Source organism: Bombina bombina, chromosome 7 (assembly GCF_027579735.1).
Source record: "Bombina bombina isolate aBomBom1 chromosome 7, aBomBom1.pri, whole genome shotgun sequence".
NCBI lineage: Eukaryota > Metazoa > Chordata > Amphibia > Anura > Bombinatoridae > Bombina > Bombina bombina.
Window position 1 is genome coordinate 464,428,076 of NC_069505.1, and position 72,089 is coordinate 464,500,164.

At 40.4% G+C, this 72,089-nt stretch overlaps 1 protein-coding gene across 1 annotated transcript; it reads left to right on the plus strand.

Moving 5' to 3' along the window:
* The first annotated feature begins 23,633 nt into the window (after nt 1-23,633).
* LOC128666741 (zinc finger protein OZF) lies at nt 23,634-51,287 on the plus strand. The gene is made up of 8 exons (XM_053721497.1): nt 23,634-23,718; nt 24,737-24,853; nt 25,571-25,630; nt 26,279-26,426; nt 36,232-36,312; nt 38,803-38,907; nt 40,039-40,146; nt 49,600-51,287. Exons 2-8 carry the CDS (start codon nt 24,773-24,775, stop codon nt 50,562-50,564), a joined length of 1,548 nt encoding a protein of 515 aa, XP_053577472.1. The 5' UTR covers nt 23,634-23,718; nt 24,737-24,772; the 3' UTR covers nt 50,565-51,287.
* Nucleotides 51,288-72,089: the final 20,802 nt, after the last annotated feature.

Here is a 72,089-nt window from a genome sequence, read left to right on the forward strand (position 1 = left end):
TGCAGCTACCCCAGATGAGAATATAGCTTGTGACCAATGACAAGCAGATACCCCAGATGAGAATATAGCTTGTGACCAATAACACACAGATACCCCGATGAGAATATAGCTTGTGACCAATGACAAGCAGACACCCCAGATGAGAATATAGCTTGTGACCAATGACACACAGACACCCCAGATGAGAATATAGCTTGTGACCAATGACAAGCAGATACCCCAGATGAGAATATAGCTTGTGACCAATGACACACAGACACCCCAGATGAGAATATAGCTTGTGACCAATGACAAGCAGATACCCCAGATGAGAATATAGCTTGTGACCAATGACAAGCAGACACCCCAGATGAGAATATAGCTTGTGACCAATGACACGCAGACACCCCAGATGAGAATATAGCTTGTGACCAATGACACACAGATACCCCAGATGAGAATATAGCTTGTGACCAATGACACGCAGATACCCCAGATGAGAATATAGCTTGTGACCAATGACAAGCAGATACCCCAGATGAGAATATAGCTTGTGACCAATGACACACAGACACCCCAGATGAGAATATAGCTTGTGACCAATGACAAGCAGATACCCCAGATGAGAATATAGCTTGTGACCAATGACACGCAGACACCCCAGATGAGAATATAGCTTGTGACCAATGACACGCAGCTACACCAGATGAGAATATAGCTTGTGACCAATGACACACAGACACCCCAGATGAGAATATAGCTTGTGACTAATGACACGCAGATACCCCGATGAGAATATAGCTTGTGACCAATGACACACAGACACCCCAGATGAGAATATAGCTTGTGACTAATGACACGCAGATACCCCAGATGAGAATATAGCTTGTGCCCAATGACAAGCAGATACCCCGATGAGAATATAGCTTGTGACTAATGACACACAGATACCCCAGATGAGAATATAGCTTGTGCCCAATGACAAGCAGATACCCCAGATGAGAATATAGCTTGTGACTAATGACACACAGATACCCCAGATGAGAATATAGCTTGTGACTAATGACACACAGATACCCCAGATGAGAATATAGCTTGTGACCAATGACAAGCAGCTACCCCAGATGAGAATATAGCTTGTGACCAATGACACGCAGCTACCCCAGATGAGAATATAGCTTGTGACTAATGACACACAGATACCCCTGATGAGAATATAGCTTGTGACCAATGACAAGCAGCTACCCCAGATGAGAATATAGCTTGTGACCAATGACAAGCAGCTACCCCAGATGAGAATATAGCTTGTGACCAATGACAAGCAGCTACCCCAGATGAGAATATAGCTTGTGACCAATGACAAGCAGCTACCCCAGATGAGAATATAGCTTGTGACTAATGACAAGCAGATACCCCAGATGAGAATATAGCTTGTGACCAATGACACGCAGCTACCCCAGATGAGAATATAGCTTGTGACTAATGACACACAGATACCCCAGATGAGAATATAGCTTGTGCCCAATGACACGCAGATACCCCAGATGAGAATATAGCTTGTGACCAATGACAAGCAGACACCCCAGATGAGAAAAAAGCTTGTGACCAATGACAAGCAGACACCCCAGATGAGAATATAGCTTGTGACCAATGACACGCAGCTACCCCAGATGAGAATATAGCTTGTGACCAATGACAAGCAGACACCCCAGATGAGAATATAGCTTGTGACTAATGACACACAGATACCCCAGATGAGAATATAGCTTGTGACTAATGACAAGCAGACACCCCAGATGAGAAAATAGCTTGTGACCAATGACACACAGATACCCAGATGAGAATATAGCTTGTGACTAATGACAAGCAGATACCCCAGGATGAGAATATAGCTTGTGACCAATGACAAGCAGATACCCCTGATGAGAATATAGCTTGTGACCAATGACAAGCAGATACCCCAGATGAGAATATAGCTTGTGACTAATGACACACAGACACCCCAGATGAGAATATAGCTTGTGACCAATGACAAGCAGATACCCCAGGATGAGAATATAGCTTGTGACCTAATGACAAGCAGATACCCCAGATGAGAATATAGCTTGTGACTAATGACACACAGACACCCCAGATGAGAATATAGCTTGTGACCAATGACAAGCAGATACCCCAGATGAGAATATAGCTTGTGACTAATGACACGCAGACACCCCAGATGAGAATATAGCTTGTGACCAATGACAAGCAGACACCCCAGATGAGAATATAGCTTGTGACCAATGACAAGCAGATACCCCTGATGAGAATATAGCTTGTGACTAATGACAAGCAGATACCCCAGATGAGAATATAGCTTGTGACTAATGACACACAGACACCCCAGATGAGAATATAGCTTGTGACCAATGACAAGCAGACATCCCAGATGAGAATATAGCTTGTGACCAATAACACACAGATACCCCAGATGAGAATATAGCTTGTGACCAATGACAAGCAGATACCCCAGATGAGAATATAGCTTGTGACTAATGACAAGCAGATACCCCAGATGAGAATATAGCTTGTGACTAATGACACACAGACACCCCAGATGAGAATATAGCTTGTGACCAATGACAAGCAGATACCCCAGATGAGAAAAAAGCTTGTGACCAATGACACGCTGCTACCCCAGATGAGAATATAGCTTGTGACCAATGACACGCTGCTACCCCAGATGAGAATATAGCTTGTGACCAATGACAAGCAGACACCCCAGATGAGAATATAGCTTGTGACCAATGACACGCAGCTACCCCAGATGAGAATATAGCTTGTGACCAATGACATGCAGATACCCCAGATGAGAATATAGCTTGTGACCAATGACAAGCAGATACCCCAGATGAGAATATAGCTTGTGACCAATGACACACAGATACCCCAGATGAGAATATAGCTTGTGACTAATGACAAGCAGACACCCCAGATGAGAATATAGCTTGTGACCAATGACAAGCAGATACCCCAGATGAGAATATAGCTTGTGACTAATGACAAGCAGATACCCCAGATGAGAATATAGCTTGTGACCAATGACACGCAGATACCCCAGATGAGAATATAGCTTGTGACCAATGACAAGCAGATACCCCAGATGAGAATATAGCTTGTGACCAATGACAAGCAGCTACCCCAGATGAGAATATAGCTTGTGACCAATGACAAGCAGCTACCCCAGATGAGAATATAGCTTGTGACCAATGACACGCAGATACCCCAGATGAGAATATATCTTGTGACTAATGACAAGCAGACACCCCAGATGAGAATATAGCTTGTGACCAATGACACGCAGATACCCCAGATGAGAATATAGCTTGTGACTAATGACAAGCAGATACCCCAGATGAGAATATAGCTTGTGACCAATGACAAGCAGATACCCCAGATGAGAATATAGCTTGTGACTAATGACAAGCAGATACCCCAGATGAGAATGTAGCTTGTGACCAATGACAAGCAGACACCCCAGATGAGAATATAGCTTGTGACCAATGACAAGCAGATACCCCAGATGAGAATATAGCTTGTGACTAATGACAAGCAGATACCCCAGATGAGAATATAGCTTGTGACCAATGACACACAGCTACCCCAGATGAGAATATAGCTTGTGACCAATGACACGCAGCTACCCCAGATGAGAATATAGCTTGTGACCAATGACAAGCAGCTACCCCAGATGAGAATATAGCTTGTGACTAATGACACACAGATACCCCTGATGAGAATATAGCTTGTGACCAATGACAAGCAGACACCCCAGATGAGAATATAACTTGTGACCAATGACAAGCAGATACCCCAGATGAGAATATAGCTTGTGACCAATGACAAGCAGATACCCCAGATGAGAATATAGCTTGTGACCAATGACAAGCAGACACCCCAGATGAGAATATAGCTTGTGACCAATGACAAGCAGATACCCCAGATGAGAATATAGCTTGTGACCAATGACAAGCAGACACCCCAGATGAGAATATAGCTTGTGACCAATGACATGCAGCTACCCCAGATGAGAATATAGCTTGTGACCAATGACAAGCAGATACCCCAGATGAGAATATAGCTTGTGACCAATGACAAGCAGATACCCCAGATGAGAATATAGCTTGTGACCAATGACAAGCAGCTACCCCAGATGAGAATATAGCTTGTGACTAATGACACACAGCTACCCCAGATGAGAATATAGCTTGTGACCAATGACAAGCAGACACCCCAGATGAGAATATAGCTTGTGACCAATGACACGCAGCTACCCCAGATGAGAATATAGCTTGTGACTAATGACACACAGATACCCCAGATGAGAATATAGCTTGTGCCCAATGACACGCAGCTACCCCAGATGAGAATATAGCTTGTGACTAATGACACACAGATACCCCAGATGAGAATATAGCTTGTGACTAATGACACACAGATACCCCAGATGAGAATATAGCTTGTGACCAATGACAAGCAGACACCCCAGATAAGAATATAGCTTGTGACCAATGACACACAGATACCCCCGATGAGAATATAGCTTGTGACTAATGACAAGCAGACACCCCAGATGAGAATATAGCTTGTGACCAATGACAAGCAGACACCCCAGATGAGAATATAGCTTGTGACCAATGACAAGCAGATACCCCAGATGAGAATATAGCTTGTGACTAATGACAAGCAGACACCCCAGATGAGAATATAGCTTGTGACCAATGACAAGCAGACACCCCAGATAAGAATATAGCTTGTGACCAATGACACACAGATACCCCAGATGAGAATATAGCTTGTGACCAATGACACGCAGCTACCCCAGATGAGAATATAGCTTGTGACCAATGACAAGCAGACACCCCAGATGAGAATATAGCTTGTGACTAATGACATGCAGACCCCAGATGAGAATATAGCTTGTGACCAATGACACGCAGACACCCCAGATGAGAATATAGCTTGTGACCAATGACACGCAGACACCCCAGATGAGAAAATAGCTTGTGACCAATGACAAGCAGCTACCCCAGATGAGAATATAGCTTGTGACTAATGACAAGCAGACACCCCAGATGAGAATATAACTTGTGACCAATGACAAGCAGATACCCCAGATGAGAATATAGCTTGTGACCAATGACAAGCAGACACCCCAGATGAGAATATAGCTTGTGACCAATGACAAGCAGACATCCCAGATGAGAATATAGCTTGTGACCAATAACACACAGATACCCAGATGAGAATATAGCTTGTGACCAATGACAAGCAGACACCCCAGATGAGAATATAGCTTGTGACCAATGACAAGCAGACACCCCAGATGAGAATATAGCTTGTGACCAATGACACACAGATACCCCCGATGAGAATATAGCTTGTGACTAATGACAAGCAGACACCCCAGATGAGAATATAGCTTGTGACCAATGACAAGCAGACACCCCAGATAAGAATATAGCTTGTGACCAATGACACACAGATACCCCCGATGAGAATATAGCTTGTGACTAATGACACGCAGACACCCCAGATGAGAAAATAGCTTGTGACCAATGACAAGCAGACACCCCAGATGAGAATATAGCTTGTGACTAATGACATGCAGACACCCCCGATGAGAAAATAGCTTGTGACCAATGACACGCAGACACCCCAGATGAGAATATAGCTTGTGACCAATGACACGCAGACACCCCAGATGAGAAAATAGCTTGTGACCAATGACAAGCAGCTACCCCAGATGAGAATATAGCTTGTGACTAATGACAAGCAGACACCCCAGATGAGAATATAACTTGTGACCAATGACAAGCAGATACCCCAGATGAGAATATAGCTTGTGACCAATGACAAGCAGACACCCCAGATGAGAATATAGCTTGTGACCAATGACAAGCAGCTACCCCAGATGAGAATATAGCTTGTGACCAATGACAAGCAGATACCCCAGATGAGAATATAGCTTGTGACCAATGACAAGCAGATACCCCAGATGAGAATATAGCTTGTGACCAATGACAAGCAGCTACCCCAGATGAGAATATAGCTTGTGACTAATGACAAGCAGACACCCCAGATGAGAATATAGCTTGTGCCCAATGACACGCAGCTACCCCAGATGAGAATATAGCTTGTGACAAATGACAAGCAGATACCCCAGATGAGAATATAGCTTGTGACCAATGACAAGCAGCTACCCCAGATGAGAATATAGCTTGTGACTAATGACACACAGATACCCCAGATGAGAATATAGCTTGTGACTAATGACACACAGATACCCCAGATGAGAATATAGCTTGTGCCCAATGACAAGCAGCTACCCCAGATGAGAATATAGCTTGTGACCAATGACAAGCAGCTACCCCAGATGAGAATATAGCTTGTGACAAATGACACACAGATACCCCTGATGAGAATATAGCTTGTGACCAATGACAAGCAGCTACCCCAGATGAGAATATAGCTTGTGACTAATGACACAGCAGATACCCCTGATGAGAATATAGCTTGTGACCAATGACAAGCAGACACCCCAGATGAGAATATAGCTTGTGACCAATGACAAGCAGATACCCCAGATGAGAATATAGCTTGTGACCAATGACAAGCAGACACCCCAGATGAGAATATAGCTTGTGACCAATGACATGCAGCTACCCCAGATGAGAATATAGCTTGTGACCAATGACAAGCAGATACCCCAGATGAGAATATAGCTTGTGACCAATGACAAGCAGCTACCCCAGATGAGAATATAGCTTGTGACTAATGACACACAGCTACCCCAGATGAGAATATAGCTTGTGACCAATGACAAGCAGACACCCCAGATGAGAATATAGCTTGTGACCAATGACAAGCAGCTACCCCAGATGAGAATATAGCTTGTGACTAATGACACACAGATACCCCTGATGAGAATATAGCTTGTGACCAATGACAAGCAGACACCCCAGATGAGAATATAGCTTGTGACCAATGACAAGCAGATACCCCAGATGAGAATATAGCTTGTGACCAATGACAAGCAGACACCCCAGATGAGAATATAGCTTGTGACCAATGACATGCAGCTACCCCAGATGAGAATATAGCTTGTGACCAATGACAAGCAGATACCCCAGATGAGAATATAGCTTGTGACCAATGACAAGCAGATACCCCAGATGAGAATATAGCTTGTGACCAATGACAAGCAGCTACCCCAGATGAGAATATAGCTTGTGACTAATGACAAGCAGACACCCCAGATGAGAATATAGCTTGTGCCCAATGACACGCAGCTACCCCAGATGAGAATATAGCTTGTGACTAATGACACACAGATACCCCAGATGAGAATATAGCTTGTGCCCAATGACACGCAGCTACCCCAGATGAGAATATAGCTTGTGACTAATGACACACAGATACCCCAGATGAGAATATAGCTTGTGACCAATGACAAGCAGCTACCCCAGATGAGAATATAGCTTGTGACCAATGACAAGCAGCTACCCCAGATGAGAATATAGCTTGTGACTAATGACACACAGCTACCCCAGATGAGAATATAGCTTGTGACCAATGACAAGCAGCTACCCCAGATGAGAATATAGCTTGTGACCAATGACAAGCAGCTACCCCAGATGAGAATATAGCTTGTGACCAATGACAAGCAGCTACCCCAGATGAGAATATAGCTTGTGACTAATGACAAGCAGATACCCCAGATGAGAATATAGCTTGTGACCAATGACACGCAGCTACCCCAGATGAGAATATAGCTTGTGACCAATGACACGCAGATACCCCAGATGAGAATATAGCTTGTGACCAATGACAAGCAGACACCCCAGATGAGAAAAAAGCTTGTGACCAATGACAAGCAGATACCCCAGATGAGAATATAGCTTGTGACCAATGACACGCAGCTACCCCAGATGAGAATATAGCTTGTGACCAATGACAAGCAGACACCCCAGATGAGAATATAGCTTGTGACTAATGACACACAGATACCCCCGATGAGAAAATAGCTTGTGACCAATGACACACAGATACCCAGATGAGAATATAGCTTGTGACTAATGACAAGCAGATACCCCGGATGAGAATATAGCTTGTGACCAATGACAAGCAGATACCCCAGATGAGAATATAACTTGTGACCAATGACAAGCAGATACCCCAGATGAGAATATAGCTTGTGACCAATGACACACAGATACCCCGATGAGAATATAGCTTGTGACCAATGACACGCAGACACCCCAGATGAGAATATAGCTTGTGACCAATGACACGCAGATACCCCTGATGAGAATATAGCTTGTGACCAATGACAAGCAGACACCCCAGATGAGAATATAGCTTGTGACCAATGACAAGCAGATACCCCAGATGAGAATATAGCTTGTGACCAATGACAAGCAGACACCCCAGATGAGAATATAGCTTGTGACCAATGACATGCAGCTACCCCAGATGAGAATATAGCTTGTGACCAATGACAAGCAGATACCCCAGATGAGAATATAGCTTGTGATCAATAACACACAGATACCCCGATGAGAATATAGCTTGTGACCAATGACAAGCAGACACCCCAGATGAGAATATAGCTTGTGACCAATGACACACAGACACCCCAGATGAGAATATAGCTTGTGACCAATGACAAGCAGATACCCCAGATGAGAATATAGCTTGTGACCAATGACACACAGACACCCCAGATGAGAATATAGCTTGTGACCAATGACAAGCAGATACCCCAGATGAGAATATAGCTTGTGACCAATGACAAGCAGACACCCCAGATGAGAATATAGCTTGTGACCAATGACACGCAGACACCCCAGATGAGAATATAGCTTGTGACCAATGACACACAGATACCCCAGATGAGAATATAGCTTGTGACCAATGACACACAGCTACCCCAGATGAGAATATAGCTTGTGACCAATGACAAGCAGATACCCCAGATGAGAATATAGCTTGTGACCAATGACACACAGACACCCCAGATGAGAATATAGCTTGTGACCAATGACAAGCAGATACCCCAGATGAGAATATAGCTTGTGACCAATGACAAGCAGACACCCCAGATGAGAATATAGCTTGTGCCCAATGACACGCAGCTACACCAGATGAGAATATAGCTTGTGACCAATGACACACAGACACCCCAGATGAGAATATAGCTTGTGACTAATGACACGCAGATACCCCGATGAGAATATAGCTTGTGACCAATGACACACAGACACCCCAGATGAGAATATAGCTTGTGACTAATGACACGCAGATACCCCAGATGAGAATATAGCTTGTGCCCAATGACAAGCAGATACCCAGATGAGAATATAGCTTGTGACTAATGACACACAGATACCCCAGATGAGAATATAGCTTGTGCCCAATGACAAGCAGCTACCCCAGATGAGAATATAGCTTGTGACTAATGACACACAGATACCCCAGATGAGAATATAGCTTGTGACTAATGACACACAGATACCCCAGATGAGAATATAGCTTGTGCCCAATGACAAGCAGCTACCCCAGATGAGAATATAGCTTGTGACCAATGACAAGCAGATACCCCAGATGAGAATATAGCTTGTGACTAATGACACACAGATACCCCAGATGAGAATATAGCTTGTGACCAATGACAAGCAGCTACCCCAGATGAGAATATAGCTTGTGACCAATGACAAGCAGCTACCCCAGATGAGAATATAGCTTGTGACCAATGACAAGCAGCTACCCCAGATGAGAATATAGCTTGTGACCAATGACAAGCAGCTACCCCAGATGAGAATATAGCTTGTGACTAATGACAAGCAGATACCCCAGATGAGAATATAGCTTGTGACCAATGACACGCAGATACCCCAGATGAGAATATAGCTTGTGACTAATGACACACAGATACCCCAGATGAGAATATAGCTTGTGACCAATGACACGCAGATACCCCAGATGAGAATATAGCTTGTGACCAATGACAAGCAGACACCCCAGATGAGAATATAGCTTGTGACCAATGACAAGCAGACACCCCAGATGAGAATATAGCTTGTGACCAATGACACGCAGCTACCCCAGATGAGAATATAGCTTGTGACCAATGACAAGCAGACACCCCAGATGAGAATATAGCTTGTGACTAATGACACACAGATACCCCCGATGAGAATATAGCTTGTGACTAATGACAAGCAGACACCCCCGATGAGAAAATAGCTTGTGACCAATGACACACAGATACCCAGATGAGAATATAGCTTGTGACTAATGACAAGCAGATACCCCGGATGAGAATATAGCTTGTGACCAATGACAAGCAGATACCCCTGATGAGAATATAGCTTGTGACCAATGACAAGCAGATACCCCAGATGAGAATATAGCTTGTGACTAATGACACACAGACACCCCAGATGAGAATATAGCTTGTGACCAATGACAAGCAGATACCCCGGATGAGAATATAGCTTGTGACTAATGACAAGCAGATACCCCAGATGAGAATATAGCTTGTGACTAATGACACACAGACACCCCAGATGAGAATATAGCTTGTGACCAATGACAAGCAGATACCCCAGATGAGAATATAGCTTGTGACTAATGACACGCAGACACCCCAGATGAGAATATAGCTTGTGACCAATGACAAGCAGACACCCCTGATGAGAATATAGCTTGTGACTAATGACAAGCAGATACCCCAGATGAGAATATAGCTTGTGACTAATGACAAGCAGATACCCCAGATGAGAATATAGCTTGTGACTAATGACACACAGACACCCCAGATGAGAATATAGCTTGTGACCAATGACAAGCAGACATCCCAGATGAGAATATAGCTTGTGACCAATAACACACAGATACCCAGATGAGAATATAGCTTGTGACCAATGACAAGCAGATACCCCAGATGAGAATATAGCTTGTGACTAATGACAAGCAGATACCCCAGATGAGAATATAGCTTGTGACCAATGACACACAGACACCCCAGATGAGAATATAGCTTGTGACCAATGACACACAGATACCCCAGATGAGAAAAAAGCTTGTGACCAATGACACGCTGCTACCCCAGATGAGAATATAGCTTGTGACCAATGACACGCTGCTACCCCAGATGAGAATATAGCTTGTGACCAATGACAAGCAGACACCCCGGATGAGAATATAGCTTGTGACCAATGACACGCAGCTACCCCAGAGGAGAATATAGCTTGTGACCAATGACATGCAGATACCCCAGATGAGAATATAACTTGTAACTAATGACAAGCAGATACCCCAGATGAGAATATAGCTTGTGACCAATGACACACAGATACCCCAGATGAGAATATAGCTTGTGACTAATGACAAGCAGACACCCCAGATGAGAATATAGCTTGTGACCAATGACACACAGATACCCCAGATGAGAATATAGCTTGTGACTAATGACAAGCAGATACCCCAGATGAGAATATAGCTTGTGACCAATGACACACAGATACCCCAGATGAGAATATAGCTTGTGACCAATGACAAGCAGATACCCCAGATGAGAATATAGCTTGTGACCAATGACAAGCAGCTACCCCAGATGAGAATATAGCTTGTGACCAATGACAAGCAGCTACCCCAGATGAGAATATAGCTTGTGACCAATGACACGCAGATACCCCGGATGAGAATATATCTTGTGACTAATGACAAGCAGACACCCCCGATGAGAATATAGCTTGTGACCAATGACAAGCAGATACCCCAGATGAGAATATAGCTTGTGACTAATGACAAGCAGATACCCCAGATGAGAATATAGCTTGTGACCAATGACAAGCAGATACCCCAGATGAGAATATAGCTTGTGACTAATGACAAGCAGATACCCCAGATGAGAATGTAGCTTGTGACTAATGAAACCCAGACACCCCAGATGAGAATATAGCTTGTGACCAATGACAAGCAGATACCCCAGATGAGAATATAGCTTGTGACTAATGACAAGCAGATACCCCAGATGAGAATATAGCTTGTGACCAATGACACACAGCTACCCCAGATGAGAATATAGCTTGTGACCAATGACACGCAGCTACCCCAGATGAGAATATAGCTTGTGACCAATGACAAGCAGCTACCCCAGATGAGAATATAGCTTGTGACTAATGACACACAGATACCCCTGATGAGAATATAGCTTGTGACCAATGACAAGCAGACACCCCAGATGAGAATATAACTTGTGACCAATGACAAGCAGATACCCCAGATGAGAATATAGCTTGTGACCAATGACAAGCAGATACCCCAGATGAGAATACAGCTTGTGACCAATGACAAGCAGACACCCCAGATGAGAATATAACTTGTGACCAATGACAAGCAGATACCCCAGATGAGAATATAGCTTGTGACCAATGACAAGCAGACACCCCAGATGAGAATATAGCTTGTGACCAATGACAAGCAGCTACCCCAGATGAGAATATAGCTTGTGACCAATGACAAGCAGATACCCCAGATGAGAATATAGCTTGTGACCAATGACAAGCAGATACCCCAGATGAGAATATAGCTTGTGACCAATGACAAGCAGCTACCCCAGATGAGAATATAGCTTGTGACTAATGACACACAGCTACCCCAGATGAGAATATAGCTTGTGACCAATGACAAGCAGACACCCCAGATGAGAATATAGCTTGTGCCCAATGACACGCAGCTACCCCAGATGAGAATATAGCTTGTGACTAATGACACACAGATACCCCAGATGAGAATATAGCTTGTGACCAATGACAAGCAGCTACCCCAGATGAGAATATAGCTTGTGACTAATGACACACAGATACCCCAGATGAGAATATAGCTTGTGACTAATGACACACAGATACCCCAGATGAGAATATAGCTTGTGCCCAATGACAAGCAGCTACCCCAGATGAGAATATAGCTTGTGACCAATGACAAGCAGCTACCCCAGATGAGAATATAGCTTGTGACTAATGACACACAGATACCCCTGATGAGAATATAGCTTGTGACCAATGACAAGCAGCTACCCCAGATGAGAATATAGCTTGTGACTAATGACACACAGATACCCCTGATGAGAATATAGCTTGTGACCAATGACAAGCAGACACCCCAGATGAGAATATAACTTGTGACCAATGACAAGCAGATACCCCAGATGAGAATATAGCTTGTGACCAATGACAAGCAGACACCCCAGATGAGAATATAGCTTGTGACCAATGACATGCAGCTACCCCAGATGAGAATATAGCTTGTGACCAATGACAAGCAGATACCCCAGATGAGAATATAGCTTGTGACCAATGACAAGCAGATACCCCAGATGAGAATATAGCTTGTGACCAATGACAAGCAGCTACCCCAGATGAGAATATAGCTTGTGACTAATGACACACAGCTACCCCAGATGAGAATATAGCTTGTGACCAATGACAAGCAGACACCCCAGATGAGAATATAGCTTGTGACCAATGACAAGCAGCTACCCCAGATGAGAATATAGCTTGTGACTAATGACACACAGATACCCCTGATGAGAATATAGCTTGTGACCAATGACAAGCAGACACCCCAGATGAGAATATAGCTTGTGACCAATGACAAGCAGATACCCCAGATGAGAATATAGCTTGTGACCAATGACAAGCAGACACCCCAGATGAGAATATAGCTTGTGACCAATGACAAGCAGCTACCCCAGATGAGAATATAGCTTGTGACCAATGACAAGCAGATACCCCAGATGAGAATATAGCTTGTGACCAATGACAAGCAGATACCCCAGATGAGAATATAGCTTGTGACCAATGACAAGCAGCTACCCCAGATGAGAATATAGCTTGTGACTAATGACAAGCAGACACCCCAGATGAGAATATAGCTTGTGACCAATGACACGCAGCTACCCCAGATGAGAATATAGCTTGTGACTAATGACACACAGATACCCCAGATGAGAATATAGCTTGTGACCAATGACACGCAGCTACCCCAGATGAGAATATAGCTTGTGACTAATGACACACAGATACCCCAGATGAGAATATAGCTTGTGACCAATGACAAGCAGCTACCCCAGATGAGAATATAGCTTGTGACCAATGACAAGCAGCTACCCCAGATGAGAATATAGCTTGTGACTAATGACACACAGATACCCCTGATGAGAATATAGCTTGTGACCAATGACAAGCAGCTACCCCAGATGAGAATATAGCTTGTGACCAATGACAAGCAGCTACCCCAGATGAGAATATAGCTTGTGACCAATGACAAGCAGCTACCCCAGATGAGAATATAGCTTGTGACTAATGACAAGCAGATACCCCAGATGAGAATATAGCTTGTGACCAATGACACGCAGATACCCCAGATGAGAATATAGCTTGTGACCAATGACACGCAGATACCCCAGATGAGAATATAGCTTGTGACCAATGACAAGCAGACACCCCAGATGAGAAAAAAGCTTGTGACCAATGACAAGCAGCTACCCCAGATGAGAATATAGCTTGTGACCAATGACACGCAGCTACCCCAGATGAGAATATAGCTTGTGACCAATGACAAGCAGACACCCCAGATGAGAATATAGCTTGTGACTAATGACACACAGATACCCCCGATGAGAAAATAGCTTGTGACCAATGACACACAGATACCCAGATGAGAATATAGCTTGTGACTAATGACAAGCAGATACCCCGGATGAGAATATAGCTTGTGACCAATGACAAGCAGATACCCCAGATGAGAATATAACTTGTGACCAATGACAAGCAGATACCCCAGATGAGAATATAGCTTGTGACCAATGACACACAGATACCCCGATGAGAATATAGCTTGTGACCAATGACACGCAGACACCCCAGATGAGAATATAGCTTGTGACCAATGACACGCAGATACCCCTGATGAGAATATAGCTTGTGACCAATGACAAGCAGACACCCCAGATGAGAATATAGCTTGTGACCAATGACAAGCAGATACCCCAGATGAGAATATAGCTTGTGACCAATGACAAGCAGACACCCCAGATGAGAATATAGCTTGTGACCAATGACATGCAGCTACCCCAGATGAGAATATAGCTTGTGACCAATGACAAGCAGATACCCCAGATGAGAATATAGCTTGTGACCAATGACACACAGATACCCCGATGAGAATATAGCTTGTGACCAATGACAAGCAGACACCCCAGATGAGAATATAGCTTGTGACCAATGACACTCAGATACCCCAGATGAGAATATAGCTTGTGACCAATGACAAGCAGATACCCCAGATGAGAATATAGCTTGTGACCAATGACACACAGACACCCCAGATGAGAATATAGCTTGTGACCAATGACAAGCAGATACCCCAGATGAGAATATAGCTTGTGACCAATGACAAGCAGACACCCCAGATGAGAATATAGCTTGTGACCAATGACACGCAGACACCCCAGATGAGAATATAGCTTGTGACCAATGACACACAGATACCCCAGATGAGAATATAGCTTGTGACCAATGACACACAGCTACCCCAGATGAGAATATAGCTTGTGACCAATGACAAGCAGATACCCCAGATGAGAATATAGCTTGTGACCAATGACACACAGACACCCCAGATGAGAATATAGCTTGTGACCAATGACAAGCAGATACCCCAGATGAGAATATAGCTTGTGACCAATGACAAGCAGACACCCCAGATGAGAATATAGCTTGTGACCAATGACACGCAGCTACACCAGATGAGAATATAGCTTGTGACCAATGACACACAGACACCCCAGATGAGAATATAGCTTGTGACTAATGACACGCAGATACCCCGATGAGAATATAGCTTGTGACCAATGACACACAGACACCCCAGATGAGAATATAGCTTGTGACTAATGACACGCAGATACCCCAGATGAGAATATAGCTTGTGCCCAATGACAAGCAGATACCCAGATGAGAATATAGCTTGTGACTAATGACACACAGATACCCCAGATGAGAATATAGCTTGTGACCAATGACAAGCAGCTACCCCAGATGAGAATATAGCTTGTGACTAATGACACACAGATACCCCAGATGAGAATATAGCTTGTGACTAATGACACACAGATACCCCAGATGAGAATATAGCTTGTGACCAATGACAAGCAGCTACCCCAGATGAGAATATAGCTTGTGACCAATGACAAGCAGCTACCCCAGATGAGAATATAGCTTGTGACTAATGACACACAGATACCCCAGATGAGAATATAGCTTGTGACCAATGACAAGCAGCTACCCCAGATGAGAATATAGCTTGTGACCAATGACACGCAGCTACCCCAGATGAGAATATAGCTTGTGACCAATGACAAGCAGCTACCCCAGATGAGAATATAGCTTGTGACCAATGACAAGCAGCTACCCCAGATGAGAATATAGCTTGTGACTAATGACAAGCAGATACCCCAGATGAGAATATAGCTTGTGACCCATGACACGCAGATACCCCAGATGAGAATATAGCTTGTGACTAATGACACACAGATACCCCAGATGAGAATATAGCTTGTGCCCAATGACACGCAGATACCCCAGATGAGAATATAGCTTGTGACCAATGACAAGCAGACACCCCAGATGAGAAAAAAGCTTGTGACCAATGACAAGCAGACACCCCAGATGAGAATATAGCTTGTGACCAATGACACGCAGCTACCCCAGATGAGAATATAGCTTGTGACCAATGACAAGCAGACACCCCAGATGAGAATATAGCTTGTGACTAATGACACACAGATACCCCCGATGAGAATATAGCTTGTGACTAATGACAAGCAGACACCCCCGATGAGAAAATAGCTTGTGACCAATGACACACAGATACCCAGATGAGAATATAGCTTGTGACTAATGACAAGCAGATACCCCGGATGAGAATATAGCTTGTGACCAATGACAAGCAGATACCCCTGATGAGAATATAGCTTGTGACCAATGACAAGCAGATACCCCAGATGAGAATATAGCTTGTGACTAATGACACACAGACACCCCAGATGAGAATATAGCTTGTGACCAATGACAAGCAGATACCCCGGATGAGAATATAGCTTGTGACTAATGACAAGCAGATACCCCAGATGAGAATATAGCTTGTGACTAATGACACACAGACACCCCAGATGAGAATATAGCTTGTGACCAATGACAAGCAGATACCCCAGATGAGAATATAGCTTGTGACTAATGACACGCAGACACCCCAGATGAGAATATAGCTTGTGACCAATGACAAGCAGACACCCCAGATGAGAATATAGCTTGTGACTAATGACAAGCAGATACCCCGGATGAGAATATAGCTTGTGACTAATGACAAGCAGATACCCCAGATGAGAATATAGCTTGTGACTAATGACACACAGACACCCCAGATGAGAATATAGCTTGTGACCAATGACAAGCAGACATCCCAGATGAGAATATAGCTTGTGACCAATAACACACAGATACCCAGATGAGAATATAGCTTGTGACCAATGACAAGCAGATACCCCAGATGAGAATATAGCTTGTGACTAATGACACGCAGATACCCCAGATGAGAATATAGCTTGTGACTAATGACACACAGACACCCCAGATGAGAATATAGCTTGTGACCAATGACACACAGATACCCCAGATGAGAAAAAAGCTTGTGACCAATGACACGCTGCTACCCCAGATGAGAATATAGCTTGTGACCAATGACACGCTGCTACCCCAGATGAGAATATAGCTTGTGACCAATGACAAGCAGACACCCCGGATGAGAATATAGCTTGTGACCAATGACACGCAGCTACCCCAGAGGAGAATATAGCTTGTGACCAATGACATGCAGATACCCCAGATGAGAATATAACTTGTAACTAATGACAAGCAGATACCCCAGATGAGAATATAGCTTGTGACCAATGACACACAGATACCCCAGATGAGAATATAGCTTGTGACTAATGACAAGCAGACACCCCAGATGAGAATATAGCTTGTGACCAATGACACACAGATACCCCAGATGAGAATATAGCTTGTGACTAATGACAAGCAGATACCCCAGATGAGAATATAGCTTGTGACCAATGACACACAGATACCCCAGATGAGAATATAGCTTGTGACCAATGACAAGCAGATACCCCAGATGAGAATATAGCTTGTGACCAATGACAAGCAGCTACCCCAGATGAGAATATAGCTTGTGACCAATGACAAGCAGCTACCCCAGATGAGAATATAGCTTGTGACCAATGACACGCAGATACCCCGGATGAGAATATATCTTGTGACTAATGACAAGCAGACACCCCCGATGAGAATATAGCTTGTGACCAATGACACGCAGATACCCCAGATGAGAATATAGCTTGTGACTAATGACAAGCAGATACCCCAGATGAGAATATAGCTTGTGACCAATGACAAGCAGATACCCCAGATGAGAATATAGCTTGTGACTAATGACAAGCAGATACCCCAGATGAGAATGTAGCTTGTGACTAATGAAACCCAGACACCCCAGATGAGAATATAGCTTGTGACCAATGACAAGCAGATACCCCAGATGAGAATATAGCTTGTGACTAATGACAAGCAGATACCCCAGATGAGAATATAGCTTGTGACCAATGACACACAGCTACCCCAGATGAGAATATAGCTTGTGACCAATGACACGCAGCTACCCCAGATGAGAATATAGCTTGTGACCAATGACACGCAGACACCCCAGATGAGAAAATAGCTTGTGACCAATGACACACAGATACCCCAGATTAGAATATAACTTGTGACTAATGACAAGCAGACACCCCAGATGAGAAAAAAGCTTGTGACCAATGACACGGATATCCCAGATGAAAATATATCTTGTGACCAATGACACGCAAAAACCCCAGATGAGAATATAGCTTGTGACCAATGACAAGGAGACACCCCAGATGAGAATATAGCTTGTGACCAATGACACACAGCTACCCCAGATGAGAATATAGCTTGTGACCAATGACACGCAGCTACCCCAGATGAGAAAATAGCTTGTGACCAATGACACGCAGACACCCCAGATGAGAAAATAGCTTGTGACCAATGACACACAGATACCCCAGATTAGAATATAACTTGTGACTAATGACAAGCAGACACCCCAGATGAGAAAAAAGCTTGTGACCAATGACACGGATATCCCAGATGAAAATATATCTTGTGACCAATGACACGCAAAAACCCCAGATGAGAATATAGCTTGTGACCAATGACAAGGAGACACCCCAGATGAGAATATAGCTTGTGACCAATGACACACAGCTACCCCAGATGAGAATATAGCTTGTGACCAATGGCAAGCAGCTACCCCAGATGAGAATATAGCTTGTGACTAATGACAAGCAGATACCCCAGATGAGAATATAGCTTGTGACTAATGACAAGCAGATACCCCAGATGAGAATATAGCTTGTGACCAATGACACGCAGATACCCCAGATGAGAATATAGCTTGTGACCAATGACAAGCAGCTACCCCAGATGAGAATATAGCTTGTGACCAATGACAAGCAGACACCCCAGATGAGAAAATAGCTTGTGACCAATGACAAGCAGCTACACCAGATGAGAAAATAGCTTGTGACCAATGGCAAGCAGCTACCCCAGATGAGAATATAGCTTGTGACTAATGACAAGCAGCTACCCCAGATGAGAATATAGCTTGTGACTAATGACAAGCAGATACCCCAGATGAGAATATAGCTTGTGACTAATGAAACCCAGACACCCCAGATGAGAATATAGCTTGTGACCAATGACACACAGCTACCCCAGATGAGAAAATAGCTTGTGACCAATGACACGCAGACACCCCAGATGAGAATATAGCTTGTGACCAAGGACACGCAGCTACCCCAGATGAGAAAATAGCTTGTGACCCATGACACGCAGATACCCCAGATGAGAATATAACTTGTGACTAATGACAAGCAGACACCCCAGATGAGAAAAAATTTGTAACCAATGACGCGGATATCCCAGATGATAATATAGCTTGTGACCAATGACACGCAGCTACCCCAGATGAGAAAATAGCTTGTGACCAATGACACGCAGACACCCTAGATGAGAATATAGCTTGTGACCAATGACATGCAGATACCCCAGATGAGAATATAGCTTGTGACCAATGACACACAGATACCCCAGATTAGAATGTAACTTGTGACTAATGACAAGCAGACACCCCAGATGAGAAAAAAGCTTGTGACCAATGACACACAGATACCCCAGATTAGAATGTAACTTGTGACCAATGACAAGCAGACACCCCAGATGAGAAAAAAGCTTGTGACCAATGACACGGGTATCCCAGATGAAAATATATCTTGTGACCAATGACACGCAAAAACCCCAGATGAGAATATAGCTTGTGACTAATGACACGCAGACACCCCAGATGAGAATATAGCTTGTGACCAATGACACGCAGACACCCCAGATGAGAATATAGCTTGTGACCAATAAAACGCAGACACCCCAGATGAGAATCTAGCTTGTGACCAATGACAAGCAGACACCCCAGATGAGAATATAACTTGTGACCAATGACACGCAGATACCCCTGATGAGAATATAGCTTGTGACCAATGACAAGCAGCTACCCCAGATGAGAAAATAGCTTGTGATCAATGACAAGCAGACACCCCAGATGAGAATATAGCTTGTGACCAATGACAAGCAGACACCCCAGATGAGAATATAACTTGTGACCAATGACACGCAGATACCCCTGATGAGAATATAGCTTGTGACCAATGACAAGCAGCTACCCCAGATGAGAAAATAGCTTGTGATCAATGACAAGCAGATACCCCAGATGAGAATATAGCTTGTGACTAATGACACACAGATACCCCAGATGAGAATATAGCTTGTGACTAATGACACGCAGCTACACCAGATGAGAATATAGCTTGTGACCAATGACAAGCAGCTACCCCAGATGAAAATATAGCTTGTGACTAATGACACACAGATACCCCGATGAGAATATAGCTTGTGAACAATGACAAGCAGATACCCCAGATGATAATATAGCTTGTGACCAATGACACGCAGCTACCCCAGATGAGAAAATAGCTTGTGACCAATGACACGCAGACACCCTAGATGAGAATATAGCTTGTGACCAATGACACACAGATACCCCAGATTAGAATGTAACTTGTGACTAATGACAAGCAGACACCCCAGATGAGAAAAAAGCTTGTGACCAATGACACACAGATACCCCAGATTAGAATGTAACTTGTGACCAATGACAAGCAGACACCCCAGATGAGAAAAAAGCTTGTGACCAATGACACGGGTATCCCAGATGAAAATATATCTTGTGACCAATGACACGCAAAAACCCCAGATGAGAATATAGCTTGTGACTAATGACAAGCAGATAACCCAGATGAGAATATAGCTTGTTACCAATGACACGCAGACACCCCAGATGAGAATATAGCTTGTGACCAATAAAACGCAGACACCCCAGATGAGAATCTAGCTTGTGACCAATGACAAGCAGACACCCCAGATGAGAATATAACTTGTGACCAATGACACGCAGATACCCCTGATGAGAATATAGCTTGTGACCAATGACAAGCAGCTACCCCAGATGAGAAAATAGCTTGTGATCAATGACAAGCAGACACCCCAGATGAGAATATAGCTTGTGACCAATGACAAGCAGCTACCCCAGATGAGAAAATAGCTTGTGACCAATGACAAGCAGATACCCCAGATGAGAATATAGCTTGTGATCAATGACAAGCAGATACCCCAGATGAGAATATAGCTTGTGACTAATGACACGCAGATACCCCAGATGAGAATATAGCTTGTGACCAATGACACGCAGATACCCCAGATGAGAATATAGCTTGTGACTAATGACACACAGATACCCCAGATGAGAAAATAGCTTGTGACTAATGACAAGCAGACACCCCAGATGAGAATATAGCTTGTGACCAATAACACACAGATACCCCAGATGAGAATATAGCTTGTGACCAATGACAAGCAGCTACCCCAGATGAAAATATAGCTTGTGACTAATGACACACAGATACCCCGATGAGAATATAGCTTGTGAACAATGACACGCAGATACCCAGATGAGAATATAGCTTGTGAACAATGACAAGCAGCTACCCCAGATGGGAATATAGCTTGTGACTAATGACACACAGATACCCCGATGAGAATATAGCTTGTGACCAATGACAAGCAGACACCCCAGATGAGAATATAGCTTGTGACCAATAACAAGTAGCTACCATAGATGAGAATATAGCTTGTGACTAATGACACACAGCTACCCCAGATGAGAATATAGCTTGTGACTAATGACAGACATCCCAGATGAGAATATAGCTTGTGACCAATGACAAGCAGACATCCCAGATGAGAATATAGCTTGTGACCAATGACAAGCAGCTACCCCAGATGAGAATATAGCTTGTGACCAATGACAAGCAGCTACCCCAGATGAGAATATAGCTTGTGACCAATGACAAGCAGCTACCCCAGATGAGAATATAGCTTGTGCCCAATGACAAGCAGATACCCCAGATGAGATTATAGCTTGTGACCAATGACAAGCAGACACCCCAGATGAGAATATAGCTTGTGACCAATGAGAAGCAGACACCCTAGATGAGAATATAGTTTGTGACCAATGACAAGCAAGCAGATACCCCAGATGAGAATATAGCTTGTGACCAATGACAAGCAGATACCCCAGATGAGAATATAGCTTGTGACCAATGACAAGCAGATACCCCAGATGAAAATATAGCTTATGACCAATGACATGCAGCTACCCCAGATGAGAAAATAGCTTTTTGGATTTAGTGCTGCTTTAATTAATAATATAGAATTCATATCATTACTGTCACATGATAGCTATAAATCACTACAATTCCCAGAAGCACATTTGTCATGCAAACAAATTACAGCCAATCAGTGCACGGGGGCGTTACCAAATGCTATTCCGGTCGTGACGTCACAAGAGTGCGATATTGGTAAATATACGGTATATACCAGTTGTCGCTGTATACACGCCGTGTGTTTGAGTAAAAGGATGGCGAATAGCTAATTGTACATAGCTGCTGCAGATAGACGAAATGGCTGTATAATATATATATATATATAAAATATTATAAACTACACTTCCCAAAATGCAGTGCGCGACGCTCAGCCTATCAATGTTAGTTAGTTATTTGGGTGGCGAATCAACTGGAGTGCAAGTACGCCGATGACTGTGTCACATGACAATACTCAGCTTATCAGCGTTAAGGGTGCTTGTAGATAAGAGGTCTGCATAAACTAGGCTAACAGTCACGTGATAGTGCTCAGCCTATCAGCGTTAGGAATGCGTGTAGTTAGCAAAATAAGAGGACAGTTACTGGCAGTGCCAGTAACTAAAAGGGCGGAGCCTAGGGACGTAGCCGGCGCACTAGTCGTGACGTCACATTGTGCGTCTGCAGATATGACGGATGTGTATGAAGGGTTGTTGTTGTGTGTATAATCCGTGCAGGAGCCCGGGGTAAGTTACATTGTCACTGTCATGTGCTTAGCCCTAGTACAGCAGCTTTATCTGAGCTCCCTCCCCTCCATACAAACACTGCCTATAGTATGTTACAGGGTCACAGACCCTCAAGGCTGCACCTCCCAGAGGCAGGAAAACAACTCCATTAAAATAAATGAATGCACATTATTAAGCAGGTTATGGCTTTTTATCTTTATTATCTCTAAAGCAAAAGCAAATTCCCTATAGCCGTGCTACATAACAAGACTAAGCACTGCAGGGCCATGCACTGAGGAGCAGACAGCGCACAGGAGCCGCAGAGCCCTGCACTGAGGAGTAGACAGCACACAGGAGCCGCAGATCCCTGCACCAAGGAGCAAACAGCACACAGGAGCCGCAGAGCCCTGCAACGAGGAGCAGACAGCACACAGGAGGAGCTGAGGAGTGTAGGACTTACCTGAGGAGATTCAGGACCCTGCACTGAGGAGCAGACAACCTACAGGAGGAGCGTAGGACTTACCTGAGGAGCCTCAGGACCCTGTGCCGAGGAGCAGCCAACCTACAGGAGGAGCTGAGGAGTGTAGGACTTACATGAGGAGCTTTAGGACCCTGCGCTGAGGAGCAGACAACCTACAGGAGGCGCTGAGGAGTGTAGGACTTACCTGAGGAGCTTCAGGACCCTGCACTGAGGAGCAGACAACCTACAGGAGGCGCTGAGGAGTGTAGAACTTACCTGAGGAGCCATATTGTTCAGCTTAGCAGATTTTGCTGTAGAGTTTTCTATGACTTTTCATCTCTATGGCACATGTTGTTGACTTGTTTAACTTTCCTGCGGTCTCAGAAACACTCTTTATTTGTGGGGGATACTGTTGAGCACTTTGCTGATGCGTTTATAAAGAGTAGATAGGGTAACTGCTGAGAGCGTTTGTAATAGTATATTTTACAATGCTATAAGTGCAATTGCATCATATCATGTATCAAATAGAAATGTCTGATTTTTTTTCTCTTCTCTCATTACTGCCCCTTATTCTCACAGATCTTACAGTGTCCGAGTAAATCACTGATAACTAATATGAAGAACACGTACAAGGTGCGAATGGCGGAACAGTTCCTGAATCACGCTCTGGGGATCGTCCACCTACTGACCGGGGAGGTGAGCACTGCTGGCTGATGTCATCGTAACGCTGTCCTATATCTTAAAGGGGCAGTAAACTAAAAAAAAAATCTTTCATGATTTAAATAGGGCATGTAATTTTAAACAACTTTCCAATTTACTTTTATTACCAATTTTGCTTTGTTCTCTTAGTATTTTTAGTTGAAAGCTAAATCTAGGAGGTTCATGTGCTAATTTCTTAGACCTTGAAGACTGCCTCTAATCTGAAAGCATTTTGACAGTTTTTCACCACTAGAGGGCGTTGGTTCATGTGTTTTATATAGATAACATAGAGCTCAGGCACGTGAAGCTCCTAGGAGTCAGCACTGATTAGCTAAAAAAGTCTGTCAAAAGAACTGAAATAAGGGGGCAGTTTGCAGAGGCATAGATACAAATTAATCACAGAGGTAAAAACTATATTATTATAACCGTGTTGGTTATGCAAAATTGGGGAATGGGTAATAAAGGGATTATCTACCTTTTTAAACAACAACAATTCTGGTGTTTACTGTCCCTTTAATGGCCTTATAGTCTCTGTAATTACCTGTATGTGGTACATTAGTACAGGGGATAGACCATGTTATCAGCTGTATGTGGGATTTTAGTGCCTTAATGGTTAATATAGTTTTTTTTTTTATTGCCACTTGTATATAAATTATACTGAATACATTAAACAAATCTAAGTTTTTTTATCTGACCTTTAATCTCACCTTGTAGGAATATATTATTATGAAGAAACATCCCCCCCACCACAGCATTCACGGGCTGAGCGGAGAGGTGAGTACTGCTGGGAAATGTGACATTATACAATGTCAGGGCACAGTGACTCCCTTTACTGACCCATCTGACCCTGTGTGTATTTCCTACCTTCTGTCTGTGTCTCTGCATGTTCTCAGTAACATTATCACACAGCAGCAGTCAACGGCTGAGCGGTGAGGTGAGCACTGCTGGGAAATGTGACATTATACAATGTCAGGGCACAGTGACTCCCTTTACTGACCCATCTGACCCTGTGTGTATTTCCTACCTTCTGTCTGTGTCTCTGCATGTTCTCAGTAAAATTATAACACAGCAGCAGTCATCGGCTGAGCGGAGAGGTGACACTGCTGGGGAATGTGACATTATACAGTGTCAGGGCACAGTGACTCCCTTTACTGACCCTGTGTGTATTTCCTACCTTCTGTCTGTGTCTCTGTATGTTCTCAGTAACATTATCACACAGCAGCAGTCACCGGCTGATCGTAGAGGTGACACTGCTGGGTAATGTGACATTATACAGTGTCAGGACACAGTGACTCCCTTTACTGACCCTTTGTGTATTTCCTACCTTCTGTCTGTGTCTCTGCATGTTCTCAGTAACATTATCACACAGCAGCACTCACATCTGAGCGGAGTGGTGACTAAGTGATTTTTTTTGTGTTTCAGGTCCCAATAAAGAGCGGTGACATTGCTATAAATTTCTCTATGGAGGAGTGGGACTATATAGAGGGGCACAAGGAATTATATAAGGATGTTATGGTGGAAGAAAAGAAAACGCCAAAGTCTTTGGAAATATCTGTACAGGACAGCCCAGGTAAGACTGTTATATATAAATAATATTATGCACAATATAGAATTCACACACAATAAATGTTTATTTCTTTCTAATGGCAGTGAGAGTCCACAAATTCATTATCTTTGGGAAATACTGCTTCTGGCCATCAGGAGGAGGCAAAGACACCCCATGCAAAGCATTAAATATCCCTCCCACTTCCCCCTCCCCTTAGTTCTTTGCCTCTTGTCATGGAGGTTGGCAGAGATTCTGATTTTATTGTTCTCAATGGATTGTCTCCTGCAAGAGAGGAGAGGGGAGTTGCAGAGAACCATGTAATTCTCTTAGTAGAGTCTTGGTTTGTACTAGCTTCTGGATGTTGCAGGTAAGTCCCCATGCCTCCTTCTAGACTTTCTATGCTATGGTATTCTCCCTTTATAAGACAGTGTTAGTTACATTGAATTTCCTTTATGTTTCAGGTCCCAGCTTGGATGAAGATGTCTCGTCTGGTCTCCTTTCTCCCCAATAATGACTTGTTGTCCAATTTGGGGGCAGAGACTCCTCACAGCAGTCTTGGATATCTACTCAAAACCTCACACATTCTCTGCGGGGCATGTAGCCTTTATTCATATTACAGAGACTGTAATCTATTTAAGTTGGGGCGTCTGGGGACATATGAATAAGACCTCAGTGAGGTTATTAGATATAAAATGGTTGTGTACGGCACCTTATAATCGACACAGCACTTTATCATCAAAGCCGGAGCGGCTGCAGAATAATGGAGCGGTGTATGCCGCTATTGTATTATACCCCACTGGGGTCACACACTGTGTGTTTTTAGTACAGTTTTTTCACCTACTGGAGACTATAGATGCCTAAAGTCGTGCTAAAGTTAAGCGCCATTTGACGGACTTCTCTGGGGTTGGGGGGGCGTGCTGGAGGGCAACTCGCGTCTCAGATCGTGAGACTTTTTGTGAATTCCACCCTGCCTGGTTCATTGGCGTTCCCTGCGTACTACGTCTGTAAGTCGGAGCAGCAGCACCACACATTTGCACTTTGCGTGAGGTGGTAAGACATCTCAAGTGAAGCATTCTTCCTGGGGGGAAATCATTATTGGTTTATAAAGTTAATTGAGACTTTACATATAGTACTCTGTTATTTCCAAACTCATACATTTATAGACTGTATTAATATGGAGGACTCAACTTCAGAGCTTAGCTAAGAGGGAGTTTGCCCTAATACTTTATTTGAAATCAATAAATGTATGCTTTGCAGGATAAGCACAGTGTGCCCTCCTGCTCAACTGTGTAGCTCATGCCTTACTGCTGTCATTCAGTCTCATTCAGGGGGCCCTAGTGTCCAGACACCTGACATTTCCCCCATCAACTCAAGCTATCCATAGATTCTCTGCTGCATAGATATCAGCTTGCTCTGAGATGCCGGTATTAGACCACCAGTCGCCGGTTTCTGTCCCTACACAAACTGTCCGTTGAGATTCCTTCCCACAGACTTCTGCAGGGGTTAATGCTTTTTCTCATGACTTTGCAGCCCAATTACAGTCTGCAGTTTTGGCTGCCCACAGTACTATGCACTTGCAGGCAAGAGGAAAGTTAAGCATGCAGTTTTATAGCAGCTGCACCAGTGGGTCATATGCAATGTTCAGAAGACGATTCTTCGGCTAGTTCTGATGGGTTACTTTCATTCCCTAACTCCTCTGGTGAGTTAGTACAGGACTCTGAGGACATCCATTTTAGATTCAAAATTGAACATCTGAGATATTTGCTTAAGGTTTTATCCACTCTAGTTGTACTTGAGCCTAAGCCATCAGAGGAAAAACCGGAAGACCCCTGAAGTGTTCCCAGTGCCTTCCTTGGTAACAGACATTATATCTAAGGAGTGGGAGAAACCTAGTGTTCCCTTCTCTCCTTCTCCAAGCTTTAAGACAATGTTCCCGCTACCGGATAGCCATTTGGTGGTGGGGAAAACTTTTCCTAAGGTGGACAGTGCCATTTCCACTCTGGCTAAACACACTACTATATCTCTTGAGGACTGTACATCTTTTAAGTATTCTATGGATAGTAAATTAGAGGGATACCTGAGAGGGTTTTTTTTTTTTTTCCGATTGGATTGCTCTGAAAATGGCCAATTGCTTTATTTGTGATGCTATTATCCAAATCATTCGTCTCAATGCTATGATCTCTGGGTTTGCTGTACTTGCTAGAAGTGCTCTCTGGTTAAAGTCCTGGTCAGTGGACATGGTTTTCAAGTCAAGGCTCCTATATTTTTCCTTAAAGGGAAAGACTTTATTTGGGTCTGGCCTGGATTCTTTACTTTCACTGGTGGTAAGGGAGCTTTCCTGCCATAGGACATAAAATCTAAATCTAAGAGTCATCCTATGGGACACTTGTACTTCTTTCGTCAGAACAAGACACAGAGGAGCAACTCTTTAGCTAACTCTGAAACTCAAAGGAACACCTGGAAACCTAACCTGGCGTGGAACAAGAGCAAACAGTCCAAAAAGTCGACCCATGATAACAAATCGGCATGAAGGGTCGGCCCCAGACCTGGGACTAGGTCAAGTAGGGGGCAGACTAGGTCAGTTTTGGGAAGCTTGGGCTCAGTCCATCCATGATCTCTGGGTTCTGAACATCATAACTTAGGGATACAAGGTATAATTCAGATCTCACACTCCAAGGTACAGGTTCCTTTTATCAAGGATCTCTGGGAAGCTTGAAAAAAGATCAGTTTACCTACGCTGTGTAGAAAATCTAGTATCTATGGATGTCGTTATCCCAGTGCCTCTGGCAAACAGAGGAAGAGGGTTCTATTCAAACCTCTTCATTGTTTCCAAAAGGAAGGAACTTTTCATCCTATTTTAGATCGGAAGTGCCTCAACAAATTTGCAAGGAGACCATCAGGTCCATTCTTCCTCTTGTGCAAGAGGTTCAATTCATAACCACCATAGAGTTGAAGGATGCCTACCTTCACATCCCTATTAACAAGATCATTATACTTACGCTTTTGCCTTTCTGGACAAACATAACCAGTTTGTAGCGCTTCCATTTGTTCTAGCTACGGCTCCCAGAATCTTAACAAAGGTTCTATGCCCCTTTTTGCTGTAGTCCGACTTCAAAGGATTGCTGTGGCGCCATGCTTGGACAATATCTGGGTTCAGGCGCCATCTTTACATTTAGCAACATCTCACATAGAGAGGTTACTCTGGTCCTTCAGACGCATGGCTGAAAATTAAATCTGGAAAAGAGTTCCCACAACACAAGAGTGAACTTTTTGGGTATAATCTTAGATTCTATCAGCATCTTATCTATCTTACAGATCATATAGAGAAGTTGCAGTCTGCCTGTCTCCTTCAATCTACTCTTCGGCCTTCGGTGGCCCAATATATGGAGGTAGTGGGACTCATGGTGGTGGCCTCAGATGCTATTCCTTTTGCTTGCTTTCATCTGAGACCTCTACACTTATGTATGCTAATGTAAAGGGAACCATTTGGATCTGTCTCTGACAATATCTCTGTATTCAGTGACAAGAGAGTTTCTGTCCTGGTGGCTGTCTCAGGGACCAGTCCTTCAGGGTATGAATTTCTTACACCCTTCCTGGGGTGTTTCTAACAACAGATGCAAGTTTATTAGGCTGGAGCACTATCTGGGGTTCTCGGAGAACCCACGGCATCTGGCGTTCCAGAACAAGCGGTTCTTCAGATCAACATTATGGATTTGAGGGCCATCTTCAATGCTCTACAATCGTGGCCCCAGTTTAGTTACGGCAGTTTTATTCTATTTCAATCGGACAACATCACTACAGTGTCAACCACCAGGGCAGAACTCGCAGTACTCTCGTGATAAGGGAGGGGTTTCGTATACTTCAATGGGCAGAAATGTATCAGTGCCAAATATCTACTATCCACATTCTAGGCGTGGACAATGGGGAAGCAGATTTTTGGAGCAGACAGACTCTGCACTCCGGGAATGGTCTCTAAACCAGGAAGTGTAATGCAAAATCACACGTAGGTGGTGGTGCCTGGAGATAGATCTCATGGCTTCCTGTCTCAATGCCAAACTTCCGAGATATTGATTGAGAGATCCTCAAGCAGAGTTGGTGGACTCTCTAGCACAGAGCTTTTCATGTTGGTGACACACTTTTTAGACCTACATCATATTGCGACACAGTAATTCAGTTGTACTAGCAAACAGGTGGTTAAAATAACTTGTTTTAAGAGATACAGCCACATACATAAATTATATAATAAAATATATTTACAAGTAACAGTATGTATGTGCAAGAATTTTAATAAAAAGTTTAATAACACCAATAGTTGCTTACTATTTTAATGGGATTTATAAGGTTGATGGAATGAACACAGTTTCTGAATATTTGGTGGAATATTAGAGAAAGACACTCGCATTTCATCATCAAGCATTTTAAAGCTTCTACTTCCTATCCATATATCAGGAGCAGCAATGTACTACTGAGAGCTAGCTGCAAAAAAAAAACCACTTTGACTTCTGACTTCAGCTCAGCGTTTAAGCTGCAGCCCTCAGAGTTCTGTGAGTCCTACTGACTACTGCCTGGGCTGCAAACACACTGCTGTCCCACTAACTGACTACACGTGCAGTCACAAGCTGATTCAGGAGACTACACGTGAAATCAGGAGCCAATGTGCCGCCAAAGCCACTAATGGGAATAGTTTCAATTCCCGCTAAGCTGCGCCCATAGGTTAAGATGATCTGTGACCTACTAGGTATCAATCACGTGTCAACCATGTTATATGCGTAGCAGGCAGGCGGAAAGTCTGAAACCCCCCCCAAAATTTTTTTACATTTGTGCTGAAGCAGGGACACACCTACACACTGCTGCCGACACACTAATGTGTCACCACACACAGTTTGGAAAGCTCCTTGGCATTTCAATCTAGTGTATCCTTTTTTTTTTCCCCCTTCTATTGTTTTGCTCCCTCGAGTAATAGCTTGAATCAAACAGTTGGGAACCTCAACAATTCTGTTGGCTCCTGTGTGGCCACGCAGGACTTGGTATGCAGATCTAGTGAGGATGTCAATTGCTCCTCCTTGGCAGTTACCTCAGAGGCCGGACCTTCTATTTCAGGGTCCGTTTTTCTATCAAAATCTAGATTCTCTGAGGCTGACTGTATGGAGGTTGAATGCCAAGTTTTGTACCAGAGAGGATTCTCTGAAGCGGTGATTGATACTCTGAATCAGGCTAGAAAGCCAATTACCAGATGTATCTACCACAAACTATGGAAGGTTTTTATTTATTGGTGTGCGAATCGCGGCTTTCCTTGGCACAAGGTGAAGATTCCACGCTTTCTTCAGTTTCTACAGGATGGTTTCAAGAAAGGCCTGTCAGCTAGTACTCTTAAAGGTCAGATTTCTGCTTTGTCTGTTTTATTGCATAAAAAGTTGTTTCGTTTGCCAGATGTTTAGTTATTTGTTCAAGCTCATGCTAGAATTAGACCTGTTTTCAAACCTTTTGCTCCTCCATGGAACCTTAATTTAGTTCTTAGAGTTCTTCAACAGGCTCCATTTTGAGCATATTCATTCTATTGATATTAATTTACTTACTTGGAAAGTGTTATTCCTGTTCGCTATTTCTTTTGCCCTTTAATGTGACCCGCCTTTTTATATGGTGTTTCATTCAGATAAGGCCGTACTGAGAACTAAGGTGGGGTTTTTACCTAAGGTTGTTTCAACTTAAAATAGTAATAACTCAGAAGTTTGATTTCCTTGCCATATATAGAAGCGGGCCAACAGCATCCATGTCGAATTACGGCAAATTCTACACGTCTTCTCTCTGGGCCTTCAAGAATAAGGGTTCAGTTGAACAGATATTTAAGGCTGCTACTTGGTCTTTATTACATACTCTCCTGAAATTTTTCAGATTTGATGGTTTTTGCCTCAGCAGAGACGTCTTTTGGGAGAGAGGTTCTTCAAGCGATGGTGCCTAGTAATTAGGACTGCCTTCCCTAGCTTTCCCTCCCCATTCATTTTGAGTCCTCCTCAGCAAGGGTATTGGTTTCCTAAAGGTAATGAATGAATTTGTGGACTCTCACTGCCATTTGAAAGAAAACATAATTTATCCTTGCCTAATAAATTATTTTCTTTCTTGGCAATGAGAGTCCACAAACACTGAAATTTTATAGTGGCAACAGTCTTTGGTACCTCCATACCCCCTTTTATCTTTTTCCTTATCCTCGGCTTGAACTACTGAGAGAGTAGGGGAAGTGAGAACAATATTCAATGTTTTTCTTGGGGTGTCTTTGCCTCCACCTGTTGGCAAGGTGAAGTATTTCCCAAAGCTAATGAATACATTTGTGGACTCTGACGGCCAAGAAAGAAAATAATTTATCAGGTTAGCATAAATGATGTTACATGAACAGTATATATCAGTAATTAAGTGCCACATTACATAAGGTCTGTACACACAATAAATGTTTATATATGCACAGTATATATCAATAATTAAGCACTGCATTACATAAGGTCTGCACACACAATAAATGTTTATATATGCACAGTATATATCAGTAATTAATTACTGCATTGCATAAGGTCTGCGCGCACAATAAATGTTTATATATGCACAGTATATATTAGTAATTAAGTGCTGCATTACCTAAGGTCTGTACACACAATAAATGTTTATATATGCACAGTATATATCAGTAATTAAGCACTGCATTACATAAGGTCTGCACACACAATAAATGTTTATATATGCACAGTATATATCAGTAATTAAGCACTGCATTACATAAGCTCTGTGCACACTATAAATGTTTATATATGCACAGTATATATCAGTAATTAAGCACTGTATTACATAAGGTCTGCACACACAATAAATGTTTATATATGCACAGTATATATCAGTAATTAATTACTGCATTACATAAGGTCTGCACACACAATAAATGTTTATATATGCACAGTATATATCGGTAATTAAGTGCTACATTACAAATGGTCTGCACACACAATACATTTGTTTATATATGCACAATGTAGGTATATGCCAGGTTATAAATATATTTTTTTATTATTACTCTTTAAAATAACCTCCAATTAAAATGTATATACGAAACAATTAAAAAATGATATTTATTCCTAAATTCTTGTATTAGTTAAATTTATATACACCTTGAATTATTTTTAAATAGAGACTAGCTTATGAATCAATTATACACATTTATTCCGTTATAATATTCTATACCACAGATCTCTAAAATGAACCTTACTTACAATAAACACCACCCATGAGAATCCCAGCACAGTCTATAATTATCCAGCTTAGTTCACTCCAAATATCAGAATATGGACTATTTGCTTAACAATGCTTAATTAATAACTACCAGAGACTTAATCACAATAACCAGTTTATGTACAGTTCTGAAAGAGTTCACTATAATGACTGACTTATAAATCTGGAGTGCAAAACCCTGTCTAGCAAATAAATGACTTTGCACTGAATATGACTGGTTCTAATTTACACAGGGCTATGGATATAACTTAAAACACCTAATATGTTTTTTTAATTACCAGCTGCAATTTAACTATAGCCTTAGAATATCTTTGATAAAATATTAAAAATAAAGAACAGCCATACGTTACCACATAAACCAATTGAGTGTTTCATCTTTCTCAGATAAGTCCAATTCACCTCATAAAATAAGAGAGGTGTTTTGCAATATGGATAAGAAAAGGTAACCCAATTTCGCTTATAGTGACTGTGTCCCAAAATGGCAGCAAGGTTATCAGTCAAAATTTTAGCAAGCAAAAGACCCCTTTATTCTCCTATGCATGAGCTTTTCAAGTAATAGGCCCCGCATCTGTTTTGTAATCATTGGTGAATGTTTGAATACGCCCCACGGAAGTTTGTCTCTATTAAAACTGCTAACAGCTTACTATATCTTTTAATTGTATATTTAATGTACTCACTCTTTCCTGATATTAATAAACTTATCTGGTTAACATACATGTCCCATCTGATATAATTTAATATGTATCTATAGAGACTAAACATAAGCCTATATCTTGTAATATTTTAAAATGCGTTTAAAATTCACATTTTTCCATGAAAGGATTTAAAACAGGGAGGGGTATCAAACTCATTCAGTCTGGGGGGGGGGGGGGCACTGGCCAAGTGTTCTTCCCTCATTGGGACCACTTGAACAGAGTGAGTGCTTTGGAATTGGTTATACTAGGAACTGATGTGACATTTACCCAAATAATAGTGCCTGGCAGGAACTGTAGTCTACAATAGACATACACAGAGTATGTTTATCTTCTGAGAGCCAAGTGAGTGATCATTCTGGAACTGAATAAAAAGTAACCAAGCAGTGCATGATGGGAGTCTACACTGGATAATGCTCGTCTTTATATTTTTCTTGTGTTTGTCTATTTAGAACATCAGCTTGTTACACCTCTTAGAACCCTAAAAAATGATGGGGTCAAATGAATAATTTACCTAATAAGCTAAGGCGGGCCAGATTACACTATCTTGAAGGCCGCATTTGGCCCAGGGCCTGTACTTTGAGACCACTGATTTAAAAGAATCACAATACCTTCAGCAGTGATTAAACTAATATCTCAGTTATCATCTTAATATCACATACATACCTTGAGATTAGCAATCAGTTGTATTTTCATATCTATATATTTATATTGGATTATTTTTCCATATCAATATAAATATTGCATATTTGTATATCTCTTGCTGAGTGTATAGAAACATATATCATTTATAGCACCAATTACATATGCACTTATTAGATGCTTTTAATGTTGCATTTTTATGAGGGACTAGTAGTATAAATCAATAAAATATATATGTTTATCTGACTTATTTTGTATATCAGTTCATTTGATATACTGGTACATATATATTGCATTTCCTAGTCACCATCTCGTTGGGTTATTATGTGTCTGAAAATATAAAGAAACAGATGTTATTACTCTGAGACTCTAGAACACATTTCAAATTCACCAATGCAGCCATTCAATACAGCAGACATCTATCCAATACAGGACAGTCTTCAGATCAATACATATATATCATTTATACAGTCTGGGTATCAAGGAGATATTTGAAAATTACACAATTCATTTTATATGAAGTCCTATTTTCCCCCTTTCAAAATCAAGATTTGCATTCTTATATGCTTTCTGCACTCACAGGGTTAAAATGTTTTAAAATACTTTCTTCATTATTTCACGGTGACGTGCCATCTGAAATCCATATTTTGAACTCAGTATGGGGTACTTAACACTTAAATGATAAGGACTACCTCCTCTGAGTATGTTTGTATATTGCATTATCAGTTCAGACTGAGCGACTGTTCCTTCAGATAGGAAACTCTTTATACAGGTCTCCTTTGAAGTAAAATAATTGGGACATCCTGACTTGTAATGTGTATTGTGTGTGTGTGTGTGTGGGGGGGGGGGGGTTGTGTTGCCCAGACCATCTGATAGAGAGAACTGTAATTTATAGTAATAAAACTGATGCAAGCAGTTTCATATATAATGAACTCTTTGGTCTTATCATGTATAAATTATATATATATATATATATATATATATATATATATATATATATATATATATATAATTTAATGACAACAGTATATATCAGTAAGTGCTGCATTACATAAGGTCTGCACACACAATAAATGTTTATATATGCACAGTATATAGCAGTAATTAAGTATTACATTACATAAGGTCTGCACACATAATAATTATATATGCACAGTATATATCGGCTTTTCTAGTGTACAATAATTTGAGCTAACTACACATCTGTACGTTGGTATGATCAGGTGAAACTGGAGATAATGCAGATTCAGAGGAATCCCATGAGGATGAGAATGATGAGATACCTGTAACACCGATTCCAGCAAGTGAGTGATAATTTTAATAAATAATAATGCTATAATGAGATTGGATAATGAGGAGATGGTAAAGGATGTAATAAAATACTGTAATTTAACTGTGATCCAGCCACTGTAAGTCACTAAAATGTTTTTGCTACCAGTTTTGTTTTACAGTAATGTGGCTGAATTTGAGTAAGTTACACTGTTGTTGTTACTGGGGTCAGCTTTTGACCCATTGGTACTTGTTACATAGGGGCTTCGTATATATAAGTGATCTTTTTATGTTTAAGAAGTATTAGTTTTTTTCTGTTTTTTGTTTTTTTTTTTTGGTCTAGACTCTAGAGGGTTCTGTTTCAATGAGGATCTCAGGAGGTTGTGCTTAGGGTTCTCTTATGATCAGGATCTCAGGGGGTTGTGCTTAGGGTTATCTTGTGATGAGGATCTCAGGGAGTTGTGCTTAGGACTCTTGTGATGAGGATCTCAGGGGGTTCTGCTTAGGGTTCTCTTGTGATGAGGATCTCAAGGAGTTGTGCTTAGGGTTCTATTGTGATGAGGATCTCAGGGGGTTGTGCTTAGGGTTCCCTTGTGATGAGGGTCTCAGGGAGTTGTGCTTAGGGCTCTCTTGTGATCAGGATCTCAGGGGGTTGTGCTTGGGGTTCTCTTGTGATGAGGATCTTGGGGTTGTGCTTGGGGTTCTCTTGTGATGATGATCTCAGGGAGTTGTGCTTAGGGTTCTCTTGTGATGAGGATCTCAAGAAGTTGTCCTTAGGGTTCTCTTGTGATGAGGATCTCAGGGGGTTGTCCTTAGGGTTCTCTTGTGATGAGGATCTCAGGGGGTTCTGCTTAGGGTTCTCTTGTGATGAGGATCTCAAGGAGTTCTGCTTAGGGTTCTCTTGTGATGAGGATCTCAGGGGGTTGTGCTTAGGGTTCCCATGTAATGAGGATCTCGGGGGGTTGTGCTTGGGGTTCTCTTGTGATGAGGATCTCAAGGGGTTGTGCTTAGGGTTCCCTTGTAATGAGGATCTCAGGGAGTTGTGCTTAGGGCTCTCTTGTGATGAGGATCTCAGGGGGTTCTGCTTAGGGTTCTCTTGTGATGAGGATCTCAAGGAGTTGTGCTTAGGGGTCTCTTGTGATGAGGATCTCAGGGGGTTGTGCTTAGGGTTCCCATGTAATGAGGATCTTGGGGGGTTGTGCTTAGGGTTCTATTGTGATGAGGATCTCAGGGGGTTGTGCTTGGGGTTCTCTTGTGATGAGGGTCTCAGGGAGTTGTGCTTAGAGTTCTCTTGTTATGAGGATCTCAAGGGGTTGTGCTTAGGGTTCCCTTGTAATGAGGATCCCAGGGGGTTGTGCTTAGGGTTCCCTTGTGATGAAGGTCTTAGGGAGTTGTGCTTAGAGTTCTCCTGTGATGAGGATCTCAAGGGGTTGTGCTTAGGGTTCCCTTGTAATGAGGATCCCAGGGGGTTGTGCTTAGGGTTCTCTTGTGATGAGGATCTCAGGGAGTTGTGCTTAGGGCTCTCTTGTGAAGAGGATCTCAGGGGGTTGTGCTTGGGGTTCTCTTGTGATGAGGATCTTGGGGTTGTGCTTGGGGTTCTCTTGTGATGATGATCTCAGGGAGTTGTGCTTAGGGTTCTCTTGTGATGGGGATCTCAGGGGGTTGTGCTTAGGGTTCCCATGTAATGAGGATCTCAGGGGGGTTGTGCTTAGGGTTCTCTTGTGATGAGGATCTCAGGGGGTTGTGCTTAGGGTTCCTTTGTAATGAGGATCTCAGGAGGTTGTGCTTAGGGTTCTCTTGTGATGAGGATCTCAGGGGGTTGTGCTTAGGGTTCCTTTGTAATGAGGATCTCAGGAGGTTGTGCTTAGGGTTCTCTTGTGATGAGGATCTCAGGGGGTTGTGCTTGGGGTTCTCTTGTGATGAGGATCTCAGGGAGTTGTGCTTAGGGTTCCCTTGTGATGAGGATCTCAGGGAGTTGTGCTTAGGGTTCTCTTGCAAAAATGAATATGAACTTGTTTTCTTTGCATTTTTTGAGGTCTGAAAACACTGCATCTTTTTTTGTTATTTTGACCAGTTGTCATTGTCTGCAAATAAAGGTAAAGGAAGGTGTCAGAGAGACAGAAGTGACCTACTTTAGTGTAGGAACAGACATAACTACGGTTCAGTAGCTGCTCCTATAGAAAATATAGGCGGTTGCTTCCTGACAGTCGCATCCATTTGTAGCGGGACCAGTTAGAGAGTTTGCGAGCTATTTCATAGAGTGACAGCTGGTATATACCTCTTGCTCCAGCAACCATGTGATCTAACCCTATGTGTTCATTCTCTGCAAATGGGATACTCGCACAGCTTAAGTTACACATATCGCTGCTCCTGTACTGGACATAGCCAATGAGGAGTCATATATATGCGTGTTATCAGTTACGCTATACTTCACAGTATTCAGCCATGGGCAGATGTAATAATTTAAATGTAATATTATCTTGTATGGAAAAATGCATTATAAAAATATTGTATTGCATTAACAGGTCAACATAAAGATGATTTAAATATTGTAATAAAATTAGAAGAAGAAGGCGAGAGAGATGAAAACGATGTTCATCTGGTAGACGCCACTTCAGACACTAGTGGAGGTGAGTGGTTTTTGGAACTGTGGGTAAAAGTTAGTCATTTTTTCTTCCTGATCTTTTAATTAGACCAATCAAATGTTATATCTGGACATAAGTCGTAGAATTTACTAAGGAAGAGTTGTTTCCTTTAAAGGAGATGGACAGAAACCCAAACGGTAAAGCTCTGTTTTAATTGTCTATATTACTTCTGCCTTTCTGTTAATTATATCTGTCTATTTGCCTGTATATCTTCCTCTCTATCTGTCCTATCTTTATATCTATCTATCCATCTGTGTATATCTGCCTCTTTATCTGTCCTCTACATGTCTGACCCAGCAGGCAGTCTTGATTAAAAATTTTAATACAGCAGGGAATAGTTTATGTTTTCAGGTTTAGTATACAGAATCGGTTCTTTAGCAAAGGTGTGGTCAGCCAGGTTAAAGGTTACACATGGGTAATCACTCCTATCCGGTAAAAAAATAATAGCAGGAAACAGTCCAAGCTAGGAGTCTAAGCACAAAAAGCAAAATGAGGCAGCCGTTCAGCAGGCAAAAAGGGAGTTAAGTTCAAACCGTGTTTGGTAACAGAATTCAGTAGATACTAACAGGACACCTAGGATAGGAAAACCTAAATTATACGCAGGTGTGAAAACGAGATGGCATATTATAAAGGAGTAGGTACTCAATATGTATAGTCCTTCCAACTGACGCTACTGCTGACCAATCGCCTTTCAACTGACGCTACTGCTGACCAATCACAAACACGCATGTGATGGTCTTTCCAAGAAGACGTGAACATGAAATAGTTGAAGGATGGTAAAAATGCTGCATATAAAGATACTTTATGACAAATAGTGGTTAGAGGACCTAATAACTTTTCCAAAACAACATATATTGGGTTATCCGTGTCAGTGAAACTCTCTGTATTGTGTGTTGGCTGAAGGATAATATATTTGTATTTTACTGCTTTCATATCTTTTCACTGGTAAGTACTGTGAAGGTGAGCCAAGATAAACTATACTTAATATGATTTCTGAATCTTGGTTCAATCCCTACATATTAGTTAATAAGGGTAGGGGTCTTTGGGTTTTCTCTCTTAAAGATGAACAACTCGTAACTGATCAGTGCTACTTGATTTTCTCATTTTATATAACAGGTGAACATGAACAAGAATCAGAAGTGGATATAAAACATGAGGAAGGAGAGGAAGAGGAGGATGAAATTTATATTCACCAGGTGGATAGTATTTCAGACACTTCTGCTGGTGAGTGAGAAACACTATGTTAATAGGATTACAAAAATACTACATGGAGAGCAAAACCTCTATGTACACAAAAACTGTTTTTTTATATATATATATATATATATATATATATATTTACACACATACACAGTATATATCAGTAATTAAGTTCATTACAGAAGGTAAACAGTGCATATAAAAGTCTACACCCCTGTTAAATGTCAGGTTTCTGTGATATAAAAAAATAAGACAAAGATGAATCATTTCAGAACTTTTTCCACCTTTAATGTGACCTATACACTGTACAACTCAATTGAAAAACAAACTAAATGACTAACAAATTAAATAACTAAAATAATGTGGTTATAACTGGGGATGTAGCTGTGTTTAGAAATGAGCAATCACATTTAAAATCATGTTAAATAGGAGTCAGTACTCACCTGCCATCATTTAAAGTGCCTCTGATTACCCCAAATAAAGTTCAGCTGCTCTAGTAGGTCTTTCCTGACATTTTCTTAGTCGCATCCTACAGCAAACGCCATGGTCCGCAGAGAGCTTCCAAAGCATCAGAGGGATCTCATTGTTAAAAGGTATCAGTCTGGAGAAGGGTACAAAAGAATTTCCAAGGCATTAGATATACCATGGAACACAGTGAAGACAGTCATCATCAAGTGGAGAAAATATGGCACAACAGTGACATTACCAAGAACTGGACGTCCCTCCTGTAGGGTCACTTCTTTTGTTCCTTAGCTCTGCTCTGGCTGATAAGGGTGCGGCACACGTTTTCTTCAGGGCCCTGGGGTGACCACTGAAATCACACACACATGCAACTGAGTGTTTTCACAAAAGTCCCGTTTATTTGAAGAACACACAAAGAATTTATAGGAATGTATACGTCATACATGAGGTCACAGGAAATATATAAAAAACGTAGTTAACTTCACATCTGCATAAGGGGCCCACAGGAAATAAGAATGTTGTTATAGCACATAACAGAATATGCCCATATCCATTTGTAGAGAGGAACTTATATTAGAAACATATGTTACAACTTATACAGAAAGAAACTTGTGGAATGCTGCTTTATAAACATTTGATACTAGATTTAAAGTTACCCTCAATATGCTTAATATGTGAGATTCAAATTACCCATATAACATAATCTATATAATATATATATATATATATACACACATATACACATATATATATATATATATATATATATATATATACATATACATACATACACACATATACCCATCATTCCCCTCTTTGATCACATTGTGATCACATAACCTGTAATGTTCCTACAATATAAACTATCTGGGTCTACCTCTTATTAAATTTTGCAGTTGAACTTTTTCTGCATCTTGTATCATACCTGATATTTTCTTTTGTAAAGTACAAGACATGTAACAGTTAAACAATGTTAATAATAGTAAACAAATAGGTGTAAAGTGTCCAACATCTTCAAGTGAGTAATAACATGCCGTTATTAATACTATTGGGATATACACAAATATCAATATCCCCATTAGGAAAAGGAAGATCTTGCAGAAATGTCTTGGATCCATGATTGAGATCGTCATCCTGGTCTTTGTGAGGAGTGATCGATACCTTATCACCCACTTCTCCTTTGTGAGGGGTGACCGATAGCTTGTCACCCGCTTCTCCTCTCTTTGGACAGAGTTTCACTCGTGAAGCGTGTATCCAGATGTCCTTGTCATCAGTCAGTACGGCAGTCCTGGTTACAGCGATCACAGTGACTGGCTTGCTGAACGGGAAACCTTCTTTCTTTGCTTTATTCAGCTGGCGAATGCAGACCAGATCTCCAGGCTTGAAAGGATGGGTTGGTTCCTGTGAGGGAAGAGGTAAACGGAAGACACATCACCATAGATGCCATTCAATTTATCAATCAATTGTTTTACATATTGTTCCTTAATACAATCTAAATCACCATTTTTAATGATAAGTGGGCCTTTTACCCATGGAGTTGGGAATGGTCTACCCATTAGGACCTCAAATGGAGACAACCTGGTTGTCCTATTTGGGGTCATTCTGATTTCTGCTAAAATCGCAGGTAAATAGTTTTGCCATTTAACCCATGTACCTGCTGTTGCCTTTAAAAGTTTTTCATTGATATTGCGATTCATTCTTTCTACAATCCCTGAGCTTTGAGGATGGTAGGGAATGTGAAAGTTCCAATTAATCTGTAACCATTCTACTAACTCATGTGTGATTTTACTAATGAACGCTGGACCGTTATCAGAATTAATCTGAAGCGGACAACCAAATCTGGGAATTATTTCAGTGGCTAAAATTTTAGCGACTGTTTTTGCATCTTCCCTCTGGGTAACAAAAGCTTCTGGCCACTTAGAAAATTGGTCAACTATTACAAGCAGATATAATTGTTTAGTGCCAGTTTTTGGAATATGTGTAAAATCAATTTGTAGATGTGTGAATGGGGCTGTAGGTGGGGGTAAGTGGTCATGCTGGGCTTTATTGGGAATGGTTGCATTGGTCTGTAAGCAATATACACATCTATTAATATATGCCTTGCAATGATCACCTATACCTCTAATGTAGAAAGATTGCTTCAACAAGTTAGTTGTTGGTTTTATACCTAGGTGTCCAACACCATGGGCTTGTGCTATAAAGAGTGGTGCACTGCTTTCCGGTATGCCCACCTTCCCCTCTTTAGAAAACAAACCATTCTCATCTAAAGCTAACCCATTAGTAGTCCAGAAAGATATGTCACTAGGAGTGGCATGTCCCTGGAGTTCAAGAAGCATATGGTCTGTAGGACATGAAGGTGGGGCTAAAACAGCATACATACGGATGGTGGATTTGGGTGTATGAGAAACATAAGCAGCCTCTTTAGCAATTTTATCTGCAAGTGCATTACCCAAGGAAATAGGGTCAGACTTGTATGTATGTGCACGGCAATGTATGATCACTATGTCCTTTGGGAGTTGTATGGCCTCTAAAAGGTCATTAATCAGGTCTGTATGAGAGATGGTCTTGCCATCTGCTGAAACAAAACCACGTTGTTTCCATATCATACCAAAATCGTGCACAACCCCAAAAGCATAGCGAGAGTCAGTGTAAATGTTAACAGATTTATTTTCAAACAATTTACATGCTTTTGTAAGTGCTATTAATTCTGCAGCTTGTGCAGAAGGATAAGGAATGGGGCCTGCATCTAGAACAATGTCTGGTAGTTGCACAACGACATAGCCTGTCTTATAAATACCATCACTAGGTCGGGAACAAGAACCATCAACAAACACATTATCAGCATGGTCAAAAGGTTTATCCATCAAGTCATGTCTTGGTGTGGTAATGTGGTGTATTACCTCTATACAATCATGATCTGTTGGAAAGTCTGGTGATCCTGTAAGTAAGGCACTAAGTATATGAGTTGGCCCTGAGGATACACTACTATATTTAATAGTCAGATTTGTATTATTCAGTAATATACATTCATAACCAGAAAGTCTTTGAGAAGTCATGTGTTGGGTAGTGACATTTTTTACAAGATGTAAAACTTGGTGACTAGTGTGTAGTACTATTGGATGGCCTAATGTGATTGTTTCAACCATCTCTACAGCCATGGCGCAAGCTGGCAATGCTCGGAGACACGCCGGCATCCCTTGTACCGGTATTGGAACTACTTTGGAAAAGAAAGCTACGGGACGCATATTGCCTCCACCATGCTCTTGGGCACAGACAGCAGCCATGGTTTTACAATTGTCCCTCGCATACAAGTGAAATGGTTTACAATAATCAGGTAGTCCTAAAGCAGGGGCACTAATAATGCTAGTCTTCAGAGCTATGTAGGATTTAGTCATGTCTGTGGTCCATTGTATATGTTCAGGGCTATCCCCTTTTGTGGCTTGCCTTAGAATGGAATCATGATGGGAGCACTCAGGAATCCATTGTCTGCAATAATTAATCATACCTAGAAAGGTGAGCATGTCCTTTCTAGTAACTGGCTTTGGGATCTGTTGAATCGCTTGGATTCGTTTGGGACTAATGGACCGGTGGCCTTGGGAAAGCACAAAACCAAGGTAATCCACTTTTGTCACTCCTACTTGTAGCTTATGTTTTGCTATTTTATGACCTTCAGCAGCAAGGTGTTTTAACAGACTTATTGTATCTACTGTATTAGCCTCCTGGTTAGGACTACACAACAGTAGGTCATCAACGTACTGAAGGAGGACGGAACCGTGGCTGGGAGTCCATGACCGCAAAGTACGTTGGAGCACCAGCGAGTAGACCGCAGGTGAGGCCACATAGCCTTGAGGGAGGCGTGTCCAGGTAAGCTGACGCCCATCATAATAAAAAGCCATAAGTAGCTGTGTCTCAGGGTCCAATCGGACTGAAAAAAATGCGTTAGCTAAATCAATGACTGTAAATATACAGGCATCATGTGGAATGGCTGTGAGTAAGGTTGTAACATCTGGGACAATTGGGGCAATTGGGATTACTATTTCATTAATTGCCCTTAGGTCTTGTACTAACCTATATTCATTGTCTTTCTTTGGGATCGGATTTATGGGGGTATTATAGGGAGAAACTACTGGACGGAGGATTCCTTGTTTAAGGAATTCCTCTATCATGGGTCTTATCCCTTCTTTCTTTTCTCTAGACAATGGATATTGTTTAATAAACACTGGAGTAGTATTAGGTTTTAATCTGGCTTTATATGGGGTACACTGAACTAAACCAACGTCAAGTTTTGAAGATGCCCATACAGAGGATGGGACATCTGTCAATATGTCATTAAAAAAACACAGGTTAGTGGACCCTAGACTCACGTCTAACCCACCCTGTCTAGTGACAGCTACTTTCAAACCAAGGGGACCCATAAGATCACGACCCAAAATGTTAAGGGGACACCCAGTTATAATACGAAATGGGTGCAAAAGTTGTTGGCCAGTACAGGGTACCCTAACTTCAAGTGGCGGTGTGATGCGAGTCTGAGTCAGCACTCCATTAATCCCTAGAGAAGGTTCAGATTTTCCAGTAATGCCATCATACATATCTGAGCATAAGGCAGAGCATGTAGCTCCTGTGTCTACTAGAAATGGTAGGGGTTCTCCCTCTACTTCTAGGACTAAGTACGGTTGCTCATGATAACTTGTTGACACCACTGGAAAAATTGGAGTGCTACCTTCTAGGCACCCCTATGGCCATTGTATGTTGTGTTTGGGTGCCTCCATGGGTGCAGGGGCTATGTAAGGCTGTCTGTTATACTGTCGGGGATTGTAAGGGGGGCCAGAATTATTACGGGGTTTTGGGCATTCATTTTTCCAATGTCCCTGTTCCCCACAGTTAAAACAATGTGTTCTGTTTGAAGTATAATTCCCTCTAGCTCTTCCTCTAGCTCTCCCTCTACCTCTCACAAACATTCTATTACTCCCTGTATTATCCCTTTCCCTGGCCTGGAATGGATCACAATGTTGTAAACTCTGCTTTTGATAAAAAGCAGCGTTTTTTCCCTCTAATTTCCTGATGTCAAAACAACCTGCCCCTTCTTTTTCATGAATTCTTTTCAAGAATTCTGCTGGAGTCAACTCTGGCCAATCAGAGACAAGTTGTTTCACCAACAAGGAAAGCTGAGGTTGCATATTACTAATGCAAGTCTGGACCTTCAGAGAGCCCATTGCATCTCCTGATTCCATTCCAGCCTCTTCCTTCCAGCATTTATAAAAACGCTTAACAAATTCTACTACTGTTTCCTTTGTATTCTGTTTGCACGCTAGTGCAATTGACATACTTTGTTTATCCTTCCATATTCTATGCATTTCTATACTTAATTCTGTCCACATTTCATCAAGTCCTTCACGTGTGTTTAGGGCATAGTTAATTGTTGGATCTCGACTCAATTTACTAATACTCTTTACATTACCCCACTCCCAACCTGATTCAGGGTCATAGTCTAGAAGTGCATCAATAATAATTCTTATATCTGTCTGTGTCATGTTTTGTCCTTGTAACATTCTTTTTAAATACATAATACAAGCTGATGGATGTTGACGGGGGTTTGGGGCTCCCTTGGTAATTTCCCTTAATTCACCCGGGGACAAAGGTTTAATAATTAATTGGTCTCCCACAGTAAGAAATGGCATACTAGCTTCTGGTACAGCTGCCTCCTCCTCCTCTACTTCTTCATTCCCTCTTTTATATTGTGGGGTTATTGTAGGGGGGTAGGAAGGTGTTACTGGTTCAACCTTAATCGGGGGTTTGGGCATAATTGGGGGTTTAGTGACCTGGTATCGGGGAGTTACAGAAGGTCCTGGCAAGGTCCATTCCTGGGGTACCTGAGCAGAGGCAATAGCAATAGTCTCTAGATCTATGTCACTAGGGGATGGGAGGCTAGGATATAGTCTGTTATATGATGGCAAAGGTAGGTGAGGGGCATTATATGGGGCAGGGGGGGGGTGAATATGCTTTCTGTTTTTGCTTCTCACTTTTACCCTTCTTTTTATTCCCATCTATATCAATATATCGCCAGTATGGAGCAACAGTCAGCCAATTTTCCCCACCCTTTTTCATATAATCCATATAACCATCTTGGATCACCATTATACCATGGAAATGCCTCTTCATCACCTAGACACAACCCTTTTACCATATTCATATGAAATGTATCATTATCCCCCTCTCTGGGGAATGGATCAGAGCTTCTCATAGCTTCTGTCCAATCTGCTATATTTTCCCACATAATCTTTACATTTTTCTCCTTGCATAGGTGATGGAAATTGTTTAGACTGGGATTTGCCCATTCTCAACTCCTAACTTATCTTTTAAAACTTTTATAACAAAATATAATACAACACAAAAAAAATAAATAATAAAAAATAAAAAAATAATAAAAATAAAAAATACAATACCTTTACCTTTAAGAGCAATTAATTATTGAATCTTTTTGCATAAACCACATTAACTAGAATGGTTGTACTCCGTTACCAGTTATTGTGCTTAATGCTTAAGTTTACAACAAGAGAAAGAAAAAAAAATATCACTATGCTGATTCTTTCAGTAGTTTCTGGCATTAATTATCTCTAGGTCAAAGGTCACCCTTCACCAGAAAAAATGTAGCCTTTTACTAACATTTAAAAACAGCAATACATATAAGCAACAGTTTACTTTCTTAATACTTTAAACAATAAGCAGTATTTTACTTCCTTAACACTTTATACAAATAAACAGTATTTTGCCATACAGCATATTTAAAAACAAGCAGCATAAGAATTCATATAAACAATGCAGTATTTATCTTATAACTTTAAAACAATGTTAGCCATACAGCAATATTTCAAAAGCAAGCAATAAGAAAACGTGTGTTTTAACCCTTCAGCCAGACTTTATATAACCTGATTTCTACCAAAGAAATCTTATTCCCTTTTTATTTTTTTTTATTTTTTTTATTTTTTTAAGATTTGATTAGAATCTACCAAAGATTCATATATATATATTTAACCTGATTTTTACCAAAAAAATCTACTATTCCTCTTTTAGAATCTACCAAAGATTCACATATATATATTCCCCAACTATTCTTATGTAAAATGAAACTTAAGGGGTCTCGTGGTAAGAGAAAAAAGGTCAGAATAAAAAGACTCTTTGTTCAACTCACCTTCCGAGAGTTCCCTGTTTCATTCCACTTCTGACGCCAGTTTTGTAGGGTCACTTCTTTTGTTCCTTAGCTCTGCTCTGGCTGATAAGGGTGCGGCACACGTTTTCTTCAGGGCCCTGGGGTGACCACTAAAATCACACACACATGCAACTGAGTGTTTTCACAAAAGTCCCGTTTATTTGAAGAACACACAAAGAATTTATAGGAATGTATACGTCATACATGAGGTCACAGGAAATATATAAAAAACGTAGTTAACTTCACATCTGCATAAGGGGCCCACAGGAAATAAGAATGTTGTTATAGCACATAACAGAATATGCCCATATCCATTTGTAGAGAGGAACTTATATTAGAAACATATGTTACAACTTATACAGAAAGAAACTTGTGGAATGCTGCTTTATAAACATTTGATACTAGATTTAAAGTTACCCTCAATATGCTTAATATGTGAGATTCAAATTACCCATATAACATAATCTATATAATATATATATATACACACATATACACATATATATATATATATATATATATATATACATATACATACATACACACATATACCCATCACCTCCAAAATTGATGAAATGACGAGAAGAAAACTGGTCTGGGAAGCTACTAAGAGGCCTACAGCACCATTAAAGGAGCTGCAGGAGTATCTGGCAAGTACTGGCTGTGTGGTACATGTGACAACAATCTCATATATTCTTCATATGTCTGGGTTATGGGGTAGAGTGGCAAGACAGAAGCCTTTTCTTACGAAGGAAAACATCCAAGCCCGACTAAATTTTGCAAAAACAAAAATCTCCCAAAAGCATGTGGGAAAAGGTGTTATGGTCTGATGAAACCAAGGTTGAACTTTTTGGCCATAATTCCAAAAGATATGTTCGGCGCAAAAACAACACTGCACATCACCAAAAGAACACCATACCCACAGTGAAGCATGGTGGTGGCAGCATCGTGCTTTGGGGTTTTTCTTCAGCTGGAACTGGGGCGTTAGTTAAGATAGAGGGAATTATGAACAGTTCCAAATACCAGACAATATTGGCACAAAACCTTCAGGCTTCTGCTAGAAAGCTGAACATGAAGAGGAACTTCATCTTTCAGCATGACAACGCCCCAAAGCATAAATCCAAATCAACAAAGGAATGGCTTCACCAGAAGAAGATTAAAGTTTTGGAATGGTCCAGCCAGATCCCAGACCTGAATCCGATCGAAACTCTGTGGGGTAATCTAAAGAGGGCTGTGCACAGGAGATGCCCTCGCAATCTAACAGATTTGGCGTGTTTTTGCAAAGAAGAGTGGGCAAATATTGCCAAGTCAATATGTGCCATGCTGATAGACTCATAAACAAAAAGACTGAGTGCTGTAATAAAATCTAAAGGTGCTTCAACAAAGTATTAGTTTAAGGGTGTGCACACTTATGCAACCATATTATTTTATTTTTACTTCCCCTCACCTAAAAGATTTGTTTGTTTTTCAATTGAGTTGTACAGTTTATAGGTCACATTAAAGGTGGAAAAGGTTCTGAAATTATTTATTTTTGTCTCTTTTTTTTTTTTTTTTTTACATCACAAAAACCTGACATTTTAACAGGGGTGTGTATACTTTTTTTATCCACTGTACATGTACAGTATATATCAGTAATTAATGCTGCATTACAAAAGGTCTGTACACAAAATAATTGTGTATATAGGCATAGTATATATCAGTAATTAAGTACAGCATTACAAAAGCTATGTACACAAAATAAATGTTTTATATATGTACAGTATCGGCATTACAAGCCTATTAAGTATTTTTTATTTTTTTTTAAACAGATGACTCAATGAGCTGGAATGTTGAACAAAGCCATGAAAATCCCTTAAACTGTAGCTACAATAATGATGCCATATCATCACAAATTCATAAAAATGAAAAGAAATATGAGAATGAGTGTAATTTGCCAGAACAACAACCGCTTCACTCCATATTGAATACATTTGATTGTGAACATGGCAGGTATATGACCAAAGACATGCTTTTTGGTAGCCATCAGCTTTTGCAGGCAAGGAATAAACCACTAGCGTCTTCACCATGTGGAAAAATCTTTGATCATACGATTAATCCATATCACATAAGTCACGCAGCCGAAAACAAGTTTTTGTTTGAAAATGAGACTAAACAAGACCTATGTAACATCAGAACAGGAGAGAAAGCATTTTCATGTTCGGAATGTGGGAAATGTTTTACGCTAGAATCAGAATTAAATAGACATAGAAGGACTCATACCGGAGAGCGGCCGTTTTCATGTTCTGAATGTGAGAAATGTTTTACGCTGCAGTCGGACCTTAATAGACATCGGAGAATTCATACGGGTGAAAAACCGTTTTTATGTTCTGAATGTGGGAAATGTTTTACCCGACAATACAATCTTTTTGCACATCAGAAGGCTCACCAAGATGAGAAACCGTTTTCATGTTCAGAGTGCGGGAAATGTTTTTCGCGACAGTCGGACCTTATTACACATCAGAAAATGCACAAAGGAGAGAAACTGGTTTCGTGTCCTGAATGCGAAAGACTTTTTACTTTACAGTCGGATCTTGCGAGACATCGCCGAATTCATACAGGAGAGAAACCTTTTTCATGTTCCCAGTGCGGCAAAGGTTTTGCTCTAAAATCTAACCTTATTACGCATGAGAGGATTCATAGTGGAGAAAAACCTTTTTCATGTTCTAAATGTGGCAAATCTTTTAATCAGAAGTCAAACCTTAATAAGCATCAGAAAATTCATCCAGAAAACTAATTTTATGCTACAAAAAACTAATGTATTCTAGATTTCAAACCGTGTAGGGAAGATAATGCTTGAGGTACACAATGAGAGAAAAATAAAAATTTTTTTTACCAGTCTTGGACTAGTAAGAAATTATGTCCCCCCCCCCCCCACGTATTAGATCCCTTTGTGGCGGCCAACGTTCCTTGTATGTTTTATGTCCAGGACTTAATCAGCGCAAGTCTTTCCAACAGGCAGTAAGACATGCAGAAATAGTGCGGTCTTTCAGCTCTTAGCAAGACCCTTGTTTCTACAGCCCTGAGAGCAATGCGGACAGCGAACATATCACAAAGGGGTTAGCATTGAGTAATGTAATAATTTTTCTTTCCTGTTTTATTTTCCATCCCTGTGTATGTTTAACATATAAATAAATATATATAAATAAAAGGTCCACAGTATACCAAACCTGGCTACGGATAGATGGCAATACTGAAATGAAGCAGGCAACATGGGATGCAATGCAAATAATCCCCTAAATCCAAAAGGTGCATAAACAAAAACAGGGCCTTAACCCGTGTATCCAACCAGAACCCCCTTATATACCCCACCTAATTACAAAAATGTGAAAATCTAACAAATGAAAAACAAATACTGACAGCGCAACCGCGCCAGTCGATGACATCATAGCAACGGCCCAGCGTATCACAGCGGACCCCATACATATTGGTGCCACCTAACAACATGAAAACATGCTGAGACGACACAATGATCTAAAAAAGATAGAAAAAAATGTATAACAATATAGCAAGTGCTTACTACTGTTGGTAGGATAGAACAACTATGCATTGATCAAACAATATTACAAAATAATCTAAGTAAACCGAGAGTGCCAATCTATACATACAAGTATCAATGGCCACTGAACAGGTTACCATATATACAATGCAGACTAAATGTATATAATATATAAAATATATATATCATTTGTACCAACACCCAAAGTCTATCATCGAGTGGAGGCCCCTTGTGTTGGGTGTTGGTACAAATGATTCAGCCACTTACGGGAACTTCCTCTACCGGAGTATAAGTTTCTATCTACATCTTGGGCACTGAATACTTGTATATAGCATCATAAAAAGATGATATGCTTTATATATTATATACATTTAGTGTGCATTGTATATATGGTAACCTGTTCAGTGGCCATTGATACTTGTATGTATAGATTGGCACTCACAGTTTACTTAGATTATTTTGTAATATTGTTTGATCAATGCATAGTTGTTCTATCCTACTAACCGTAGTAAGCACTTGCTATATTGTTATACATTTTTTTCTATCTTTTTAGATCATTGTGTCCTCTCAGCATGTTTTCATGTTGTTAGGCAGCACCAATATGTATGGGGTGCTTTTTCTTTTAGATCGCCCCCCCAGATCTGCTGTGATACGCTGGACTTGTTTGTGAACAGTGGTTTGTTTACTGTTGCCATGACGATGCTATAGCTGCTTCTGCTCTCTGTGGCAGCTGTCGATGACGTCATCAACTGGCGCGATTGCGCTGTCAGTGTTTGCAGCGTGTTCAGGCAGACGGCGTCCTGCGATGGGGTGATTGTTTTTCATTTGTTCGATGTTTCACATTTTTGTAATTAGGTGGGGTATATTAGGGGGGTCTTGTTGGGTACATGTTATGTCTATTATGCGTTCCGTTTGATAAAGGTTCAATCCTGAACTGAAACCTTATGGGTTAAGGCCCTGTTTTTGTTTATGCACCTTGTGGATTAAAGGACTGTGTTGCCTGTTTCATTTCAGTATTACAATCTATCCTTAGCCAGGTTTGGTATACAGTGGACCTTTTGTATTCACTCTTAACTAGCAGTGCACCAGGCAGTTACTTTGGATGTGTGTGCTACTTTCTCTACACATTTTGTATATATAAATTAATTTAATATTTTTGAAGGAACTTTATACAGAATTATCCAACGGATTAAGTGCATTATGTTATATACCACAAAAACACTCTGTGTAGGTCGATAGTACAACAGCACCTCGGATTAATGGATTGCAGTATCTTATGTTATTTGGAGTCTGTTACTTAGTGTAATTGCAGACATTCTGATATTGTTGTTTTGAGGAACCAAGTGGGTCAAAATTTTCAGGCAAGAAGATAGTAGAGTAAAATATTAATGAATAGTTATGTCTATCTGTTTATTGAACTGTACAATAATTATCAAATACATGACAATAAATCGGAGGAATTTAAAAATGGTGTTTATTTTTGGTGTGTTTATGGTATTTATCACAAAGTGGTGGAGTGAAAATTTGACCATTTGATTTTTAAAGTAATTGCGCATCAATTTAAATATTCCAAAATCTGTGCACTTCGTGAGTGTGATTTAGAAACAATCTTTTATTAAATGTCCTTTAAAAACAAACCAACATTACATGGATCCTTGTGTCTGATGCGTTTCATGCTAAAATAGTTATAGACCATAATATTCTATAATGCTCAGTGTTCAACATTTGTGCCATTATATTTTCCAATACCTTTTAAGCATGGTTGAGACTTGATAAAGAGTTCTCATTACATATGAATAGGGTCATTGATAAATTATTAAAAAAAACTTCTGTGTTAAAGTGGAGGTGGGACAAATTATTATTATTAATATTGTGTATATGAGCAGGGGGTAATAAGCTAGGAAGGGCCATGCAAATGGAATCCTGTCTTGTAGACCAGAGTAGGGCAGTACTTGAAGGTGGAGGAAGAAATACACATCTGTAAAAGCAGACGGCAAATGTTTGTGTATAACTTCCTGAGTAAACAGGACTGGGGAAGCTCCTGATGGTAGGGAATACACACAAGAGTGGGAATACGCATCTGAATAGAGCACAAGACATAGGGAAGCCATGCTGTCCTGTCACAATCAGCAGATCAGGGGCTGAGGTGTCTCTTAGGTCACCTTGTATGGTTGTAGATCTCCAACTTATATATTGTAAAAGTTTGAACCCTATTTCCCTTCTAATGCATTATAGAGAGGTTATTCTGAAATCTAAATTCCAGATACCTACCTCTTACATTATATAAATAGACATGACTGTAAATCTTCAACTCTGATATATTATGGAAGGTATTGGCACAATGGTTTTGGTCTACTCAATCAGTATATTATTACAGAAGTCTGTAGTATTTAAGTTTAAGTATGGTATTTTTTTTAAAATAACTAATATATAATATGCATTTTGCTTAAATAGAGGGAAATACATTTGTCCTAGAATTTAGACTTATTTAGAATTTAGAGTGTTGTGGACTTCAATAGAGGGAAAGAGGGAGATTACCATTAAAATACTATGATACAAGGTCATTTTGCATTTAGAATGGTGTCCACACTAGTTATTGAGACAAGAGTATGCAGGATCTATATCAAGAGGTGAGTATGAGACCATATTAAAAGCTCTGCTATCATATTTATATAAGTAAAACACGTTGTAGCCTAGGTAAACCTAAAAAGGCCTCACTGATGTACAGAAAATAAAAGCTCTGTGGAACTTGGCTCAGGTGTGGTAGATAGTATTGTCTAGTACAAGCTCTTCCTAGAGACCATTAACTAACTCTGCTCTTCATGTTGGTGAGAGTCAAGCGGTGAGTATAAGACCATATTGAAAGCTAGGCTACCATTTGTTGTATTACTGTAAGTAAGACACGTTGTAGGTCAACCTTAAAAGTCATCACTGATGTACAGAAACTAAAAGCTCTGTGGAACTTTGCTCAGGTGTGGTATATAGTATCTTCTAGTACAAGCTCTTCCTAGAGAGCATTAACTAACTGCTTTTCATATTGGTGAGAATCAAGAGGTGAATATGAGACCATATTGAAAGCTCTGCTAACATTGATGGTTTTTCTATAAGTAAGACATGTTGTAGGTCAACCTTGAAAGTCCTCACTGATGTACAGAAACTAAAAGCTCTGTGGAACTTGGCTTAGGTGTGGTAGATAGTATCTTCTAGTACAAGCTCTTCCTAGAGAGCATTGACTAACTTATTAGCTTATTGGCTGAAGAGCAGTGTTTTCCCCGGGACCTATTTAATGGACTTAGCACCCAGCTAACATTTTAGCCAATATTAAGCTAAAATTAGCTAACATTAAAAATGAACAATTTTTATTGCACAAAGTATTATTAAATACTTTAATGTTAAATTATGCAATTCATTTGTGCTTTGGATAGCAAAAAAATAGAAGTGGCTCCTGAGTTAGTAAGGTTTTAGGCAAGGCTCTAATATGAGGCTCCTCAAAACAAAATGCAAAAATTAACCAAATAAAAAACGAGGTGAGGTTGATTGGAGATTGGGCAAAAAAAGGATAATGAAGTGAAAGGAAAAAGCATAGTGAAAGAGAGAGAATGGAGAGATCGTATAGAAAGACAGACAAAGGAGAGGACAGTGGAGACAGCATAAAAAGAAAGAACAGAGAAGAAGGGAGTGGAGAAAACAGAATTTATGCTTACCTGATAAATTACTTTCTCTTGTGATGTATCGAGTCCACGGATTCATCCATTACTTGTGGGATATTCTCCTTCCCAACAGGAAGTGGCAAAGAGAGCACACAGCAGAGCTGTCCATATAGCTCCCCCTCTAGCTCCACCCCCCAGTCATTCGACCGAAGGTTAGGAAGAAAAAGGAGAAACCATAGGGTGCAGTGGTGACTGTAGTTTAAACAAAAACACTACCTGACTTAATAGCCAGGGCGGGCCGTGGACTCGATACATCACAAGAGAAAGTAATTTATCAGGTAAGCATAAATTCTGTTTTCTCTTGTAAGATGTATCGAGTCCATGGATTCATCCTTTACTTGTGGGATACCAATACCAAAGCTTTAGGACACGAAAAGAAGGGAGGGAACAAAAAAGGTACCTTAAATGGAAGGCACCACTGCTTGTAAAACCTTTCTCCCAAAAATAGCCTCCGAAGAAGCAAAAGTATCGAATTTGTAAAATTTGGAAAAAGTATGCAGCGAAGACCAAGTCGCTGCCTTACAAATCTGTTCAACAGAAGCCTCATTTTTAAAAGCCCATGTGGAAGCCACTGCTCTGGTAGACTGAGCAGTAATTGTTTCAGGAGGCTGCTGGCCAGCAGTCTCATAGACCAAACGGATGATGCTTTTCAGACAAAAGGAAAGAGAGGTAGCAGTCGCCTTCTGACCTCTCCTCTTACCAGAATAGATAACAAACAATGAAGGTGTTTGTCTGAAATCCTTAGTTGCTTGTAAATAAAACTTTAAAGCACGAACCACATCAAGATTGTGTAACAGACGTTCCTTCTTCGAAGAAGGATTAGGACACAGAGAAGGAACAACAATTTCCTGGTTAATATTCTTATTAGACACAACCTTAGGAAGAAAACTGGGTTTGGTACGCAAAACTACCTTATCTGCATGGAAAACCAGGTAAGGAAAATCAAACTGTAAAGCAGATAACTCTGATACTCTTCGAGCAGAAGAGATAGCTACCAAAAACAAAACTTTCCAAGATAAAAGCTTAATATCTATGGAATGTAAAGGTTCAAACGGAACCCCTTGCAGAACTGAAAGAACTAAATTCAGACTCCATGGCGGAGCCACAGGTCTATAAACAGGCTTGATTCTGACTAAAGCCTGACTAAATGTTTGAACGTCTGGTACCTCTGACAGACGTTTGTGTAAGAGAATAGACAAAGCAGATATCTGTCCTTTTAAGGAACTAGCTGATAATCCTTTCTCCAATCCTTCTTAGAGAAAAGACAATATCCTAGGAATCCTAATCTTACTCCATGAGTAACCTTTGGATTCACACCAAAAAAGATATTTTCGCCAAATCTTATGGTAGATTTTCCTGGTGACAGGCTTTCTAGCCTGAATCAGGGTATCAATAACCGACTCAGAGAAATCACGCTTTGATAGAATTAGGCGTTCAATCTCCAAGCAGTCAGACGCAGAGAAATTAGATTTGGATGCTTGAAAGGACCTTGTATTAGAAGGTCCTGCCTCACTGGTAGTGTCCATGGTGGGACAGATGACATGTCCACTAGGTCGGCATACCAGGTCCTGTGTGGCCACGCAGGTGCTATCAGAACCACCGAAGCCCTCTCCTGCTTGATTCTGGCAACCAGACGAGGGAGGAGAGGAAACGGTGGAAAAACATAGGCCAGATTGAAGGACCAAGGCGCTGCTAGAGCACCTATCAGCACCACCTGGGGATCCCAGGACCTGGACCCGTAAAGAGGAAGTTTGGTGTTCTGACGGGACGCCATCAGATCCAATTCTGGAGTGCCCCATAGCTGAGTCAGCTGGGCAAATACCTCCGGGTGGAGTTCCCACTCCCCCGGGTGAAAAGTCTGATGACTTAGAAAATCCGCCTCCCAGTTGTCTACTCCTGGGATGTGAATTGCTGAGAGATGGCAGGAGTGATCCTCCGCCCACCTGATTATTTTGGTTACCTCCATCATTGCTAGGAAACTCCTTGTTCCCCCTTGATGATTGACGTAAGCTACAGTTGTGATGTTGTCCGACTGAAATCTGATGAATTTGGCCACAGCTAGCTGAGGCCATGCCTGAAGCATGTTGAATATCGCCCTCAGTTCCAGAATGTTTTATCGGGAGAAGAGCTTCTTCCCGAGACCATAAGCCCTGAGCTGTCAGGGAGTCCCAGACTGCACCCCAGCCCAACAGACTGGCGTCAGTCGTTACGATAATCCACTCTGGTCTGCGGAAACACATTCCCTGAGACAGGTGATCCTGAGACAACCACCAGAGAAGAGAATCTCTGGTCCCCTGGTCCAGCTGTATTTGAGGAGACAAAGCTGCATAATCCCCATTCCACTGTTTGAGCATGCATAGTTGCAGTGGTCTGAGGTGTATCCGTGCAAAAGGGACTATGTCCATTGCCGCTACCATTAGTTCGATTGTCTCCATGCACTGAGCTACAGATGGCAGAGGAATGGAATGAAGGACTCGGCAAGTGGTTAAGAGTTTTAACTTTCTGACCTCCGTCAGAAATAATTTCATATCTACCGAATCTATCAGAGTTCCTAGGAAGGAAACTCTTGTGAGGGGGGAGAGAGAACTCTTTTTGATGTTCACCTTCCACCCGAGAGACCTCAGAAAGGCCAATGCGATTTCCGTGTGAGACTTGGCTCTTTGGAAAGTCGACACCTGAATTAAGATGTCGTCTAGATAAGGCGCCACAGCTATGCCCTGCGGTCTTAGAACCGCCAGGAGGGACCCAAGCATCTTTGTGAAAATTCTGGGAGCAGTGGCCAATCCAAAGGGAAGAGCCACAAACTGGTAATGCTTGTCCAGAAAGGCAAACCTGAGAAACTGGTGATGATCTTTGTGGATAGGAATGTGCAGATACGCATGCTTTAAATCCATGGTGGTCATATATTGACCCTCCTGGATCATTGGTAAGATTGTTCGAATGGTCTCCATCTTGAATGATGGGACTCTGAGGAATTTGTTTAGAATTTTTAGATCCAGGATTGGCCTAAAAGTTCCTTCTTTCTTTGGAACCACAAACAGGTTTGAGTAAAAACCCAGCCCTTGTTCCACAATTGGAACTGGGTGGATCACTCCCATTGTATGTAGGTCTTCTACACAGCGTAAGAACGCCTCTTTCTTTGTCTGGTCTGAAGACAGACGAGAAATGTGGAACCTTCCCCTTGGAGGGGAGTCCTTGAATTCTAGAAGATATCCCTGGGATACAATCCCTAAGGCCCAGGGATCGTGTACATCTCTTGCCCAGGCCTGAGCGAAGAGAGAGAGTCTGCCCCCTACTAGATCCGGTCCCGGATCTGGGGCTACCCCATTATGCTGTCTTGGAGGCAGCTGCAGGCTTCTTGGCCTGTTTACCCTTGTTCCAGCCCTGGTAAGGTTTCCAGGCTGCCCTGGGTTGTGAAGTGTTACCCTCTTGCTTTGCAGCAGGGGAGATTGAAGCGAGACCGCTCCTGAAATTCCGAAAGGAACGAAAATTATTTTGTTTGTTCTTTGTCTTGAAGGACTTGTCCTGGGGGAGAGCATGGCCTTTTCCCCCAGTGATTTCTGAAATAATCTCTTTCAATTCAGGCCCAAAGAGGGTCTTTCCTTTGAAAGGGATGTTCAATAGTTTGGATTTTGACAACACATCGGCCGACCAGGACTTTAGCCATAGCGCCCTGCGCGCTAAAATGGCGAAACCTGAATTCTTTGCCGCTAACTTAGCTAGTTGGAAAGCAGTATCTGTGATAAAAGAATTAGCCAGCTTAAGAGTCTTAATTCTGTCCATAATGTCCTCATATGAGGTCTCCGTCTGGAGCGCATCTTCCAGCGCCTCGAACCAGAAAGCAGCTGCAGTGGTTACAGGAACAATGCACGCAATAGGTTGGAGAAGAAAACCTTGTTGAACAAAAATTTTCCCTCTAATTTTTTATCCATAGGGTCTTTAAAAGCACAACTGTCTTCAATTGGTATAGTTATGCGTTTAGCAAGTGAAGAAACAGCCCCCTCCACCTTAGGGACCGTCTGCCACGAGTCCCGCATGGGGTTAGATATGGGGAACATTTTCTTAAAAACAGGAGGGGGAACGAAAGGGAATACCTGGTTTATCCCACTCCCTAGTAATGATATCTGCAATCCTCTTAGGGACCGGGAACACATCAGTGTAAACAGGAACTTCTAGGTACTTGTCCATTTTACACAATTTCTCTGGAACCACCATAGGGTCGCAGTCATCCAGAGTAACTAATACCTCCCTGAGCAATAAGCGGAGGTGTTCTAGTTTAAATTTAAAAGCCAACGTATCTGAATCTGTCTGAGGAGAAACCTTTCCTGAATCGGAAATTTCTCCCTCAGACAGCACATCCCTCGCCCCCACTTCAGAGTGTTGTGAGGGTATATCGGATACGGCTACTAAAGCATCAGAATGCTCATTATCTGTTCTTAAAACAGAGCTATCACGCTTTGCAGGTAACACAGGCAGTTTAGATAAGAACACTGAGAGGGTATTATTCATAACTGCCACCAAGTCTTGCAAGGTAAAAGAGTTAGACGCACTAGAGGTGCTAGGCGTCGCTTGAGCGGGCGTAACTGGTTGTGACACTTGGGGAGAGGTTGACGGGCTAACCTCGTTACCTTCTGTCTGAGAATCATCTTGGGCCACATTTTTAAGTGCAACAATATGTTCTTTAAAGTGTATAGACATATCAGTACAAGTGGGACACATTCTGAGAGGGGGTTCCACCATGGCTTCTAAACACATTGAACAAGGATTTTCCTTGGTGTCAGACATGTTTAACAGACTAATAGTAATACAAACAGGCTTGGAAATCACTTTTTTTTTTCTTTCTTTTTTTCAAAAGCTTTATTGAACATAAAATCACTGCATACAACACAGAATTAAAACAGTTACATATGCAACAATGTGGTAACAATGATTCCATATACATGATACATTTTTTTCCCGACATATATGAGTTGTGGGTATATTTATCGTTCAATGGACACATTTAGATTGCATATGTAAGTTATTTAAACTAGGTTAGAAAGAAATTAATTCAATTAAGTGAATGAGAAAATACAATGAACAATTCAAATGGATGTATAAGTATATATTCATACGTACATGGTTCCTGCAGAGGCGTAAATTGTTGTGTCAGTGATTATTGGGCTCTTGAAATGACCTTCTGTTCAAGTTAAGGTAATAAGAGAAGGCGTCTGGTCTGTCAGCTAAGGGTAGTCAGTGAATGTGAGTTTATGAAGTGGATGTTCAGGTGGTGGGTTTGAGCGTGGGGGGTGTCTGATTAAGATATTCCTCCCACAAAAAGTATATCGAGTGATAGTCGGCTATTCGTTTGTTACGAGTAAAGCGATATTTTCTAGTTGGAGAGACTGAGTAGTTGTTTCTCTCCAGACCTGGATAGATGGAAGTGTATTGCATTTCCAGTTTTTGGGAATTAGTCGTTTTGCTGAGTTTGTCATGATAGTCAGTAGAGCTAGTCGGAGTTTGCAAGTTATTTTGGTAAATTTATTAAAGATGAAAAACCAGATGTCGAGTTTGAGACTTAGAGATAGAACTTTTTCGAATTCGACTCTGATAGCTTCCCAATATTTTTGGGCTGTTGGGCACGTCCACCAGATGTGTGTGGGGGTGCCAATGTGAGTGTGTAGGGAAAATGGTGTGAAGTCGGTGGGGTGTGTAGTACCATCTATATAATAACTTAACATTCATTTTTATTACATATATGGATGAGGAAGATTTTGTCATGCAGGAGAAGATTTTTTGCCATTCCTTAGGGGTTTGTGTAATGCCAATCTCTGTTTCCCACTTTTGTGTGTACGAGGGGAGGGACGTGCTGCTCGGCTGCATAAGTAATTGGTATGTAAAAGATAGAAAGCCCCTGTGTAGGGTGTCATAGATGCAGCTGCTTTCGAAACCCGTATGGGAGCGAAAAAGTAGTAGCTTATGTGGATGTTTGACAAGGAAGTCTGTTAGTTGATGATATTTAAGCCATTCTATATGTATTTTGTCCAGGATGGGGGCGAGTGCTTGGAAATCACTTTAATCAAGTAAAAACACACTTTGAGAAAAACGTTACTGTGCCTTTAAGAGATAAAAAAGGCACACAATTTTGCAAAACAGTGAAAAATTGCAGCAAACTTTTCAATTTTTTTACAGTATGTACCTAAAGCATTAGTAAGATTGCACCACTAGCAATATAAACGATTAACCCCTTAGTGCCCAAACCGGATCGACAGTAGCCAAAAACAAACGGTTAAAGAAACTTCAGCACTTTGCCACAGCTCTGCTGTTACCCTACCTGCCCTTAGGAACCAGATTTGTGGGGAAAAAGCTTCTTATAGGCCCTCAAACTGCAGCAGGACCCTCCATGTGAAACAGCCTGAACTTCTAGTCAAAATAACTGCGCATCTGAGGTGGGAAATTAGGCCCCTCCCACCTCACTCCGGTGCTTGTGAGGCCTAAAGAAACACTCCCAAGTGTTTTAGTAATAGCCATGTGGATAATAACCCCTGAAAGAAACCCAAAGGAACCTTCAAAGTGTCTCAAAAAATGATATTTTCAATAAAAACCGTTTGCCCTGAAGTAGTGTCAACCAGCATAAACTAGCCCTGTTATGTAAGCTTGAAATTCCATACTTAGTCTCTGAATACAGCTTACCCTTCCCTCATGGGGATATTACCAGTCTTTTCTAGCATTATCACAGTCTTGTCTAGAAATAAATGACTGAACATACCTTATTGCAGCCTAACCTGCAAACCGTTCCCCCCAACTGAAGTTCTCTTGTACTCCTCAGTCCTGTGTGGGAACAGCAGTGGATTTTAGTTACAACATGCTAAAATAATCTTCCTCCCTGCAGAAATCTTCATCCCCTTTCTGCTAGAGAGTAAATAGTACACACCGGTACCATTTAAAATAACAAACTCTTGCTTGTAGAAAATAAAAACTACAATTCTAACACCACATTCACTTTACCCTTCCGATTGCTTAGAGCCGGCAAAGAGAATGACTGGGGGGTGGAGCTAGAGGGGGAGCTATATGGACAGCTCTGCTGTGTGCTCTCTTTGCCACTTCCTGTTGGGAAGGAGAATATCCCACAAGTAAAGGATGAATCCGTGGACTTGAGACTTCTTACAAGAGAAAGATAAGAGAGTAAAGAGAGAGCTGGAGAAGGAGAGAAAAAGAGAAAGTATAGAGGGAGAGGAGTAAATAGAGAGGAGAGAGCGAGAAGAAAGAAGACAGACAGGACAGAGAGAGAGAAAGGAGATTGAAGAGAGGGAAGGTGAGAGAGGGGAAAGATTGTTTATATAAAAGAGGTGGACAGAGTGAGATAAGGTAGAGCATGAAAAGTGAGACCAGAGAGAGTGAAGAGAGAGACAGTGAATAGAATGATTGATAAGGGAGGGGTGAGAGTAAAGAGAGAGACATAGAGACAGTGAATAGAAAGAGTGAGAAGGGAGGGGAGAGACACTGAGAGATGGTGAATATCTAGTAGTGTGTGTGTGTGATGTACATAACTGTCTGTATGGTACTCATGTTTATATCTAGTAGTGTGTGTGTGATGTACATAACTGTCTGTATGGTACTCATGTTTATATCTAGTAGTGTGTGTGATGTACATAACTGTCTGTATGGTACTCATGTTTATATCTAGTAGTGTGTGTGTGTGTGATGTACATAACTGTATGGTACTCATGTTTATATCTAGTAGCGTGTGTGTGATGTACATAACTGTCTGTATGGTACTCATGTTTATATCTAGTAGTGAGTGTGTAATGTAAATAACTGTCTGTATGGTACTCATGTTTATATCTAGTAGTGTATGTGATGTACATAACTGTATGCTACTCCTGTTTATATCTAGTAGTGTGTGTGATGTACATAACTGTCTGTATGGTACTCATGTTTATATCTAGTAGTGTGTGTGTGATGTACATAACTGTCTGTATGGTACTCATGTTTATATCTAGTAGTGTGTGTGATGTACATAACTGTATGGTACTCATGTTTATATCTAGTAGTGTGTGTGATGTACATAACTGTCTGTATGGTGCTCAAGTTTATATCTAGTAGTGTGTGTGTGATGTACATAACTGTTTGTATGGTACTCATGTTTATATCTAGTAGTGTGTGTGTAATGTACATAACTGTCTGTATGGTACTCATGTTTATATCTAGTAGTGTATGTGATGTACATAACCGTATGGTACTCCTGTTTATATCTAGTAGTGTGTGTGATGTACATAACTGTCTGTATGGTACTCATGTTTATATCTAGTAGTGTGTGTGATGTACATAACTGTCTGCATGGTACTCATGTTTAGATCTAGTAGAGTGTGTGATGTACATAACTGTATGGTACTCATGTTTATATCTAGTAGTGTGTGTGTGATGTACATAACTGTCTGTATGGTACTCATGTTTATATCTAGTAGTGTGTGTGATGTACATAACTGTATGGTACTCATGTTTATATCTAGTAGTGTGTGTGTGATGTACATAACTGTATGGTACTCATGTTTATATCTAGTAGTGTGTATGTGATGTACATAACTGTCTGTATGGTACTCATGTTTATATCTAGTAGTTTGTGTGTGATGTACATAACTGTCTGCATGGTACTCATGTTTATATCTAGTAGTGTGTGTTATGCACATAACTGTCTGTATGGTACTCATGTTTATATCTAGTAGTGTGTGTGATGTACATAACTGTCTGTATGGTACTCATGTTTATATCTAGTAGTGTGTGTGTGTGATGTACATAACTGTATGGTACTCATGTTTATATCTAGTAGTGTGTGTGATGTACATAACTGTCTGTATGGTACTCATGTTTATATCTAGTAGTGTGTGTGTGATGTACATAACTGTCTGTATGGTACCCATGTTTATATCTATTAGTGTGTGTGTAATGTAAATAACTGACTGTATGGTACTCATGTTTATATCTAGTAGTGTATGTGATGTACATAACCGTATGGTACTCCTGTTTATATCTAGTAGTGTGTGTGATGTACATAACTGTCTGTATGGTACTCATGTTTAGATCTAGTAGTGTGTGTGATGTACATAACTGTCTGTATGGTACTCATGTTTATATCTAGTAGTGTGTGTGATGTACATAACTGTATGTATGGAACTCATGTTTATATCTAGTAGTGTGTGTGATGTACATAACTGTCTGTATGGTACTCATGTTTATATCTAGTAGTGTGTGTCTGATGTACATAACTATATTTTACTCATCAAGATCTTGATAAAGGCTACGGCCGAAACGTGTAGAGCTGCCCACACTCTATCTTTGTATTACACTGTGTGCAGGTTCACACAGTCCACAGCAAAAACCAACATAAACTTTTAACTAAGAAGCCGGTAAATTTGAATTCTTTTGCTGCCAAACGGAGCATCTAACACGCTCAGTAGATAACGGCTCAAGTTATCCTGCAAAGTCTCAACACCGTGACTACTTCTAATACTGCTATTACTCGCTACTTTTGGATTGCAACAATTTTGCTACTACTTGCTACTTTGGATTACAATACAAATTTGATATCCTGTAACGGAGGTCGGCTGTCATCAGAGCTTGTAAAATCTTTTCACCTGCCTGAGAAGCACAAAGCAACGGAGACCTGAAAAAGATCCTAGTCCATACTGATTGAGAGTATTGGGACACCGTAACCCACAAAGGTGTATGAAACATCTCAGGATCCATAGCTATTACTAATAGCAGCCCTCTGACAACAGGTACTATTTCATTTTTATCCTACCTAAAAGAATATTTGAAAACGCTGAACGCTGTACACTACAGAATTAAAGCTATTACTAATAGCATACCATTTATTATCACATGTTGGTATTCTGTAGACCTCTTTGAAATATTCTACAAAACCATTCTTAAGGTATACTCAATTATACAGCATTTTCCTCAACGGAGTCTGCCACCTGTTACAAATAGTATTGAAATATACGTCTTTCAAAGGTACACTGTATCTTGTTCCATTTAAAGGCTCTCTTAAAAAAGTTTTTTATCTGATGTCCAAAAACAAGCCGGCATTTCAGTGACTCTTTTGTCTTACATTATCCACTGCAGTGCGATTTATTAATTTTACTAAGAGCACAGATATATGCTATTTAAATGTTTGTTTTCCAAACTGTTTTTTAACTGTATGAGCTCATATTGTATCAATATTGTATCTGACCTTTTGTTAATTAAGATTTTTTAACTTTGTTATAAATTTTGATATATCTGTTTGCCTATTAACAATATAAAACGAATTTTACATAAACTCTTCATTTTTTAATATCATTTATTAGTTCATTTTAGACATCAAATTGCACTAAGTACACACACATTTCTGCACTATTACAAAGTTTTCATAACAATTTATTGTAAACAATATTTTCTCAAGTAATTTCTTAAGAATTTTTGAACATATAATCAGCTCCCCTTCACCTGTCCTAATCATGTTTATATCTAGTAGTGTGTGTGATGTACATAACTGTCTGTATGGTACTCATGTTTATATCTAGTTGTGTGTTTGTGTGATGTACATAACTGTATGGTACTCATGTTTATATCTAGTTGTGTGTGTGTGTGATGTACATAACTATCTGTATGGTACTCATGTTTATATCTAGTAGTGTGTGTGATGTACATAACTGTCTGTATGGTACTCATGTTTATATCTAGTAGTGTGTGTGTGATGTACATAACTGTATGGTACTCATGTTTATATCTAGTAGTGTGTGTGTGTGATGTACATAACTGTCTGTATAGTACTCATATTTATATCTAGTAGTGTGTGATGTACATAACTGTATGGTACTCATGTTTATATCTAGTAGTGTGTGTGTGATGTACATAACTGTCTGTATGGTACTCATGTTTATATCTAGTAGTGTGTGTGATGTACATAACTGTCTGTATGGTACTCATGTTTATATCTAGTAGTGTGTGTGTGTGTGATGTACATAACTGTATGGTACTCATGTTTATATCTAGTAGCGTGTGTGTGATGTACATAACTGTCTGTATGGTACTCATGTTTATATCTAGTAGTGAGTGTGTAATGTAAATAACTGTCTGTATGGTACTCATGTTTATATCTAGTAGTGTATGTGATGTACATAACTGTATGCTACTCCTGTTTATATCTAGTAGTGTGTGTGATGTACATAACTGTCTGTATGGTACTCATGTTTATATCTAGTAGTGTGTGTCTGATGTACATAACTATATTTTACTCATCAAGATCTTGATAAAGGCTACGGCCGAAACGTGTAGAGCTGCCCACACTCTATCTTTGTATTACACTGTGTGCAGGTTCACACAGTCCACAGCAAAAACCAACATAAACTTTTAACTAAGAAGCCGGTAAATTTGAATTCTTTTGCTGCCAAACGGAGCATCTAACACGCTCAGTAGATAACGGCTCAAGTTATCCTGCAAAGTCTCAACACCGTGACTACTTCTAATACTGCTATTACTCGCTACTTTTGGATTGCAACAATTTTGCTACTACTTGCTACTTTGGATTACAATACAAATTTGATATCCTGTAACGGAGGTCGGCTGTCATCAGAGCTTGTAAAATCTTTTCACCTGCCTGAGAAGCACAAAGCAACGGAGACCTGAAAAAGATCCTAGTCCATACTGATTGAGAGTATTGGGACACCGTAACCCACAAAGGTGTATGAAACATCTCAGGATCCATAGCTATTACTAATAGCAGCCCTCTGACAACAGGTACTATTTCATTTTTATCCTACCTAAAAGAATATTTGAAAACGCTGAACGCTGTACACTACAGAATTAAAGCTATTACTAATAGCATACCATTTATTATCACATGTTGGTATTCTGTAGACCTCTTTGAAATATTCTACAAAACCATTCTTAAGGTATACTCAATTATACAGCATTTTCCTCAACGGAGTCTGCCACCTGTTACAAATAGTATTGAAATATACGTCTTTCAAAGGTACACTGTATCTTGTTCCATTTAAAGGCTCTCTTAAAAAAGTTTTTTATCTGATGTCCAAAAACAAGCCGGCATTTCAGTGACTCTTTTGTCTTACATTATCCACTGCAGTGCGATGTATTAATTTTACTAAGAGCACAGATATATGCTATTTAAATGTTTGTTTTCCAAACTGTTTTTTAACTGTATGAGCTCATATTGTATCAATATTGTATCTGACCTTTTGTTAATTAAGATTTTTTAACTTTGTTATAAATTTTGATATATCTGTTTGCCTATTAACAATATAAAACGAATTTTACATAAACTCTTCATTTTTTAATATCATTTATTAGTTCATTTTAGACATCAAATTGCACTAAGTACACACACATTTCTGCACTATTACAAAGTTTTCATAACAATTTATTGTAAACAATATTTTCTCAAGTAATTTCTTAAGAATTTTTGAACATATAATCAGCTCCCCTTCACCTGTCCTAATCATGTTTATATCTAGTAGTGTGTGTGATGTACATAACTGTCTGTATGGTACTCATGTTTATATCTAGTTGTGTGTTTGTGTGATGTACATAACTGTATGGTACTCATGTTTATATCTAGTTGTGTGTGTGTGTGATGTACATAACTATCTGTATGGTACTCATGTTTATATCTAGTAGTGTGTGTGATGTACATAACTGTCTGTATGGTACTCATGTTTATATCTAGTAGTGTGTGTGTGATGTACATAACTGTATGGTACTCATGTTTATATCTAGTAGTGTGTGTGTGTGATGTACATAACTGTCTGTATAGTACTCATATTTATATCTAGTAGTGTGTGATGTACATAACTGTATGGTACTCATGTTTATATCTAGTAGTGTGTGTGTGATGTACATAACTGTCTGTATGGTACTCATGTTTATATCTAGTAGTGTGTGTGATGTACATAACTGTCTGTATGGTACTCATGTTTATATCTAGTAGTGTGTGTGTGTGTGATGTACATAACTGTATGGTACTCATGTTTATATCTAGTAGTGTGTGTGATGTACATAACTGTCTGTATGGTGCTCAAGTTTATATCTAGTAGTGTGTGTGTGATGTACATAACTGTTTGTATGGTACTCATGTTTATATCTAGTAGTGTGTGTGTAATGTACATAACTGTCTGTATGGTACTCATGTTTATATCTAGTAGTGTATGTGATGTACATAACCGTATGGTACTCCTGTTTATATCTAGTAGTGTGTGTGATGTACATAACTGTCTGTATGGTACTCATGTTTATATCTAGTAGTGTGTGTGATGTACATAACTGTCTGCATGGTACTCATGTTTAGATCTAGTAGAGTGTGTGATGTACATAACTGTATGGTACTCATGTTTATATCTAGTAGTGTGTGTGTGATGTACATAACTGTCTGTATGGTACTCATGTTTATATCTAGTAGTGTGTGTGATGTACATAACTGTATGGTACTCATGTTTATATCTAGTAGTGTGTGTGTGATGTACATAACTGTATGGTACTCATGTTTATATCTAGTAGTGTGTATGTGATGTACATAACTGTCTGTATGGTACTCATGTTTATATCTAGTAGTTTGTGTGTGATGTACATAACTGTCTGCATGGTACTCATGTTTATATCTAGTAGTGTGTGTTATGCACATAACTGTCTGTATGGTACTCATGTTTATATCTAGTAGTGTGTGTGATGTACATAACTGTCTGTATGGTACTCATGTTTATATCTAGTAGTGTGTGTGTGTGATGTACATAACTGTATGGTACTCATGTTTATATCTAGTAGTGTGTGTGATGTACATAACTGTCTGTATGGTACTCATGTTTATATCTAGTAGTGTGTGTGTGATGTACATAACTGTCTGTATGGTACCCATGTTTATATCTATTAGTGTGTGTGTAATGTAAATAACTGACTGTATGGTACTCATGTTTATATCTAGTAGTGTATGTGATGTACATAACCGTATGGTACTCCTGTTTATATCTAGTAGTGTGTGTGATGTACATAACTGTCTGTATGGTACTCATGTTTATATCTAGTAGTGTGTGTGATGTACATAACTGTCTGTATGGTACTCATGTTTATATCTAGTAGTGTGTGTGATGTACATAACTGTATGTATGGAACTCATGTTTATATCTAGTAGTGTGTGTGATGTACATAACTGTCTGTATGGTACTCATGTTTATATCTAGTAGTGTGTGTCTGATGTACATAACTATATTTTACTCATCAAGATCTTGATAAAGGCTACGGCCGAAACGTGTAGAGCTGCCCACACTCTATCTTTGTATTACACTGTGTGCAGGTTCACACAGTCCACAGCAAAAACCAACATAAACTTTTAACTAAGAAGCCGGTAAATTTGAATTCTTTTGCTGCCAAACGGAGCATCTAACACGCTCAGTAGATAACGGCTCAAGTTATCCTGCAAAGTCTCAACACCGTGACTACTTCTAATACTGCTATTACTCGCTACTTTTGGATTGCAACAATTTTGCTACTACTTGCTACTTTGGATTACAATACAAATTTGATATCCTGTAACGGAGGTCGGCTGTCATCAGAGCTTGTAAAATCTTTTCACCTGCCTGAGAAGCACAAAGCAACGGAGACCTGAAAAAGATCCTAGTCCATACTGATTGAGAGTATTGGGACACCGTAACCCACAAAGGTGTATGAAACATCTCAGGATCCATAGCTATTACTAATAGCAGCCCTCTGACAACAGGTACTATTTCATTTTTATCCTACCTAAAAGAATATTTGAAAACGCTGAACGCTGTACACTACAGAATTAAAGCTATTACTAATAGCATACCATTTATTATCACATGTTGGTATTCTGTAGACCTCTTTGAAATATTCTACAAAACCATTCTTAAGGTATACTCAATTATACAGCATTTTCCTCAACGGAGTCTGCCACCTGTTACAAATAGTATTGAAATATACGTCTTTCAAAGGTACACTGTATCTTGTTCCATTTAAAGGCTCTCTTAAAAAAGTTTTTTATCTGATGTCCAAAAACAAGCCGGCATTTCAGTGACTCTTTTGTCTTACATTATCCACTGCAGTGCGATTTATTAATTTTACTAAGAGCACAGATATATGCTATTTAAATGTTTGTTTTCCAAACTGTTTTTTAACTGTATGAGCTCATATTGTATCAATATTGTATCTGACCTTTTGTTAATTAAGATTTTTTAACTTTGTTATAAATTTTGATATATCTGTTTGCCTATTAACAATATAAAACGAATTTTACATAAACTCTTCATTTTTTAATATCATTTATTAGTTCATTTTAGACATCAAATTGCACTAAGTACACACACATTTCTGCACTATTACAAAGTTTTCATAACAATTTATTGTAAACAATATTTTCTCAAGTAATTTCTTAAGAATTTTTGAACATATAATCAGCTCCCCTTCACCTGTCCTAATCATGTTTATATCTAGTAGTGTGTGTGATGTACATAACTGTCTGTATGGTACTCATGTTTATATCTAGTTGTGTGTTTGTGTGATGTACATAACTGTATGGTACTCATGTTTATATCTAGTTGTGTGTGTGTGTGATGTACATAACTATCTGTATGGTACTCATGTTTATATCTAGTAGTGTGTGTGATGTACATAACTGTCTGTATGGTACTCATGTTTATATCTAGTAGTGTGTGTGTGATGTACATAACTGTATGGTACTCATGTTTATATCTAGTAGTGTGTGTGTGTGATGTACATAACTGTCTGTATAGTACTCATATTTATATCTAGTAGTGTGTGATGTACATAACTGTATGGTACTCATGTTTATATCTAGTAGTGTGTGTGTGATGTACATAACTGTCTGTATGGTACTCATGTTTATATCTAGTAGTGTGTGTGATGTACATAACTGTCTGTATGGTACTCATGTTTATATCTAGTAGTGTGTGTGTGTGTGATGTACATAACTGTATGGTACTCATGTTTATATCTAGTAGCGTGTGTGTGATGTACATAACTGTCTGTATGGTACTCATGTTTATATCTAGTAGTGAGTGTGTAATGTAAATAACTGTCTGTATGGTACTCATGTTTATATCTAGTAGTGTATGTGATGTACATAACTGTATGCTACTCCTGTTTATATCTAGTAGTGTGTGTGATGTACATAACTGTCTGTATGGTACTCATGTTTATATCTAGTAGTGTGTGTCTGATGTACATAACTATATTTTACTCATCAAGATCTTGATAAAGGCTACGGCCGAAACGTGTAGAGCTGCCCACACTCTATCTTTGTATTACACTGTGTGCAGGTTCACACAGTCCACAGCAAAAACCAACATAAACTTTTAACTAAGAAGCCGGTAAATTTGAATTCTTTTGCTGCCAAACGGAGCATCTAACACGCTCAGTAGATAACGGCTCAAGTTATCCTGCAAAGTCTCAACACCGTGACTACTTCTAATACTGCTATTACTCGCTACTTTTGGATTGCAACAATTTTGCTACTACTTGCTACTTTGGATTACAATACAAATTTGATATCCTGTAACGGAGGTCGGCTGTCATCAGAGCTTGTAAAATCTTTTCACCTGCCTGAGAAGCACAAAGCAACGGAGACCTGAAAAAGATCCTAGTCCATACTGATTGAGAGTATTGGGACACCGTAACCCACAAAGGTGTATGAAACATCTCAGGATCCATAGCTATTACTAATAGCAGCCCTCTGACAACAGGTACTATTTCATTTTTATCCTACCTAAAAGAATATTTGAAAACGCTGAACGCTGTACACTACAGAATTAAAGCTATTACTAATAGCATACCATTTATTATCACATGTTGGTATTCTGTAGACCTCTTTGAAATATTCTACAAAACCATTCTTAAGGTATACTCAATTATACAGCATTTTCCTCAACGGAGTCTGCCACCTGTTACAAATAGTATTGAAATATACGTCTTTCAAAGGTACACTGTATCTTGTTCCATTTAAAGGCTCTCTTAAAAAAGTTTTTTATCTGATGTCCAAAAACAAGCC

Excerpts from the sequence above, each read along its gene's own strand:
- LOC128666741 (XM_053721497.1), top strand. The coding sequence starts at position 24,773 with ATGAAGAACACGTACAAGGTGCGAATGGCGGAACAGTTCCTGAATCAC. Across the intron at positions 26,427-36,231 it reads ATCTGTACAGGACAGCCCAG|GTGAAACTGGAGATAATGCA; the intron begins GTAAGACTGTTA and ends TGGTATGATCAG. Across the intron at positions 36,313-38,802 it reads TGTAACACCGATTCCAGCAA|GTCAACATAAAGATGATTTA; the intron begins GTGAGTGATAAT and ends TTGCATTAACAG.